This window comes from Euleptes europaea, chromosome 5 (genome assembly GCF_029931775.1).
Source record: "Euleptes europaea isolate rEulEur1 chromosome 5, rEulEur1.hap1, whole genome shotgun sequence".
NCBI classification, from domain to species: domain Eukaryota; kingdom Metazoa; phylum Chordata; class Lepidosauria; order Squamata; family Sphaerodactylidae; genus Euleptes; species Euleptes europaea.
The window spans coordinates 82,698,994-82,759,941 of NC_079316.1; the positions used below are offsets into that span (position 1 = coordinate 82,698,994).

Consider the following 60,948-nt stretch of genomic DNA (forward strand, 5'->3'; position numbering starts at 1 on the left):
GCTCACGACCTGAGTTCGATCCCGACAGAAGTCGGTTTCAGGTAGCCGGCTCAAGGTTGACTCAGCCTTCCATCCTTCCGAGGTCGGTAAAATGAGGACCCAGCTTGCTGGGGGTAAAGGGAAGATGACTGGGGAAGGCACTGGCAAACCACCCCGTAAACAAAGTCTGCCTAGTAAATGTCGGGATGTGACGTCATGGGTCAGGAATGACCCGGTGCTTGCACAGGGGACCTTGACCTTTTTTTACAAGCTCTAGAAAGGGCTAACTGAGGATCTAAGATCTCCAGGGCTCTACTGAGGGCTAATCGAGTGGCCTGAGGGCCAGTGGACAATATAAATGCAGGAGACAGCCCCAAAATATGGAGTTTAGATTCTCCACTGCAACAACACAGCTGGAAGAATTTTAAAAGAAAATGAAACCAGAGGCTTCTATAGAACAAAATCTTCAGGTAAAGGTGAAAAGCCAGTTCCCGAACTTGGCATTCCATTGATACAAGGCCCAATTCCAGCTGGAGGACCACAGAGGCTATGCAATGGCAAACTCTGTACATTTTCTGAAGAAAAAGCCTCAGCTCCAGTAACCCAAACAGCCACCCTGTTTAAAAGCTGTGGCAACACTTTTGCCCTAAAAATTTGAATGGCTGCGGCAAAAACTAACTGGCCCTCAAAGGAAAAAAAGAAACGCCAAATAGCCTGTGAAGAACCAGCCATAGAGAGCAGGGCACACCCTTTGTGAGCCCTCCGTGAGAGGGAAGATTGGAAAGGAACGTCTCGGTGGCAAAACTGAGACACCTGATCAATCAGCCCATCATTCGACCTTCAAGCAAATTCCTTAATCTGAGTTGATCTCAAGAAAAACATAAGTTTAGATTTTTTTTCAATTAGTTACCAAACCTTCACCATTGCAACAGACATTCTTAAATGCCCGTTGCAGCTTAAGTGGGATCACCAGGGATCTATATAAAAAAACAGCATCATCAGCATAAGGAAGAATTGGAAACGTGCAGGTAGCTAGAACAGGGGCATGGGAGTTCACCGCTGTCATTAAGGTAGAGATTGCTAATCGTAATGACCAGTGCGGTCATTAAGGTAGAGATTGAATAGGAAGGGGGCCGACAGGCAATCTTCTTTCACCCTCTTGTACAAAGGGATGTTGAACGCACATGAAGCTGTCTTATACTGAATCAGACCTTTGGTCCATCAAAGTCAGTATTGTCTGCTCAGACCGGCAGCGGCTCTCCATGGTTTCAGGCAGGGGTCTTTCACATCACCTACCGTACTTGCCTAGTCCCTTTAACTGGAGATGCCGGGGTTTGAACTTCGGACCTTCTGCATGTCAAGCAGAGGCTCTGCCACTGAGCCACAGCCCCTCCCCTTTGTCAGTTCTTTGTCTGTTGCCCCTAAAGGCCACAATGAATACTTCCTTCTGTAGGATTGTTATACCATTGTTGTATTACATATAAAAGTCTACCTTCAATGGAAGGCACAAACAGTTTAGCCCACAGGTGCTGCCAGATGGGAAAGAACTAGGCAATGATCCAACGTGGAATGGCCACTTGAGAAGCCAGCCTGCTCCCTCCTCAAAATGCCCTCAGTCTTCAGGCACAAAACCAGCTTATGGTATAAATAGGGTTGCCAACCTCCAGGTAGTAGCTGGAGATCTCCTGCTATTACAACTGATCTCCAGCCGACAGAGATTTCGCCTGGAGAAAATGGCTGCTTGGGCAATTGGACTCTATGGCATCGGAGTCCCTCCCCAAACCCCACCCTCCTCATGCTCCACCCCAAAAACGTCCGCCCCAAAAACCTCCAGTTGCAGAGAGGGACCTGGCAACCCTAGGTATAAATAAGAGGTGTAAAGCTTCCCAGCAGCAGAGAATGGGCTAACAGGGTGATAGTCAGATGGCTTTGACCCGCAGCCATTCTTATGAACTGGTCCAATAATAGCCTAGAGCCAAGGCTCTGAAGTAATACTGGTACCATTTATTGTGGTAAACAAATCACTGTTGGAGAGGTTGTGTGTCTGTGTGTTTATATGTTAAATATTTTATATATTTTTATTTTAACATTGTTTTGATTGTTTGCCACCCTCGGCACCTGAGGTTCTGTGGAAAGGCAGCATACAAATGTTTTAAATCAACGTAATAAAATATATGGTTATGGAAGGGTTACTTTATAAATTGGTACTGCCCAACCCTGGGTAGGTGGTACTGGCACAAGAAGTAACCAAGTAATTAGGTCCACCCACCTGGGCCATTTATTAAACAAGCTAGAAAGGCACATAAAGGGCCCAGAAATGTACAGAAAAAAAACCCAGCCCTCAGTGATGGGTAGGGTTGCCAGCTCCAGGAAGGGAAATATCTGAAGATTTTGGTAGTGGAGCATGAGGAGGGCGGGATTTGGAGAGGGGAGGGACTTTAATGCCATAGAGTCAAATGGCCAAAGTAGCCATTTCCTTCAGGGGGACTGATCTCTGTTGCCTGGAGATCAGTTGTAGTAGCGGGAGATCTCCTGCCGCCACCTGGAGGCTGGCAACCCTAATGATAGGACGGGGACAACAACACCTGCCGTTAGCTGATGAAACAGGGTGCTCTTCTCCCCTTTCCCCTCCTTCCTAAAATACAATTTGATTGAAATTAGAGTAGCTGCTAAAGAATTTTGAGCAGGGCTTGGGAAAGGAGCAATCTCAAAACAGATGTAGTGTTTACATGCATCATACTGATGCAAAGATCCCACTTCTTTGTGCATGTGATGCATAGTGTGTATCCCTGAACAAAAATAGGCTTCTGTCCGGTGTTTCGAAAGATGGCTCTACTTGGGAGACTGTGTGGGAAAGTTAAGGAGACAGCAAGCTTCTGTTGCAAACGTGTTTTTAATTATGACTGCACGTCATAAGACAGTGGAAGAGGTCCAGAGAATCATTTTCTTTCGCTACTAAATAAATAATAGAACAAAGACAACAACAGCATCGGCATTAGAACTATTTTGCCATACCCATACTCTCTGCTTTTCTAATCCCTCTGCCTTGCTTAGTTTCTGGACGCAGATTATGAAGCAACACTGTTTGGTGTTCTAAACTCACTTTCTCATGTTCTCGGCACACACAGCTTCTTACAGCGAACCTCACTTTGGGTTCTATTTATCAGCGATTTGGGATTTCTCATTTTTCAGAGCACGTCGGTGTCACAATTTAAACAAACTAGAAGGGTGCATCTCTGCTGAGGATAGTTTCAATGGGTAGATGCTAATTTTCTGCCACCAAGCATTTCCCCTCTATTCTAATCAAGCTAATTGTAATTTGTATTGTACCTCTCTGCATCCAGAGTTCCTTCTTTTCAACACCTCACCCACCTTCTCACTGACATGTAAGGACTCGGAGATCTCCATTCTAGCTCATATCTGATGAAGGAAGCTTTGACTCTTGAAAACTCATACCCCCAAAATCTTGTTTGTGTCTAAGGTGCTACTGGACTCAAATGCGCTTAAGATAGCATTTATTAGTTTCTTATGCCAATAGTTTATTTGTAATATTAACAGAAGTGTCTCCTAACAAAAAATCATCAAAGCTTTCTGCATTTTCCAGGCCTGCCATGAGCGTTCTCCTTTTAATAACCCATGCTTCTAATGATTCTGTTAAACCCTTTGGTTCCCCTGAAAAACATGTTCAGCCCCCTATTTTCATATTTTCATTTGTGCACCCCCAACTCCCAGCTGAATAAATGTAACACTGTATATGTAACACTACAAGACAAGCACAGAACATGAGGAGCCATGCCTTGTTTTGTGTCTCAAGATGGATCTTTAGGGTTGCCAACCTCCAGGTACTAACTGGAGATCTCCTGCTATTACAACTGATCTCCAGCCGATAGTAATCAGCTCACCTAGAGAAAATGGCCACTTTGGCAGTTGGACTCTATGGCATTGAAGTCCCTCCCATCCCCAAACCCTGCCCTCAGGCTCCACCCCAAAAACTTCCCACTGGTGGCAAAAAGGGACCTGGCAACCCTATAGACCTTGAAGCAAATGACAACTTTTGAAGAAGAAGCCTTTTGGTGGGGGAAACTGGGAAAGAGGAGTTGTACAAACTGGGCAAGTTATGAAAGTAATCAAGTTATACCAGGATAGAAGGCAAAGACACTGGTCTCTCATATTGTCCTTTACATGGTAGGCAATCACCAACCATTAATGCAATTCAGATGTTGAGTGCCCTGTGACAGCCTGTAATCTCTGGTTCAAATCTTCCCATTGTCCTAAAGCTCCTGCCAAATAGATAACTCACCATCATGCCTCCTGTTGTGTATTTCTAAAATATAATTAAATCAATAACGTCATTCCTGCTGTCCTTCTCCCCTAGTTTGATAAGCATACTCTCAGTTCTATAGTTTTCTCCCAATAATTCACCCAACTCCCAAGCCATTCCTTTATCTTCCATTGCAATCCTTTGTTTTCTGAAAAGAACTCATCCTATGGGCCCAAAATAGTATAACAAGCCTGGGAGAAGGACAGCCATTGGGAGCCCCTTCTCCTCATATGAAGAGGGATCGTTACTTTCCCCCAGTGGTTTTTAAAAGATTCTCCTTGCATTCACCATAATCTAATTTTGGGAGAGGGGGACTGGAGGGGCCAGGGGGGTGGCTGAGACATTGACAGCTGCCACAGTTCCTTAGTCTCTTGTTAATTTTCATTCTTGGCTAGGAACTAAGGAGGATAAGGAGGTCTACATGCATAAACAGGATTCTGCACATGTATGACTTGCTGGATCAGGAATTAAATGCATAAATAATCTCTTAATCTGATTTACTGTCATCTGCTTTGAGATGTAAATCAGATTTAATTTTGTTTGATTCCCCCTGTTCTAGTGTATCAGCCCATTTACGTATGCAGTGTATTACAAGTCTTTTTGTAATGCTTGTGGCAGTTAACTCCTCAGGCATCATTCCCAATTAAAGTGCCGTATAAGCATGCATAAGTATACATGCTCATACAACGATCTCTTATTGCCTTAAGCATCCCTAAATGCAGTTTCCTTCCATCCTTTTTGTTGTCTACCCTTCTGTCAAAATTTAGCTTGTAGGCTTCTTGGGGCAAAGGACTGTCAGATTCTTCATTGGTTACCAAATTCACACCCAGTAGCATCTTAAAGACCAGCAAACGTCTCCAGGGTATAAGCTTTTGGTGAGTCAAAGCTCAGTTTTTTAGATATATCACTACCTGCCAGGGCAGCGCCACTTCCACTTGGGAGAAGGGAGGAGAAATTAAATTTAAATGTATCTGACTAAAAGCGTATACGCTGGAAACTGTTGTTGGTCTTTAAGGTGCTACTGGACTCAAATGTTGTTTTACTGCTACAGATGAACACGGCTCTCCTCCTGTAAGTATCCTCAAAGGTGATTATCCATAAAGTGCTGTGTGCATTAAATGTTACATAAATCATACATTAGTAACAATGTCCATATTTTGAGAGAAAGCAAAAACTTAATGTATAGTAGAGTCCAGCCTTCTGAAGCTGAAAATACTTTTTCTGAAAAAAATGAAGTATGTCTTGAGAAATGCAGTAGGGTTGTTTGAAAAAAGAGAAATAATGGGAACATATGCTGTTTATGCAGCAAAGACACTTAAGCATCTACTTAAGAAATGTGTGTGTGTGTGTGTGTGTGTGTGTGTGTGTGTGTGTGTGTGTGTGTGAGGAATAATTAAGAAAGCACTACTCAGAAATAAGTCCCACTATATTCAATGGGTCTTACTCCCAGGATCTTATGTTTAGGATGGCAGCCAAAATGACTTAACTTTGAGTTGGTTTGAGTTTTGCAAAGTGATTTATGGTGGAGAGGTAGATTTGGCAGAGCAACAAAGTCGCACAACGGAGACATCATAGCGCATCCCAGCGTGGGCCAACTTCCTGGAGGAAATCATACTGTGTCCTTGAATTGCATTTTGCAATCCAGGAGCCTACATGCAGTCTATCACAGCCTGGAAAATAAGCTTTCATTGTTGTTAGGAACCTAAATGTGGGTGTAGAATTTGGGGGAGAGGTTGGAGAAAGAGCTTCAAATTAAAGATCTCTTCCATTTAGTATCAGACTGGTGCAAGTGTTATTTAGTCTTGGCTCATTTTGTATTTCATTTTCTGCTATGGAAGCCATTTCAATGTCGTTGCTAAGCATGATTAATGAGCTATTCTATGAGAAGTTAATGGAATGGCTAATAATCTTTTGAATACCATATTTCTTTGGTTTTTAGCATATCCTTGGCCTCTGGCCTACGTCGTCCTGTGAGGTTCCATCTTGTCCCCCATCTTTTCATCATCTATATAAAGCCACTGGGAGAGTTAATCCAAAGGTTTGGGCTGAGTTGCCACCAATATGCAGATGACACTCAGCTAGGGTTGCCAACCTCCTGGTACTCCAAAAGGCAAAAAGCCTAGGTACTGTGGGAATTTGCAAAACAAAGAAACAGTACCCAAATATAGCAATGTACACAAATTGTATTAATATATAAACAAAAGTGCTATACAAATAGGCACAATGGTGAAAACATGAAAAGACAAACAACAAACACCTTTGTTTTGCAAACCTCCAGGTACTAGGTGGAGATCTCCTGCTTATCACAACTGAGCTCCAGCCGATAGAGATCAGTTCACCTGGAGAAAATGGCCACTTTAGCAATTGGACTCTATAGCATTGAAGTCCCTCCGCTCCCCAAACCCCGCCCTCCTCAGGCTCCGCCCCAAAAACCTCCCATCGGTGGCAAAGAGGGACCTGGCAACCCTACACTCAGCTCTACCTCATGCTTCCAGCAGATTCCAAGGAGGCTGTAGAAACCGTCAACAGGTGCACGGCGGCAGTTTTGGGATGAATGAGGGCTAGCAAACTAAAACCTAATCCTAAAAAAGATGAGGTGCTACTGGGGGAAAGTTTGACCCAGGAACGGAGATATCGCCTGTCCTGCATGAGGTTGCACTCGCCCTAAACGTGCAGGTTTTTGGCTTAGGGGTGCTTCTGGACCCGGGCCTCCTGTTGGATAAACAGGTGGGAGCAGTGGCCAGGACTGCTTTTTACCAGCTTTGACTGGTTAGCCAGCTGCAGCCTTTCCTGGGCAGGAAAGATCTGGCCACTGTGGTGCGTGCCCTGGTTACATCTAGATAAGATTACTGAGGCACCAACAACAAAGGGGGGAAAGCTTAACCCTAAAAATAACAGAATTAAGTACCCAAAGGTTAAGAAAAAATCAACATCCTAGGCCAAAAGTTATGAAATATAAAGGTTATGTCAATACAAAACATGTATATATTTATTGCAGGCTAAAAACAATAACATACATAAGGCCCTGCAATAGCCTACCAAACCAACATGGTCATGTAAACCTATAACACAAACTGACATGAAATCATAAAATTAGACTTTGACCAAACACGTTTCAGCCAAATGGCCTTCTTCAGTGTTCAAAACAATCACAATTGCAGACTAAAATGTACATAACTTTCTAAAACTCTTTATGACTGTAGGTACGTTGTGTTTGCAGGATAACAATATATATAAAACTGCAAGATTTCCTCATCTGCTTTAGGCTTTCATTCAAATGGAAAACTAATCCCCGTGTGTATTTCCCTCTTAAATGAGATGTTATATTTCAGCCCACCATACATAAACTGTCAACATCTCCTAGTCAAAAAGCAGTCTCAAAGTCTGGAGTAGTGAGTATCAAGTATTAAGATTACTGAGGCTACATGAGGCTGCCCTTGAAAAGTATTTGGAGACTTTGGTTAGTATAGAGTGCTGCAGCTTTCCAGGGTATTGACTGGAGTGGGTCATAGGGATCATATCACCCCAGTATTGCTCCATTTGTACTGGCTCCCAGTTTGCTTTGGGACCCAATTCAGGGTGCTGATATTGACCTTTTAAGACCTGCATGGGTCGGTGCCAGCATACCTTAAGGACCACCTTCTCCTATATGAACCTATCTGTCCACTCTGGCCCTCTTTGGAGGCCCTGTTTCAGGTGCCTCCACCATTTGAGGTTGGACAGGTGACAACCCGAGAAAAATCCTCCTTGGTCATGGTGCCAAAACTTTGGAAGTCCCTCCCAAGGGAGAGTCATCTGTCTCCCTCTATCGTTGTCTTCTGCCAGCAGGTGAAAACTTTTTTTTGGTGTGGTATATCCCCAGTAACTAGGGTTGCCAGGTGGGTGGTTTCGGCAGGCAATTGCCCACCAATCCACCGGGCTGCTCCGGAACAAGGATCGTGCATGCGCGGGTGTGCACAACCCAATTACATCACTTCCGGGTTTACCCATGAAAGCGCCTCATCGCTGCGGCCACTTTAGCTGGTGTTTTTGGGTTTTGAGTGCTAAAGTGGCCGTGAGAGTGCGATTGTCCCATCCCCGCCCAAAAAATCTCCTGTTGATGGAAAGGGGGGACCTGGCAACCCTACTAGTAACTGATACTGGTTCTCCTTCCTTATTGTGCTGTTATGTGTGTTGGCCTGTATGTTTTTATTGAATTGTTTATTTTATATATACTTTCTTTTAAATGCTGTTTTGATGTTTACCTCCTTGGGCTCCCTGTTTTCCTGCAAAAGCGTCGTAGAAATGTTTAAATGAATAAATAATAATCTGGAGAAAATAGCACTGTCATAAATGCAGTTGATATAAAAAAGAATGTCTTCTTACAATGTCTTTTTTTTTTAAAAAACTTTTACATTCTGGTTTTCTGTCAAAAGGAAAATAATAGAGATAATATATTTTCAATCTGTGAACTTTCTCATGGGAAACATGTCCCTTTGGTGGTGCAGAGGAAAGGGGAGAGATCTTTGGGGGATTGACTTTACATTTGACTTGCATGTCCTTGTGGTGGTGGTGGGGGGAAACAGTTTGATCACTGAATTACTGTTTTTGTTCCTTTCAGAAGTAGCAGCTTTAAAGGAACCATTTGGTTATTTGTTATTTTTGGAACCACAGTGATTTTAAAAATAATAACAGAAAAATGGATAAGACTGTTTAATCAAGATTTTATAATGGTTAGCATGCGTATCTCATTTTTGCATCTTATGATTTTTACCATTTTATGGGGTGATAAATTTGGCTGTGCTTAAACTGATTTATGTAATATGAATGAGTTGGTAATGTAGATAATGGATAATTACTAACCTTTATAAGTGAATGCTTGTTGCATCTTTAATAACTCCATCCTGACTTCAGTAGATTTTTTTTTGGGGGGGGGTAACTCTGCTAGGATTGTTCTGTAAATGACCAGTATCTTTAATTCTGTCCTTAATAATGTCTCTGCCCTTCAGCTTGCTGATTAGGACATGCTGAACAACGACCATATCTGTTAACCATGCGACAAGTCGCAGACTTTTGTTAGTGATAAAGAGTGGCATGTGATTTATGTGTTGATTTTGATGATTTAAAATAAGGTCTACTGAAGGCAGCACACCTTGCTTCCTAATACATTTCTTTGCAAATGTAAAGAGGATTTTTCTCTTTGGCATTAAAGAAAAGACATCTGAGAATTCTAAAATCTTATCAGTGTCAGGAAGGAAATTATGTCATTACAAAAGTCTCCATTAGTTACAGAGGTTGTGAAATGGATTGAGTCATTTGCCGATATTTCAAGATGCAAAATTCACAAGAGTAAAATCACATTTATTGGACCAAACTGTACAAAAACAGCTCAGTTAGATAAATATAGTCTAATGTCTGAGTAACCTGAAAAATGCCTATATATTTATCTTATTTCTAACACCGGGAAAACTATACAAACAATGTTGTACTCCTCAATGATCACAGCAGACCTAGAACATTTGTTTTAATTTTTTTAAGCCTCCTTAATTGGAAGAATACCCGTAGTAAAAGCAAGCACCCTTCCAAGTTTCCTCCTTTTGTGTGAAAAAATTCCAATTGCTCTCATTGCAAAAGAAATCATTTTGTCTAGACTGTTAAGAATGGTGAAGATTGGGTTCAGTGGCCAAAACACATAGAACCCTTTCAAAAATGTGGAGATCTCCCTTCAACACAAAGTAACTTCATGGACACAACCCTTCCTCCAGGTTTTTGGTGAGTCCTCAGGCAAGGTGCCCTCATTGGGCCACTCTCTGATTGATCTGTACCTCCTACCATGGCAGGTCTTAGCTTCTCCTCTTTGCTGTCGCTATTTCTGTCCCACACACCTCAGAGAACCAGTAGGTGACCAGGTGACAGTGAGGAGGTCTATCACAAATTCGCAACTTCTAGTTAGGCCACAGTTTATTCTTTTTTATGATATGATAATTTTAAAGGAAGGTCTTGATTATGGGAAGATAAAATTCTCTCAATTTGAAAATGATAATAATTTAAAAAACACATTCCAAGCCCAGTTCTGGGTAGAGGCTGCCAGGAGGAAAAAGGGAGGAGAAGCTGAACACAGGGAGCCAGATAAAGGTAGATTGGTTGGTGGGTGGGAAGGACAGAAGAAAGCAGGAAAGGTGGGCCTGTCAAGGAAGGGAAAACATAGTGGGGAAGGGGGAAAGAGATGACACCCCTTGCAAGTCCCCTGCTTGTTCATCTCTCTTTCACACTACCTTTTGATGCACTCCATCTCCTTTTTTTTATTTACTTCGTTCGGATAAAGCATTCATTCTCTAAAGGAAATCTTGTCTTTTTATTCTCTGACACTACACATCTGATCAACTATTGGTTGTTACATTTTCAATTGGAGGGTTTCCATTTTTTTTCTTTTGTTCCCAGCATATCAAGAGCGCAAACTAATACCAGCCAGTCACACTGTGAGCACACTAAAAGCATTTCACCTCTTATCGCTGCGCCTGGAAATATATTTTTTTCTTCGTTCTCCGTTTCTTTTTTTAACATCTAACCTGTTGAAGACTTCTGGAGCACTCTAAAGCTTGCACACTGTATGGGGTTATTTTGGCTGGTCCTAGAATAGGTATTGCTTCGCTTTTTTTCTGATTTTTGCTATGGATAAGTACAGCCGCCTGCTTCTTTTTTATACAGATATGGATGTATCCCACATGGCCCACTTCCATACATTGGGGGCTGAGGGGGGCATTGGGCTATTTCAGCTAAGGGTGCCATATTGGAGGTATCCGATATGTTGTAAATTGTTGAATGATTATGCCAATAATGTAGATTCATTGTTGCATTCTCTACCAGCTGCATTATGTCTGCTGCTGGCAACAGCCACAAAAGGTTGGCAGAGGTTCAGAGGAGACACCTCTTTATCTGACTACTTGGTCATGCCAGGATATGCCCAAGCTTTCTTCTCTCACAGCAGCAGAGCTGGTGATATGTGTTTCAGACATAGCAGCAACTTTCCTTATTGGCTAGAATGATGGAAGGCAGGAACAGGCTTGTTTCTCACTGCACAACTGGGCAAAAATAATGCCTTGGGGACCCTGAATTGGATCAAAAGGTGGCATAGAAATGTTTTAAATAAAATAAAATTAAATGTTTTACCTAACTTCTCTGAACACTGGGGATGTGGGCCAACTTAATAGCCCAAGCTGACGCAGAATAGCCTGCCCATAATCCAGCTCTACCTCCAGCATCAGGCTGTATGGCAACCCTATCTGAATTTGAGACCTTTGAAAACAAAATATAAGAACGTTTGAAGGTATCTTCTACTTTTGCTCAAGCCCAGTATATCCTGCTCTTGTTGTAAGTTGTTCTCTGGGATCTCTGGCAGGACTCCTTTTCAGTCTTGCTAAGGGAGGCCTTTGAACTTGAGATGTTGGTTCTCACTTGAGACCTATATGTAAAGCATGTGCCCTACCACTGAGCTGTGTTCCCCCCCATGCTTCTGATAAGAGTCCCATTGTGATACTGAGTCAGGAACCCAACACCACCATTATATTATCACACCTGACATATTTTCTCTGTGACTACTGAATCTTTCACACACACCCCATTATTACCAAACTTTTGTTAAAGGTAAAAGGTAGTCCCCTGTGCAAGCACCGGGTCATTCGTGACCCATGGGGTGACGTCACATCCCCAACGTTTACTAGGCAGGTTATGTTTATGGGGTAGTTTGCTATTGCCTTCCCCAGTCATCTTCCCTTTACCCCCAGCAAGCTGGGTACTCATTTTACCGACCTCGGAAGGATGGAAGGCTGAGTCAACCTTGAGCCGGCTACCTGAAACCGACTTCTGTTGGAATCGAACTCAGGTCATGAGCAGAGCTTGGACTGCAATACTGCAGCTTACCATTCTGCACCATGGGGCTCTTTTGTTAGGCACCACATATTCAGCTATATCAAGAGTCCCCAAGCTTGTGGTGTCTATAGGGACTTCTGGAATTTTGAGAAAGTGTAGTGGACACAACCACAATATAATGGGACAAATCACCAAACAGCTGCCCCATGGAGGCAATGCAAACATGTTGAGAGGTTTTAAGCCAATGATGGAGGTAGCTGTTTCTGAATGGGGTGTTCCCTGCTTATCCATAGACGATGCCTTCCAGTGTCTTCTGAAGCACCACCTACTCTAAGAAGTCAAGGGACACCAGAATTAGCTCTTTATTTTAGGGAAGAGATGCTTTGAAGAAGAAGCATCACTGGTAAACATATTGATAGGCATCACAACATAAAATGGGATTTTGCAATATAAAGAGTAATGCTGCCAGTTGATCCTATCTATTGTCTACATCTAGCAGTCAGGCCTTTTCAGCAAAGTGTTTCTAAAGTGGAATTGACAGAACTAATGTTTATTCACATAATGCTAATCCTTCATGTCATTTAGGGGCAACATTCTTTTTTTTCATTGCTTTAAACTTTAGCTTTGCCATCAACCACACCCGCGATTCTCAAGAGGCCATTATCCTATTGTCAGCAATACCACAACATGGACTAAAATAATTGCTAATGAAGAGCGGGCGCCGATTTTCAATCCAGTTTTCTATGCGCAGGTTTATGCACGATGTGTGGGTTTTTGCATGTAAGCTCCCATGCCCTCCCCTGCCACTCTCACAACTTTTAATGTCATCTAAGGCCTCCAAAGGCATGTTCCCACTGGCTTGATCTGTCCATTGTGAATAAACAGGCAAGCACTTAGGATGAGATGTTCTGATTGTTGTGCTGACGTAGCGTCATGCTATCCCACACTGACCTCCGCAATTGGCCTCTTGGTGACCCCAAGTTCTGGGAAGGTTTGGGTAATGGCGATTCTCTGGCACACATGTCCCCAGTCCGACATTTTGAGAAGAGACATGGTAACGAAATCAAAATGGATGCAAGGGCAGCAACCACTAACAGTCCTCTCTGCGACCCCCCACCAGTCATGCAGTCATTGTATGACATTCGGTGAAGTGTGCGCCTACAAATAAGGTGGGGTCATTCCATCGTTCTAGTGTCCCTTTGCTAGTACTAAAGGCAGCACAAAAAAAAGGGAATAGGCACATTGGGTGGGGGGGATATGTCCGGCTTAGGGTTCTGAAAATCCTGCTAAACCTGTCACTCACAATCGTGAGTACTACACTCCCCTCAGTGACCGAGAAATACAGGGGAAACCCACCCATGGTGTTGTTTGGGCCAGGAAAAAGAACGCTAATGTGCCACTTTAGCACTGGAAAACCACTCACATGATCCTCTGTAAAAATTACTGCAGTATTGAGAAATTGCTAGACAGAATTCATGCTGGGCAACGGGGATGGTCAGTCCAACGTTCCAATGTCCCGGCGCTAGTCCCAGTAGATCAACTTAAAAAATTAACGGGAGAAAAATGGAAGAAAAATGGCTGCCTGGCGAAGAGGGGAGGAGTGAAGGGGAAACGGGGTGTGTGGATGGGCAAAAGTGTACAACAGAGGAGGTTAGAGTAAATGAAGCATCTTCAACATGTTCGCACCTCAGAGAAGCTATCATTGAAATGGTGATTCCTAATAATTCGCCATAAAAGTGTTTGCAGATGACACGGTGATTAAACGTTTGCAAAATGGTTCCAGCACCAAACAGAGTGAAAATGGTGCGAACGCAAGGGAATGAAACGTTTCGCAAAGCGTCGTAAAAACTTAGTGCGGTAACGGCCTGTGATGTAGCATGCCTGCAATAATGAACCAACATGGGAATTGCTCGGTTGTGAGAGGGATTCAGAGAGCTCTAGCAAAAAATTCTGAACCCCTCTCCACAAAATTTCCTTGATTCTTCAGGGGATGCCCGACAGTTGGTGTGATTATAAAACAAAATGTATTGCAAAATGTATTGCAAGCCCAGGGTTCTGAATTTTGTGGGAGCATTCTAGTCAGCCAAACCTGTGACGGAAACCATCGTACGAAATCCACTCATGAGTCAGATGCAGGTGTGCTCTATAGGGAGCAGCTTAGCCTGCCCATGCTTGTCTTGTGTAGGATATTTATGAGAGACAGCTGTCTCCTAGCTCTAGGATGTGTCGCCCTAGGCCAAAATAGTTGCCACTCCAGAAGTGCAAGCAAAAGGCAAAGGAACGTAAAACGGAAACCCCGCCATCCTCTTTTTGCTTATCCATCTTTCTCTTTTTTGCCCTCTCCTCCCGCTTCAGAAAAAGGAGGTGCTATTCAAACATGCTGCCAGAAAAAGGTGAAGGTTAGCCAAATGCGCCTGTAGTTTCTGCCTGCTCTGGAGCGCAGGAACATGTGAGACTGAGCCAGAAGTGGTGTGTTGCTAGGCTGAGGGCGGTGTCAGACAGAAAACTACTAAAATGGTCTTTTGCAAGATGATAGAAATAGACATGGTGTTGTTCATTTACAGCTTACGTTGGTGGTTCTTCAGATATTACACTCTGAACTTTTCTTTAGTTCAGTAGTTTTCTTGTAAGGGGTGGGTGGGAGACTGGTTTTTGAAAGCCTTGATTGGAAAAAGAAACGGACTTAATATGGAAACTGTTGGTAATCTGAATAATTCAGCATTCCGCAGTTGGCCATTGTGCACAGAAGAAGTGCTGACTTATCTCAGTCATGTCAGTTTATCTTTTAACTCATCAAATGTGATCTCCTCTTTTTTAAAAAAACAAAACAAAACCCCAAGCCGTTAGATGAGTGAGCAGATCAAAGTTTCATAATAGTTAAAAGGTGGTTGTTCATATTCAGGTGGGGAAGTGGAAGAGGAAAAGGATCGCCATCTATTTCATTCCCTTCCACAGAGTATCCAGCTCACATTCTGCTGATGGAAGGGTCGGAAAGGGTAATCTCACCTAATTCTCTTCTCTGTAGCCCCCCTTACCCCTGTGGTTTTTAAAATACATAAATGCCAACTCTAGGTTGGGAAATACCTGGAGATTTTAAGGGTGGAGACTGAGGAGGGCAGGGTTTGGGGAGAAGAAGGACCTCAGTAGGGTACAATGCTTTAGAGCCTAGCCACACTGACAGACAGGGCTTTCCCGGAAGGCAAAGCCCGCACTGACATGGGTGTGTGAGCCCCCAGGCTCCTCACCCTTTTCTCCCTTCCATGAGAGATTAGTCTCTTTGCTCATTAGAACCAGTTAGGCTGCTTCAGGGAAGCTAATGCAGTAGCGCTGAAGATCTCACAGGTTTAAGTGGTGGCCAATTCAGTGATTCTGACACATAAGCTGGAATGACGCAGAAAAAATAGGTATGCTGCTGGAGCCACACTGGACATCCTGTCTACCCTCCTAACTTTCACTGTCTCATTTTTATCCCCCTGATATTTACTTCAAACATAACATGGATCGGATAGAAGAACTATCTGACAAAGTCTGGTCTCTTTGTGGATCATTTTGTAAAGGAAGTTAACATGATCCTGGGATCTGTGAAGGCTACCACTTGTGCTCTGGTTCCTGAGAAAGGACTCCAAGGGTACACAGAAGTTCCCAAACCCCCTTCAGACGAAAAAGGGAAAGTATCCCAACAGGCCTCTTGAGAAGAGGGCCTCCTATCTCTAGGGTTGCCAGGTCCCTCTTTGCTATCGGCGGGACATTTTGGGGGCGGAGCCTGAGGAGGGCGGGGTTTGGGGAGGGGGGACTTCAATGCCATAGAGTTCAATTGCCAAAGCGGCCATTTTCTCCAGGTGAACTGATCTCTATCAGCTGGAGATCAGTTGTAATAGCAGGAGATCTTCTATTACCTGGAGGTTGGCAACCCTACCTATCTCCCATGACCCTTCTGCACTCCAAGCTGGCTTCAATTTTTTCATGTAATGGCCCAGTACCTCTGGCCTGGGTAGACCTGTGCAACATGAGAGGAAGGGGTCCAGAGTGTTCTGAGATGGCACAAGGAGCTCTCTGTGAAGTGTTTTTATACGTGGGCTACGCTTTAATGAATGCCTGACATTGCAAGGTGGCGCTGCTAGCTGAGCATACGCCCAAACCCAAAAATATACTACTCTTTGGATCAGGAATGTAGCTCTAAAGTTACTGTGGAAAGTCAAAGTCAAAATACTGTATTCTGAATAAAGAAATTCATCTGAGCAAACTCATGCAAAAATCAATAGATAACTGAGCAGTCTGCATCAATTCTAAAACCAGCAACCTTCAAGAAGAGCTTGGATTGCACTGTTTATTGTATCTCAGCATGAATTTAAGTTGCCATTGGCAAAACCATTGTTCTAAAATATAGTACTACAGCTGAAATGATTTGCCCCTATTATTAGGGTTGCCAACCTGCAGGTACTAGCTGGAGATCTCCTTCTATTACAACTGACCTTCAGCCAATTGAGATCAGTTTACCTGGAGAGAATGGCTGCTTTGGCGATTGGACTCTATGGCCTTGAAGTCCCTCCCCTCCCCAAACCTCGCCCTCCTCAGGCTCCGCCCCAAAAAACCTCCTGCCAGTGGCGAAGAGGGATCTGGCAACCCTACCTATATATGCTTTTTAAATAGTATAATAAGAACCCTGCTGGACCAGACCAGTGGTCCATCATCTAGTCCAGCATCTTGTTTCACACATTGGCCAAACTGGAGGACCAACAAGCAGGGCATAGAAGCCAAGGCCCTCCCCTGAAGTTGCCTCCTAGCAACATGGAGGCAAAAAGCACTGCCCTTCTTGCTCCCATTGGTCTTCTGCACTTGTTGACACATTTCCATTGTTTTAGTAAGTTTTCTTTTACTTCCCCATTCTCAGTCTTGTTTGCTTCACTGCCAGTGGTCAATTTGGTCAATGGTGTCATGATGCTACATTGGATGTGCCATTGTGGATGCTTGTAAACAAAATCACGTGGATTGAACTAAACAGCACTTTGAGCCAATGAAGCCCATGAGCAGTGAGGACCGAGGAAAAGTTCAGCAAAGAAAAAAACCAGTGCTTGGTAGCGTAATTATTTTTTTCCTGTCATTTCTTTGGATGTGCTGTTGGTCTTATTTTCAAACTGAATATCAAATTGGAGAATATTTTTGGCCTATTCGGTGCAGTCTTTCATACAAACAGACTGGGTCAGCATCGGAAAAACAATTGATTTTAAGGTCAAGGTAGATTAATGATTGGTACTCCTCCCTGTGGTGTTGGAGGAGAGTGTTACAGATACCGTGGACTGCCAAAACAACAAATCAGTGGGTTATAGATCAAATACAAGCCTGAACTGACCCTAGAAGCTAAAATGACTAAACTGAGGCTGTCGTACTTTGGTCATATTATAAGAAGACAAGAGTCACTGTAAAAGATAATCATGCCAGGAAATGTTGAAGGCAGCAGGAAAAGAGGAAGACCCAACAAGAGATGGATTGGCTCTATAAAGAAAGCCACAGCCCTTTGCAGGACCTGAGCAAGGCTGTCAAAGATAGGACGTTTTGGAGGACATGGATTCATAGGGTCACCAGTCGGAAGTGACTTGATGGCACTTATCACACACACACACTCCCCCCTATCAAGAAATTTCACTCATCTTATAAAAAAATAATTTCCCTGAAAATTCCGATAGGTTATTTTGCAAGAGGAGGCCCTCCAAATTTGACTCAAATTTTACTTCAGGTGATAGCTCCTAGCGATTCTACGATAAACTGAAGCTCTGCCCGCCTGCATTTACCTGGACATGCTGCTGCTGTCCAAGGAAAGCACAATGAAGTTTTTAAGCAAGGAGATTCCAATAACTCAGTTAATTGGAATTCTGTCAGAACTGTAATTTGTTTTTCCATTGCTGGCTCCACAGAATAATCGAACGTCTTCATCATTCCTACATGCTGGTCAATAAATGCCGTGTAAAAGCCCTTTCAAGAAACATAGGTCTTAAGTATTCTCACTCAATTCTTGTGGTTGAACTCTTGGCATCCTCTGCATTTGGAGATAACTGTTTTTATTACTTCCATAAATCCACTGCAGATCAACAGTGGTGGTAGCTGAGAGGAGGGGGGAACAATCAATACAATGAGGCTCGGCTATATCAGTGACAGGCATCATAATTTTCAGAAGCATAACCTACGATGCAGACCTGCTGTAAGTGGAAATAATGGTCATGGAGCAAGATTAATTTTATAGTGCTGGTAATGTGTTTTGCCCATTATCAGAATACATATTCCATTGCAAAGTCCACTGAGCGCAGTTGGGTATGTTTTCATGTTTCAGAGGATACAATAGTTCCTTGTCTTGTTTGATTTCTCCCAGAAAGCCAGCAAAGATCACATGCACATCATGTGAAACGGAGGTGGAACGAATTATACACAGAGCATAAGAAATAGGCGTCAGAAAATAGAACCATGCTCAGGGGTTGTACTTTGCCCCTATGAAAAAGTGTAAACTTTGAAACTTAAACCTGTCCGCAAGCTGAAACCTTTGACATGGAAGGTCTTCCCTTCCAAGCCCAGATGTGTTAAGACTCAAATAGGATTCAGATCAGAGAGCTTCAAATTAGGAAACCCCTTCTCCCTCAACTTGTGTGTTACTGAGGATTTTGGTAACACTGACTCGGTTCCAAAACTTTTCTCCCCCTGCCAGGACTTCTGCCCTCAACAGGCTACATCAGGTAGAAATAAAGCAGAAGTTTTTTGTGTGTGATGCACCTGTTGGATTTCTGCCTCTTATGGACACAGGCGTCCTGTCAGAAAAAGCAAACGATTCTTCCTGTTCTCAGTTCCCACAAAGAGACATCCACTTATCTGCCTCCCCGCACAAACTGGGAATGCATCCAACACTTCCCCCGAGCAGGGAAAGGAAAGATTTGGTAATGGTAGATAGCCTATGCATTTTGGCGGTTTGTTGACCCATACAAAATTTTTAGCTAGTCCCTGTGCCTTTAATCAGAGCTTTTTCTACAAAAACCAGAAGATCAATGTGTTGTTATTTAATTTCTACCCCACCCTCCCCAGCCAAAGCCAGGCTCAGGGTGGCATACAACAATATGTATAACAATAGAATATAATAGGATAAAACATACAAAATAATTATCTAAAATCGTTAAAAGCACAACAAATTGGACAAATCAATATGACTAAAGGCGCACTATTCGAGCCCAGGCCATCATCAGCCCGGCAATGCAGCCAGAACCCCCATGGAATTTAAAAGTCTAATCAGAAAAAAGAGGGGGGAGGGAGGCCAGATTTGATAAAACCATTGCTGTCCTCAACTCTAGGCCTGGTGGAATATCTCTGTTTTGCAGGCCCTGCAGAATTCCTTGCGATCCCACAGGGCTAGGGTTGCCAACTCCAGGTAATAGGTAGAAATCACCTGCTAGTATAACTGGCAATTGGACTCTATGGCGTTGAAGTCCCTCCCATCCCCAAACCCCACCCTCCTCAGACTCTGCCCCCAAAACCTCCTGCCGGTGGCAAAGAGGGACCTGGCAACCCTAGTAGCAAACCCTGCCATTCATCCCTTAACCAACAGAGAAGAGAATCTGACTCTTACCTTCCTGCTTGTATATGGAGGTGAGAGTGGGTGACCTCTTCCAGACCCCATAACTTTGGACCCCCTGACCTAATCTTCACCAAACTTAGGGGTTCCTGCAAGGAGAGTCTCTGCAAGCTACCGTGCAAGTTTGGTGGCTCTACCTCAAAAATGAATTTTTTCAGGAAACCAAAAAATAAACCGAATTCCCATATTTATCAGTACGGGAATTCGGCTTATTTTGGGTTTCCTGAAAAAAATGGCCCTAGTAAACCCGAACCCGAATTTTACCATATATATATAAGTGGTTAAGAGCGATGGTTAGGAGCTGTGGACTCTAATCTGGAGAACCGGGTTTGATTCCCCACTCCTCCACATGAGCGGCGGACTCCTCCACATGAGACCTACCTCACAGGTGTCTGTTGTGGGGAAGTGAAGGGAAGGTGATTGTAAGCTAGTTAGATTCTTCCTTAAGTGGTACAGGAAGTTGGCATATAAAAACCAACTCCTCCTCCTCCTCCTCCTCCTCCTCTTCTTCTTCTTCGAAATGGCCTCTTTTGTACAACTGCTAAAGGTGAAGAACCTTGGTGGTATTTTTTATCTGTGATTTTCAAACTTCCTACTTTCAGGGAGTTCTTGCTGTATTAATTAACGTGGGCATGAGGTTTACTACTGTAGGGTTGCCAGCCAAGGGTTAGCAGCCCCAAAGGAGCTTCTGGGGGTGGGGCTGAGCATTGCACAATATCATGTGATGCCACACAACACCACAACATCACTTCCAGTCATGTCACCAGAAGTGATGTCATGCATCAACTGGAACTCTCTAGTAATTTCCCCCATAGAGTTTTGGGACGTTGCTAGAGCATCCCTGTGATGAATGACCTCAATTCTTGGCTACATGACCAGAAGTGATGTTGTGCCATGGCTGTGATGTCACCATTCAGGCTCGATTTCTCCTGATGTTGCACTGGGCAGCAGCAGGGGACAGGGGTTTCAGATCTCCTGCTATGGTGCCGCTACTTACCAGGTCTCCCGCTATACCCTGGCCTCCAGCTTCCTACTGCTGCCTTGTGCATCAGAGGGAGAAAAATTAAAAGGGGGAGTGTCACAACAATGCCACGATGTCACTTCTGGTCGTGTAACTGGAAGTGACATCACACGTTGCTGAGATGCTGTAGCAATCCCCCAAATCTCTAGAGATATGGAAGGTATGATGCAAAGTTAAACTTACACTGTCCTTTTCAGCCCTACTGTGTGAACTAAGCACACTGCAAGAAAGGCAAACTGTCTCTAGTTAAGCACGCTAGGCATTCTTGACCTCCTTAGGAAACCCTGGGCTGTATCTACACATCATTCCTATTGCTGTATTAATTAACATGGGCATGAGGTTTACCACTGTAGAGTTGCCAGCCAAGGGAGCTGCCATCATAATAATTTGCAACTGGATTCTTCTGTGTATATAAACCAATCCAGTTGTGAAGGATTGCTATGGTGTAATGTAGGGGAGATGAGCGGGGGACACCTGAGTCCCCCTTCCTTTCTTGGGGAGAGGGGAGGAGGGTTGCTCCTGCAGATGTTGCTAGGGTGTTCAAGTGAAAGGGGCCCTGAACACCACTGAACACCACAGGGGAGGGACCGTGGCTCAGTGGTAGAGCATCTGCTTGGCATGCAGAAGGTCCCAGGTTCAATCCTCAGCATCTCCAGTTAAAGGGACTAGGCAAGTAGGTGATGTGAAAGACCACTGCCTGAGACCGTGGAGAGCTGCTGCCAGTCTGAGTAGACAATACTGACCTTGATAGACCAAGGGTCTGATTCAGTATAAGGCAGCTTATGTGTTCATATGTGTTCAATGGTAGTACAGTATTAGTGCATGGATGCAGGCCTAGAGAAGCTTCCAGGAATCTGCAGGGTCCTTCAGATCACAGTCTGAAAGACCACTGCCTTGGATGTCAAAGGGATTCCTTTTAGCAGACTTGAATTTGGTTTTGTGCTGCCTAGACAAATACAGAGAAATGCTACAAAGGTAGGGTTGCCATCCTCCAGGTGGTGGCTGGAGATCTCCCGAGATTACAATTGATCTCCAGGCAACAGAGATCAGTTCACCTGGAGAAAATGGCCGCTTTGGAAGGGGGACTGTATGGCATTATACCCCATTGAAGTCCCTCCCCTCCCCAAACCTCACCCTCTTCAGGATCCACCCCCAAAATCTCCAGGCATTTCCTAACTAGGGTTTTCAAGGAGAGTAGGAGCTTTTCTGACCTCCTTGGGCAGGCCATTCCACAAGGCAGGAGCCACAATGGAGAAAGCATGTGTACGGGCAGATGTTTAAAGTTGCCAACCTCCAGGTACTAGCTGGAGATCTCCTGCTATTACAACTGATCTCCAGGCGATAGAAATCAGTTCCCCTGGAGAAAATGACTGCTTTGGCTCCATGGTATTGAAGTCCCTCCCCTCCCCAAACCCCTCCCTCCTCAGACTCCACCCCCATAATTTCCAGGTATTTCTCAGCCTGGAGCTGGCAACCCTATTCCCAACTCACAGCCTCGTATGAAGGGTGCGCTGATTCCTATCTGGCCGCCTGCTTTGGAGCAGCTCTCGGAGTAGTTATTTGGCTATTTAGTGGCCCAGTTAAGGCCTAAGCTATTAACTTGGGAACTTGCTCACTAAGGCATGACCCTGACTGAAGGCAAATTGTGTGGGCCTCAGGCCTTTGTGACACGTCGGCAAAATTTCTGCTTCCTTTCCTCTGTCAGGTTCTTGTGAACTAACTAGGAGGCCAGGGCGCTTTAGTGCTTGAGTGGCTCTTAGCCAAGAAAAGGTTACAAAGTGCAAAAGCAGCTGTGCGTTCTGACATTACGAAGGTGCAACGAGAGCCCGTCAATTGCACGTATACGCTGGAGTCTTCTGTCCTGGCTGTGGGGTTGCCAACCTCCAGGTGGTGGCTGGAGATCTCCCGCTATTACAGCTGATCTCCAGCCGACAGAGATCAGTTCGCCTGGAGGAAATGGCCACTTCGGCAATTGGACTCTATGGCATTGAAGTCCCTCCCCAAACCCTGCCCTCCTCAGGCTCCTCCTCAAATCCTCCTGCCGGTAGCGAAGAGGGGCCTGGGAACCCTACTTGGCTGCAAAAGACACAAATGTGCTTTTATGGTGTCTGCACAATATATTTTGATGGGTGTATTTTTTATTTATGCTGCATGCTGAAAATTGTGACAAGGTTTTGGGATGCCACATTTTGCTTTGCTTGAACAGACCACGTTTATTCCTTTTATGCTTTTATTAAACTCTCTTGTATTTTGAATTGTGGAAGCCTGATTTCTGTACCGGTACCACATTTAAGAAAGGAAAAATAAGGGTAAGGGGCTGGTTGATCCTTCCATCCCTGAGTACATGAAAGAGAGTTCTGGAGCCCCGATCCTCCAGCGAGAAAAGTCTCTTATGATTGGGAGGGGGTGGCGGAAATACTGAGCAAGTAGGGGTTACAGCAAAAGAAGGGAGTGAAGGGTATCAGACTAGGATCTGTGAGATCCAGCTTCAAACTCTGCCATGGAAGCTTGGGCCCCTGACACACCCTCAGCCTAGCCTACCACATAGGGTTGTTGTGAGAACAGAACGGTGACGAGGAGAATGATGTAAGCTGCTTTGGATCCCCACTGGAGAGCAAGGTGGGATATAAGTGAAGTAAATAACCAAATAAAGAACAGGCAGGAATTTAACAGATGCAGTCCTGTTTTCCATATAGGGTTGCCAGCTCCGGGCTGGGAATTACCTGGAGATTCTGGGGGTGGAGCCTGATGAGAGCGAGGTTTGGAGAGGGGAGGGACTTCAATGCCATAGAGTCCAATTGCCAAAGTGGTCATTTTCTCCAGGGGAACTGATCTCTATTCCATGGACATCAGTTGTAATAGCAGGAGATCTCCAGCCACCACCTGGAGGTTGGTAACCCTATTCCCAAATCTTGGGACAAAAGCAAGATGCCAATATTTTATGTTAGTGCTCCAGCTAGGGTTATCAACAGGCCTGGAGAAGAATGTCCTTACCTTTTAATAGAGATTTAATGGGATGTTATTGACCCAGTGATGTTATTTACCTTGGGCTTCCCAGGTTGCCCACTTAGGTTGCCAGGTCCCTCTTTGCCACCGGTGGGAGATTTTTGGGGCGGAGACTGAGGAGGGCGGGGTTTGGGGAGGGGAGGGACTTCAATGCCATAGAGTTCAGTTGCCAAAGTGGCCATTTTTCTCCAGGTGAACTGATGTTTATTGGCTGGAGATCAGTTATAATAGCAGGTCTCCAGCTAGTACCTGGAGGTTGGCAACCCTAAGTGGTGGCATAAGGCGCAGTGGAGGAAAGTGACTGCCCAGTAACATCCTGAAGAATTTCACATGCGTACAAACAGGTTTTACTTTTGAGATTAAATCGTGCACAGATTGCAATTCAGATAACGTGATTTACGCCCTCCTTTGCCCGTACCAACTTTTATATGTAGGCCGAACTAATCGAGCCCTGAAATTAAGAATCGGAGAGCATCGATCGAGGATCCGTAATTTTGTAATGGAGGCCCCGATCGTTTCGCATTTCACACAATTCAAGCATAAGGACACGGACCTAAGGTTTTTTGCCTTATGGCAGTATCAAAAGAGAAAATCCTACTCCAGGGAAAACGTGAATAAAATCCTTAGCCAGCAAGTGGATCGATTAATCACCATGATGAATACAGTTACCCCTAATGGGTTAAATGCCTCCTGTGACTACTCAGGTTTCTTGTGAATCCACCCTTAGTGATAATGAGCAGAAACTCCATTTAACCAGCAAGCCTCAGACTGCATAATGCCATTGAAACAGAAGCTGCATGCATTTGCTAGGTGTTACAGACGTGAAAAAGTTGTCGGTGAGTAATATTGTGTGTGTGTATATATATATATAGTTATATATATATATATATATAGTTATATATATATATATATAGTTATATATATATATATAGTTATATTTATTTTCATGCATGTTATCAAGAATAATTAGCCAACAACTATGTATTAACTGATTCTTAATGGATTATAACAGAATTAAAAGTGGAATAGAACATTTAAGGAACTTCAAGCAATATAACAACATAGCAGGAAATTTTTGCAACGTGGGACAACAACCTACAAAAGAAGAAAAGGATTAGATACTCTCATAACTCATGGGATATCTCCTTAACATTCTATAAACATATACCAACTGAAGAAATGGACTCTGAAACAGGATACTTACCGGGTTCCTGTCTTGGTTGTATATAGAATGGTTGTATGAATTTAATTACTCCTGCAAGAAAAAAGAAAATGTATAAGAATATATAAAAATGTAATGGTTTATGTGAAGTAACATAACCAAATATTTGAGAGATAACCATTATATACCTGTGTAAAGAATATTTTTGTTGTTGGTTTTCTTTAAGAAATATAGCCATAGTGACCACATTTTCTTGACTAACTTCCTATACTACCTGGCAGTTGGCAACTCTATGCCCACTGTAGCAGGCAATCTCTCACTCCCCAACGTCCAACTCTCATCGTCTGATGGAGCAGTGGGAGAAAAATGGGTGGCGGGGAATTGGAATTTCGTGATGCACTAAGCATTTCCCAGATTTGAGAAATTCCTAGCGTGTCACATGATGCCAGTTTCCACAGTCCCTACCCCTCGAGTTAGGGTTTCCAGATCCCTCTTCACCACCGGCGGGAGGTTTTAGGGGCAGAGCCTGAAGAGGGCAGGGTTTGGGAAGGGGAGGGACTTCAATGCCATAGAGTCCAATTGCCAAAGCGGCCATTTTCTCCAGGTGAACTGATCTCAATCAGCTGGAGATCATTGTAATAGCAGGAGATGTTTAGCTAGTATAGGGTTGCCAGGTCCCTCTTTTCCTCCGGTGGGAGGCTTTTGCGGGTAAGTGTGCCCTGCTCAGGCTCCACCTCAAAAACCTTCCGCTGGTGATGAAGAGGGACCTGGCAACCCTACTTGTGAGGTAGGTGGTGCTGAGAGAGCACTAAGAGAACTGTGACTAACCCAAGGTCACCCAGCTGGTTTCATTTGTACGAGTGGAGAAACCAACCCGGTTCACCAGATTAGAGTCCACCGCTCATGTGGAGGAGTGGAGAATCAAACTCGGTTCTCCAGATTAGAGTCCACTGCTCTTAACCACTACACAATGCTGACTGAAGATCATTTTTTGGAGATATACAAACAACAAGAAGATTTCATCCTCAGTATAGGGTATTAAGTTTGCTTTAGAGTTGCCTTTCAGGGGAAAATAAACCTCCAGAGATCCTGATAGATGCATGGTAGGCATGGATTCAACAGGTAAAGTTGCCAGCTTGGGTATGTAGTTGTGGGGGAGCCTGCACTGAGTGATGTCTGTCAGGCAGCTGTTTAAGAGGCTTCATCTGTTGAAAAGTTGACTGTTCAAACCCCAGCCCTTGCTTTGATAGCAAATGCAATTTCATTGTGAAACATGGTAGGCGTCTTTAAATGCTCTGCTTAAACCAGCTGTGGAATCTCTTAAGGAATAACAATTGGTGTTGATCAACTCGAGAATCCCATTTGGCTAACTGCTGGATAAACATTGCAAAGAGTTTAAAGTGTTATTCTTGAGCTCCTCATTATCTAAAAGCTCATTACGGAGAGTTAAACAAATAATGAAACATGCCACAGAAATTTGAAAAAGAAAAAAACAACAACATTAGAGTCAACAACGGTGGTTCGATTGCTGAAAAATCCTGACCTCAAATTATATTTATTTTAGAAGTTATTTCCTGCCTTACAGCTCAAAGAACAGACAACTCAAAATAGTTTTCACAATAGTTTAAACAATTAGGAGAAACTCACATCGTAACAATTTGGCTACATTTTTTATCCTGCCTTTCCTTAGAATCATAGAGTTGGAAGGGGCCATACAGGCCATCTAGTCCAACCGCCTGCTCAATGCAGGATCAGCCTAGAGCATCCCTGATAAGTGTTCTTCCAGCTGCTGCTTGAAGACTGCCAGAGAGGGGGAGCTCACCACCTCCCCAGGTAGCCGATTCCACTGCTGAACTACTGTCACTGTAAAAAGATTTTTTTCCTAATGACTAGCCGGTACCTTTCCACCCATATTTTATACCCATTATTGCGAGTCCTATCCTCTGCTGCCAAGAGAAAAGCTCCCTGCCCTCCTCTTAAGGGTCAACATTTCAAATACTTCAAGAGAGCAATCATGTCCCCCCTCAACCTCCTCTTCTCCAGACTAAGCATCCCCAAGTCCTTCTCAGAGTCCAGAGTGGCATATATGATTCTTCCCATTACATCTTCACAGCAACCCCATGGGGTAGATTAGGCTGAGATTTAGGTTTGAAGCCTGTGTCTTCCTCCTGCTTACACTGTGCTGTTTTCTTCTGCACAGATGATCCTCTGGCGCACACCACTTTCCAGCTCATTGAGAGACAACTAGTTTTGTGTGTGCAGAAGCACCTTGTACCAAAGGAATCCATACTGGTGTTAGGGTTGCCAACCTCCAGGTAGTAGCAGTAGATCTCCTGCTATTACAACTGATCTCCAGCCGATAGTGATCAGTTCACCTGGAGAAAATGGCCACTTTGGCAATTGGACCCAAGCGCCGTTGTAAAACCCATTTTTATGTGACAAATGTCTGCTCAGAAAGAACTCCAGGTGGGAGACAAAAATCAGGAAGCATCTGAGTCCTCGTTCCTTGAAATGCTGCTTTGTAAATGGCTTTAGTGCTTACTGTGAGAAAAAGTCACCCCCCCGCCCCGTTCTGCTATCCTGCGCTTTGGCTTATGCATGGAGATGTGGACGATTTGACCCTGGCTGATCTCTGGGGAGATTGAAGAATTGGGTTTTAACAGCATCGGGAAGACGACATTATGAGGGCTGGACTCGAGGTCATCTGTAAGGGACAGAAAACTCATGCATAGCTCCAAGGAACAACTGAGTCAGACCTAAGAATGCCTCTCTTCTGCTCAGAAAGAACTCCCGAGAAGCAGGAAGTATTTGAACCCTGCCTCTTGACACACTGCTTTGTAATTGGCTGTGTGCCAGCATGGTGTGGTGGTTTGGAGCGGTGGAGTCTAATCTGGAGAACCGGGTGTGATTCCCCACTTTTCCACATGAGCGGCGGAGGCTAATCTGGAGAACTGGATTTGTTTCCCCACTCCTACACACGAAGCCAGCTGGGTGACCTTGGGCAAGTCATTCTCTCTCAGCCTCACCTACCTCACAGGGTGTCTGTTGTGGGGAGGGGAAGGGAAGGTGATTGTAAGCCGGTTTGATTCTCCCTTAAGTGGCAGAGAAAGTCGGCATATAAAAATCAACTCTTCTTCCTTGTCCGGTGCTTTGCCTTATGCGTGGGGATTTCAAGTGGGCTGAGCTCAGGGGAGATGGAAGAATTGGGTTAATAGTGGGGACGGGAAGTCCCAGGATTTTTGAGAGCTGGCAGTGAGGTCATCTCTAATGGAGGGAAAACTCATGCATAACTCCAAGGAACAACTGAGCCAGACTGGGGGTGGGGGGGCAAACATGAGTGGAAGTACCTATGCATTGTTTCCATGGAGACAGAAAAGGGACACAAAAGAACACAAGTCTCTGGACTGAGATTCTCCCCTGATACTCAACATCTGAAGAGGTTTGTGTTTCCTTAGTGAGTCTGTTCTATGATTGTGGCTCAAGGCACCCTCAAGGACTGAGCCTCGGTGGAGAATCTAAAGGTTTCATTACAGGTCCCACACGGAGGCTGCTGGAAATATGTGGCTACATGATGGTGCTATAGCATTTGCAAACTCCTTCCAACTGTGTGGCTCAATTGTATGGAGAATTTCTTTACCTGCAATGCGCATTACTTCATTTTTTGTGGGCGGCTGCCATATGGGAACATTAAGATTTGAATGGGCCCTCCAATCAGGTCTTACTGAGCGGGAGGAGAACTGAAAACTTGCCTCAAGTTGCTTGTCACTGTTTACCTTGAAACGGCCTCGGTCCCCTCCTTGAAATGGCATCAGATAACATTTCGTGGGACGGCCTGTGATTCTTGTCAGCATGAATATTGTATGTTCAACAGCTAAAGGATTAGGCTGCAGCTGAGCTATTTTAGGTTCCTCTCCAAGCAAAACTGAAACACATACCAGACGGCATTGCTTATTTGTTTAAAATCTTTGCTTCATTCAGTGGGGGGGGGGAAGCAACATAATTTTCAGCTGAGCAACAAACAATTAAGGTGGATCGTCCAAGGGAATGTGAAGTGTTTCATTTATTTCATTTGAAATTTCCCCAGAAGGAGGATTCCACGGGGCTGTCGAGAAGATTTAACGATATCTGTAAAGGGACTGCACCAATGCCTCTAAAACAACACATGCCAGGTCTAAAGCTTGATAGGAAATCAGCAACAGGGGAAATGGTGGACATGAGGGGTAACTGAAGGAAAATGGTATTGGATATGTGTGGAACCTTAGAAAAGGCACACTTTCCCATCCAGACAGAGTGCTAATGCCTTTGCCTTGCATTCGTTACTAAAAGACTGTAGGGAACCAGATTTGAGAAAGAGGGTTCCAAGAATGGGAAAGACCTGAAAACTCAGTGCTTAGAAGGCATTGTCTTCTGGGATTACCTCAAAAAAATCTGTGCTCTCCGACACAGTCAGAGAAAAATTCTGTAGAAGCTGTGGTCTCCCTTTCTTTCTTGTTGGGGTATACCTCAGTTTAAAGAAAAAGTGAGACAACAGATTTTGGATTAAAGGAAGAGGTTGGAGTTATTAACAGAATATAAAATTATACAATAAAGCAGCTGCATGTGTATTTGTTTTCTGTTTTCAAACAGTTCATATTGTTGGTATCACCATTGTATGTGGTGGGAAAACGGTCTCAGAAGCCATGTTTCTGCCCATGTGGGAGCTTGAAATTTTCATGGCAATCCTGGGTCTCTGTCCAGGGAGGTCCTGCTCTTCCCTACTCCTGATGTAATTTGCCCATTTCTGGGTAACCTTCCACTGCCACCAGCTAACCTTGAAGAGCATCTCCTGCTAAAGAGTATCTCTTGCTGCTGTAGCCATTGATCACGTTGCAACTTAAAGGCTTCACCTCAGTTTTGCATCTCCTTGACCTCTTCTTGATAATCGTGACTGAATTGGGTTTGATGTGGGTACAGCCTACCAATGTTCAACTTGTTAAGAAATTTAATTAAGAAATAACAATCACATATAGCAATCTGAAAATACATCCGACTGAGCAAAGATCAAAAGAAAAGTGATAACTTGCATTCCTCTAAGACCTAACTCTGTTCATATCTTAAGTGATGTTAAATTAGGATAGGCTATCTATTCTTAGAGTTGCAAGCATTTAGAAATCATCCATTACCTGTGCTCTCAGTGTTTTGGGGCTTTTCCCCTTTGTGCAGTGTGAGGTGGATCAGGCACCTGCCCCAAACCCCAGACTTCTGCCATGATTCCAGCTATTTCAGGGTCACCTTCATAGGCCTCAGGACGGGTGCCAAGGCCCAAAAGTAGCTCTTTCCCCCCAACTAGCTGGTTTCTGCATCTGCGAATCTTCCATCCACCTTCCTCCTTGGCCTTTTGGGAAGCTTCCCAATTTTCTCCACCCCCTTTCCTTCATCACCCAATAGGGCCCATCCAGTCATGGTGTAGTGGTTTGAAGCGGTGGACTCTGATCTGGAGAACAGGGTTTGATTCCCCACTCCTCCACATGAGTGGTGGACGCGAATCTGGTAAACCAGGTTGGTTTCCCCACTCCTACATATGAAGGCAGCCGTGGGCTAGTCACAAGTCTCTTAGAGCTCTCTCAGTCCCACCTACCTCACAGGGTGTCTGATGTGGGGAGGGGAAGGTAAGGTGATTGTAAGCCGGTTTGAGTTACTACAAATACTTCCCAGGCAGAGTTCTGTCATAGACTGCACATTTTCCAGATGAGTACTGGGAGAAATTATCCCCTGAGTTTGGCTATGGCAGTGGTGGCTGAGAAGAGTTCCATCGCATGGAGGAAGAAGGGGATACAGAGGGGTCAAGATTCACAGGAGGTCATGTGAGGCAATTATCTTTAGCATACAGCTAGTCCTTCACAATCCATTGCATTCTCTCCTGCTCTCAGACGCCTGCAATGCACAACCCTTTCCCCCTTCCAAGTCCATTTGATTTTCAACCCTCCAAAGGTTCTGCCCCTCAGACTAGTATCCTCAGCTATAAGAATCTCAGAGTGGCCCCTGAAAGTCATGCAGATGAGGAGAAGACCACATCTAGTGAATACCTGCATGCTTCTGTATGGCTTGTAAGAATCATGGTGCTAGAATCATTGTTTCGGATCCCCGCCAAAAGGTATTTGCCCTGCAGACACACCTGAAGCAGCTAACTGTCCATAATAAAGTTGATTTGAGTACCGCAGATTGTTACCTTCTTTTAAAATCCCCCTTCTCCTAAAAAAAATGAGATATTTTTTTTTATGTTTAGGGCATAAACTATTATCTGATTTAAATCTCAGCTCAAAGTTTAGGAAGGTCTGGCAAGAAGCAGATAACAGGAAAGAGACACACACGGCCTAGTCAAGGCACAAACTGAGGAAAAACGGGGACCAAAGTTACCAGATTTCTCTTTTCAGTACAGAGGGACTGACAGCTCTGTTCCACGAACAGCAGACTTAGGGTCATTGGGTAATTCCCACCTCCTAACCATTTGCAGTCTTGATTGCGCATGCATTGGTTGTTCAGACTTCAAGAAACAGAAAGCTGCTTTATGATCAAGATGCTACAAACTTGCCATAACCCCAATAACCCAAACAAATATGAGTTTCTCCATGTTTTGTTCTATGATGTTATCCTGGGTTGAATAAAATTAGTCTGGGCATAAATAAATCTGGGTGTGTAAATGTTTGTAGATGGAAAAATTAGCTCTGGGCAGGAATCCAGCAGAAGGGTGCATATTCTGCTTAGGTTGCACTTGAACCTGATTGGCTGTCTTTGGGATTTAAGTAGTGCCCAGATTTTTCTCTGGCTCTAAATTCCAGCTTCATGATCCAGCCCTCATACAAGCAAAACTCTGGAGGAAAGTCTGTAAGAGAGATGATCTTCAAAGACACATCTGTCAGTGGGATGTTTGCATGTTATTTATGCCTTTGAAATTTGACCCTGAAGGGTTTTCCAGGAGGAAGGGTTTAATCTGGGGGGTGGGGGGGTTAGGTAAAAATACCACTGTATTCATTTAATCCCCATGTAAACCAAGCAACAGTCACCATTACGCACAATTGGAAATCTGAGAACTTTTTTTTTACTCAGTAACATGTGCATAAATATTAAATCTAAGGCTTCAAGCCTATGTACAGTTATTTGGCAGTAAGCCACTGGGAAAATTGTATGACTTGTGACTAAATATGCTTGGGATTGTACCTCACATATGTTACCATTTCAAAACTATCAGAGCCTCAGGCAGTGACTGACAACCTTGAAAATAATGGCTATGACTAAGTCCACATACCTATAGTATTAATTATGTGCTAAAACATATTGGTACGATTCTCAGAATTCATTACAGAGCCATTAGCTGTAAAGATTCATTCTGGTGCCGGTGATGTGAATGTAAACTTTCGGCACAGTGACTCTGATTTAAAAGAATACGTTGTATTGTCAGCTGCTCCCAACAATGCATAGAATCTGTGTCCTGCAATTGTTGGGGTTAAAAATAAAGCTTCACATAAAACAATAAAGCAGTAGCCCCACTGAGCTATTTGATAGTGGCCCTTCGCAGAACAAAGGAAGTGTGGGGCACTTTGATCATTTCTCTGCTGGCGTCTTTGTTTCAGATGTCAAATAACCCGTGTGCCAGGTAATATTCCATGTATCCTCGGCCTGTTCACTGGCGTTGGTTGTGCAGAGTGATTCTGGACAAGAAGAGAGACCGGCCATCATGACCATGGCTGTGCCAAGGAAAGGGTTAAGTGCCTCCCCTCCTGATGGCGGCTGGGGTTGGATGATTGTGATTGGCTGCTTCCTCGTCACTATCTGCACTAGAGCTGTAACAAGGTAAACCCCTTTTCCTACTTGATTCTTTGCTCAGCGTTACGTTCTGTTATCTGTTGTTTAAAGTAGCACTTAATGGTAGGATATGATATAATGGTAGTTATTTATTCAGGCAGTTTGAAGCCACATTCTCAGCTATAAATGGCATCCAGGACGACGCGCAAAGCCACAGAATGACAGAAGACAGAGAATCATTATGTTTTAATATGAAACAACAATTAAAAATAGGAGCAAAGCCCAATAATCTACTACTCAAACAGCCCGTTGACTGAAAGGTCAACGAAATATTTAAAGCTTGTCACATTTTCTAGTTCAAAAAAAACCACAACTCTTTGGAAACAGCCACATTTTCACCTGTTGTTGACAAACAAAATTAGACAAACTAACAGAGAGGCTTCCTTGGGAAATGCAAGGAAGTCTACCTGGCAACATTTCCCTACTATCAGTGATCTCACCCAACTGAGAGTAGAGTTTTGGCTACAGAACCAAAAGGAGATGAAGTAGGGGTAGGGTTGCCATCCCCCTCACCAAGCTCCACCGCAAAATATCCAGGTATTTCCCAACTCAGAACTGGCAACAATACTTAAACCTAAGGGGAGTATAATGGTAGAATTTATAATGTAGAGATATGCCCTTATATTTAATACATAGGGTTGCCAACTCCAGGCTCTGAAATGCCAGGAGATTTGAGGGTGGAGTCTGAGAAGGTGGGGTTTAGGAATAGGGTTGCCAACCTCCAGGTACTAGCTGGAGATCTCCTGCTATTACAACTGAGCTCCAGCCGATAGAGATCAGTTCACACCTAGAGAAAATGGCCACTTTGGCAATTGGACTCTATGGCATTGAAGTCCCTTCCCTGCCCAAACCCTGCCCTCCTCAGGCTTTGCCCCAAAAATCTCTAGGTATTTCCCAACCTGAAGCTGGCAATCCTATTTAGGAAGGCGAGGGACCTGGGTAGGGTATAATGACATGCAATTGCCCCGCAACAATAAGGAGTAAAGTCCCAGGTTCAATCCCCGGCATCTCCAGTTAAAGGGACTAGGCAGATAGATGATGTGAAAGGCCTCTGCCTGAGACCCTGGAGAGCCGCTGCTGGTCTGAGTAGACAATACTGACTTTGATGGACCAAGGGTCTGATTCACTATAAGGCAGCTTCATGTGTTCAAAGCAGCCATTTTCTCCAGAAGTGGAATAAATGTTCTAAATAAATAAATAAATAACTGAGAAAGGTAGGCTATAAATAGCGTAAATACATAATAAATAAATAAATATAGCATTCAGATAATTTCAGGAGCATTTCTAGGCAGGTCTACTCAGAAGCAAGTCCCATTTTATTCAGTGGAGCTTACTCCCAGGAAACTGTTTTTAGGATAAGAGATTTAATGATGAACTGGCATGTTATGGATGAATCTTCAGATATAGATTTTACTAAAGCTAATTCTGTTGGGGAGAAATTGGGCTTGCCAGTATTCTTCCAAGCTCTGTGTTTATGCAATTTCTTGCCCATGTTCTTTGATTTATATCGGGTCCACATCAAGACAATTAAAATTAAGGATAGGGGAACATAGGGCGCGCGTCTGCGCAAAAATTATGGACGCCCCTTTAACAGGACATTTTCTCGAAAAAGGTCCCTCTGCTGATGATATTAGATTCTTTGTTTTATGGAAATACAAACCACAATCATATAAATCTCAAGATGTCAGTAAAATACTCCACAGGCAATAAATGAAAATGATATTTTTATTCAAAACCCTGGCACCAGCCGGCTTAAACAGTGAATTTGATTTGGCGTGTTTCCTGTAACACTGTCCTTCAGTGTTACTCCTCTGAAGATGCCTGCCACATCTGCGGGCGAAACGTCAGGAAAGAAAATACCAAGACCATGGTTACACAGCCCGGATAACCTACAAGAACCAACTTACTAATTTTGTTTTTGCTTGATAAAAAAAACTAAAAAACACACATTTGGGGTTGTGGCATCCTCAACAGACTGCTGCACATAACCGAGGGACTGTGTTTGGCTTGGCTTCATGGGTCACAAGTTGCAGAGACCGCTGCCCTACATTTTATCAGCCTGTGGCCTCGCTTGACCCTTGGTCGGACGGATGCATGTGTTGCGTAATCCAGTTTCCACAAACTATCTTGAATGAGAGCTGTGACCTGTGTTCTCTCTATATATACTCTTCAGCATCGTAAATATTTTTTAAAAATATTTGAGACTGCCTTCCTTTAAAATAGAAAGGCGGGGGGAGATCAGCTTTCAAGGGTAGTATAATATAGGTATGTCTGGAGACAAAATTGTTCTTCCAGATGTTGTTGATTTCAGTTTTTATTTCACATGTAGAGCTGCCCAGTGGGAACTTTGATATAGTTCCTTTTGTGGGTTAATTTTTCTGTAACCAGTGGGAAGAAGGTACAAATACAAATGTGCTGAGTAGTTTGAGGGAAACTAGCTGGTAATTCATCCTTTTAAAGAGATGTTAGAAGTCATAATGAGTGTATGTGTTTGTGCCCCTTTAAACAATACATTTTATTAAACAATATAAATGTCCATTTGCTGAATGTTGTCCACATGTGTTTCCTCAAGGCTGCAGTCCTACTATGGATATATCAGATTTTCCCAGCACACATAGCTCAGCCCACATACCACAATAATTTATACCTAGGATATGCTAGTTCCTATGCCTAGGAAATGCCAGCCTCCAGGTGGTGGCTGGAGATCTCCTGCTATTACAACTGATCTCCAGGCGACAGAGATCAGTTCACCTGGAGAAAGTGGTCGTTCTGGAAGGTGGACTCTATGGCATTATACCCCACTGAAGTCCCTCCCTTCTCCAAACCCCACCCTCAGGCTGCACCCCCAAATCGCCAGGTATTCCCCAACCCAGAGCTGGGTTGTAATCCCAAGAGATCTCCAGCTACCACCTGGAGGTTGGCAACCCTTCTGGTTAATATGTAGATAGGGTACACTTTGGCTCCCTGTGATATCCATAAGAAGTATTGTAGAAAGAGGACAAGAGGCTCGTCTGAAATGCAAACTGAAAATTACTTTTTCGGAGGGTTTAAACGATGTATCTCTTTTCTGATAAAGCTGTTATTTTTGATGCTGAACGTTTAGGGTAAGCCACAACAAAAACAACTGTGAGCAAGCAATTGTTGGCTCAATCATGAGTTCTTGTTTACAAAGGCAATTTTGTTTCCACAAAGCTAAGGGAGTGGAGAATGCTGCAGCCAAAGTCCCTGCAAGCTGTGAACCGGACAGAGTGAAGGTGTGGCATGTAGGCTAGTATTAAAACCACATAGGGTGATGCCAGAAGGAAATGCATACCCTCCTTCTGGGGACAGAGCACCCCATCTTTTCCAGTGCTCCCAGATTATCTTGAATTCTAAACCATTCCAACCTTTCGAAGACTTTTTTTCTTGGCCAGACATAATGCCTTACCCCTCAATGAATTAATTGGCAGATTTTTAAATGCTCCAATCGAACAGAGAGTCTGCCTGTGTGGAAAGGCAAAGACAGAAAAACTTACCCGTTTTTTATTCAGTTGTGATTTATATTCTTCTATAAGATCTTCTTTTGTTCATTGATTTCACACTTTCCTGTATGTTCTCACAACTACCACTTAATCAATCTGGTAAAGATAAGGCGGTTTATCAGTAGTTTACTACTTAACAGCCGCTTTGAAGATACGCAGAAAGTTATAATCAAGTTACGCCTAAAAGCTCATTTGCATACAGGTGCTCTTTTTGCATTGGAACTGGAAAACCAAATAGATATATTCGGTATGAAATTTATGTTTCTGAAAGGGCCTCAGCAAAAAGAGCTTCAGTGTTCCAGCAAAATTTGTCTGATATGCAAAGACAGCTCTGGGTTGTTTTTCAGAGATGGCAACTTTTCAGATAGGGTTGCCGGTTCCCACCCCCCCGGCCACCAGAGGGGATGGGAGGGTAGGGGTTGCCTGATCCAGGTTGGGAAACTCCTGGAGATTTAGGGATGGAACCTGGGGAGGACAGGGACTTCAGTGGGTTAAAACGCTACAGAGTCCACCTTCCAAAGCAGCCATCTTCTCCAGGGAAACATGATCTCTGTAGTCTGGAGATGAGCTGTAATTCTGGAGGATCCCCAGGCCCCACCTGGAGGCTGGCAGACCTATTTTCAGGTAATGCTGAGTCACAATGAACATGGGAAAAAAGAGTCAGCAATGCAGATTCCCACATAGCAAGAAATCAGTAAGTCCCAAATACAGTTGTTCTAGGAGGGAGCTTGTTTGTATTTCTCAGTAGAAAGAAAAGATCATGAGGCCGACCATTTTTCTGATTTGTGCCGCATACTGCAATGGAAATGCCAGATAAAGTGAAAGCCAGCTAGCAGACCATGAGTAATAAGACTAAGAGATTCCGTGTAAATTATTCTTCTGTGAGCTAGAGCCCACTTCTGCGAATGTGTGACATGTATAAATATTGTCATATTCTCTCCACTTCCGTGAGTCATGAGTTCTCCCGGGGGTTGGTTCCTTTTGGGTGAGAAAGCACTGAGACTTATGGTGTTTCTGAAATATTTGCTTTATTTACAAATGTGCAGGTAGAACACAGGTAGAAGCAAAGAGGTACCACTAGGGCTGTCGATTCAGTTCGTCCCAAACTGAAAAACAGCCGAATTTCCCTGATTCAGCAGTTTTTAGTTCGGGATGAACCGAACTCAAAAAAGGTGGGAAAACAGGGAGACGAATTCAGCGAGTTCGGCGTGTTCGTGAATAAATTCGGGGTTCGGGGCAGCAGCAGAGGGGCGGGGGTCTTTAAACCTCTCTGCGCTGCCTGCCCAGACAGCGCAGAGGGGCTTGACAACCCACCGCCCGCCTTCCCGGGACTCCCGGGAAGAGGGGCGGGGGTCTTTAAACCCCTCTGCGCTGCCTGCACAGACAGCGCAGAGGGGCTTGACAACCCACCGCATGCCTTCCCGGGACTCCCGGGAAGAGGGGCGGGGGGGTCTTTAAACCCCTCTGCCCCCCCCCGTGCCTTCACGGGGCTTCCATGAAGGCACGTGGGGGCTCTTTAAACAGATATGCGCCTTCCAGCTGGAAGGCGCAGATCTGTTTAAAGAGCCCCCTGCGCGCCTTCATGGAAGCCCCATGAAGGCCCGCGGGGGGGCTCTTTAAAGTCCCCCACCCCCTTCCCGACTCTTTGAAGTGGTGGGCGCCGCCTGCCTAGGCGGCGCCCAGCACTTCAGCGACCCAGCCGAATTTCCCCCCGAACTCTGGATCTTGCGCCGAATTTCGCAGATCCAAAGCGGTGGTGTTCGGACTTCAGCACGTCCCGAATCAAAAAGGGACAAATTTTGCCGAAGCCGAACTTTACCAAAAAATTTTTTTAAACAGTCCTAGTAACCGGTCCCCAGAGGTGCAGGGAGAGAAATCCATCACCACCACCCCTCACAAGCACTTCAGTCGACTTACAGCTGTCTCTGTTTTTCTCCCTGTCTGTCCCAAATGCAAACCCAGCAGCCTTCCAGAAGCGGTTGTGCTTCGAGCTCCACCCGCCTGTCAGGCTCTGCTCGCTTGACCATGTTCAAGATGCCTCTTCACACCTTTTTTTATGCATGGCTGTTTCACTCACCGTCACCCCTCCAACGACTTCGGGCCTTCATGTTGATTATGTGTGCCGCTTTCGACTGTCAGAGGTCGCCTCGCTCTCCCCCTGCATTTCCCCACAATTCTCTTTCTCTTCTGAGGTGAACAGATTACTTGCAGTAGTTCCTGAAGGCAAAGTGGAGATGTTGCCTTGGAAGCAGTTGCGCTATCTATTCCTAAACCATTTGTTGGAAGGAATGGACTGTGCAATGTCGCCTAATGCTAGCACAGGCCTTGGAGCTACACAGGAGGGCAGTAGAGAATTAGTTTAGGGGTAGATAGGACCTTATTTTCCTTTTAACCATCCCACTGCTGTCCTTTTGCTACCCAGAATGCTACTCTTAGGGGTTTCTATTCCAGTTCCTCCCTTCTCTCTCTCCCTTTTTGTCCACCATGAGGCCTGGACATGTGTTCTACAATCTCTCTCCATCTTAGCTTAGTTAGATAGTTCGAAGCCTTTACTCTGCCTTTCCTATCCAGTATGGAGTTCTCCTACAATAAAGAACTTCTATTTCTTTTCTAAAGTTATAAGCCTGAATGTGAACTTATTCCTCAAGCGGCCAAACTATAGAATTGTGCTGTGCGCAGACTCAGCTCTGCTTTCACCATTCCTAGGCTGTGGCTGTATTCCTAGGCTGTGGGAGCGTGACATAGTGCTTTGCACGGTAACTCTGCATGATAATGATGGCTATATACATACGTTTTCCACTAGAGCCAAGAGGTGCTCCCTGGGGCCATTTCAAGATATGGACATGGCACAGTTGCAGATGCACTGAAGCAGCTTCTTCTTCTGTGCCACAGTCATCCGCATACATCTGGGAGGCACAAAACTCCCATCACACATCTGATACAGGGTCCTTGTGGCAGCCACGGGAATGTTGGTCTTTTATGCATGGCTGTCACCCCTCCGACAACTTTGGGTCTTTGTCTGGATTATGCATGCTATTTGCAACCGTCAGAGGTCGCCTCACCTTCGCCCTGCGTTCCCCCGCCTTTTGACCGCCTTTTGAGGGACCTGTTTTATCTCGAGTTTGAAAACACGGGGGAACGCAGGGGGAGGGCGAGGCAGCCTCTGACGGTCGCAAACAGCATGCATAATCCAAACAAAGACCCGGAGTCGTTGGAGAGGTGACGGTGAGTGAAACAGCCATGCTTAAAAGACCGTTGTGTCGTCTGAATTGGCCCAAACTGAACAGAACAAAAGCAGAGCGCTGCTGAGTCGCCCGCCTCAGATGAGAAGAGGGGAAAGGAATGCTTTTACTGAGCTCCTTAATCGGTTTTCACTTAAGCTTTAATTGCGGTATTTGGGGCTTTCAAAACTATTTCTATTTTTACCAAGTTGGAATTTGTGTGTTTATTTCAGGTGCATTTCAATATTTTTTGTGGAGTTCCAGACTTACTTTGCTCAAGATTATGCCCGAACTGCTTGGATCCATTCTATAGTAGACTGTGCGACAATGCTTTGTGGTGAGTTGCCAGATCAATGGGGAATGATGAACTATTTTTATCAAGTAAAGGTATTGCTCATTATCATGGTTCCAAATATGTGCAATATGCTTTCCATAGAATCGAATCAAGGACTGAAGAGGTGGTTCCTGCGATGAAATTACAAAGTCATGTTCTTTTTTGTTTGTCCATTCCATACTTAGTTGACAATATTTATATCCTGTCCCTCAACTAAAAAACTGGTTCCTATGGCAGCAAACTGGTTCCAATGAGCCCCGTGGCGCAGAGTGGTAAGCTGCAGTACTGCAGTCCAAGCTCTGCTCACGGAAGTTGGTTTCAGGTAGCTGGCTCAAGGTTGACTCAGCTTTCCATCCTTCCAAGGTCGGTAAAATGAGTACCCAGCTTGCTGGGGGTAAAGGGAAGATGACTGGGGAAGACACTGGCAAACCACCCCGTAAACAAAGACTGCCTAGTAAACATCGAGATGTGATGTCACCCCATGGGTCCGTAATGACCCGGTGCTTGCACAGGGGACCTTTACCTTTATGGCAGCAAACAACATGAAAAAACAATTAAAACCACCAGAGAATTCAAATCAATTAAAAACATAAAAGAACAGAGAAATAAATAGTTTAAAGGTATCGAAGAGTAGCAGTTTATACAGACAGCAATGCAAACAGCAGAGCTGAGACTAAAATTCTGCTAAAATAATCTATAATCAAAAGACCTGAAGGGAAAATTGTGCTTCTCACTTACATTTATTTATTTAGTTTTTATTCATTTATATTATTTATAGTCCGCCTTTCTCACAGGGACTCAAGGCAGCTTGCACATAATGTACAATCAACAAAATGGGACATTCAATAACTAATGCATTAGGAGATTAGAAGTCTGGAACTACCAGAAAGAAATAGAAGCATAGCATAAGTATTAACAAGATATATTGAGCGATTCAGAAATCACATAATATGATCCTACTTACAATATGTTATATACAGCAGTAAAGGCCACAAACCCCAGTCATTTTTCCAGGTACATTAGTGAAACTATTTTGTACTGTGCAGCCTTATTAAAGCACCAGGTCATTCCTGACCCATGGGGTGATGTCACATCCCGATGTTTACTAGGCAGACTTTGTTTACGGGGTGGTTTGCCAGTGCCTTCCCCAGTCATCTTCCCTTTATCCCCAGCAAGCTGGGTACTCATTTTACCAACCTCAGAAGGATGGAAGGCTGAGTCAACCTTGAGCTGGCTACCTGAAACCAACTTCTGTGAGCAGAGCTTGGACTGCAGTACTGCAGCTTACTACTCTGTGTCACGGTGCAGCCTTATTACCTGCCTAGAAAAGCCCTCTTGAATACTTCAGTTTTGCATAGTTTGCAGAAGGCCAGGAGAGTAGGAGCATTTCTGACCTCCTCGGGCAGGCCATTTCACAAGGCAGGAGCCACAATGGAGAAAGCATGTGTACGGGCAGATGTTTAAAGTTGCCAACCTCCAGGTACTAGCTGGAGATCTCCTGCTGTTAAAACCAATCTCCAGCCGATAGAGATCAGTTCACCTGGAGAAAATGGCCACTTTGGCAATTGGACTCCATGGCACTGAGGCCCCTCCCCTCTCCAAACCCCGCCCTCCTCAGGCTCCACCCCAAAAATCTCCAGATATTTCCCAACCCGGAGCTGGTAACCCTGCAGATGTTGAATTTGCCAGTTTGCAGGTTGACACCAGCAGAAGCCCCTGCTGACTTTAGTGAAGTTGTCACAGTAGAGCATAGGGAGATACAGTCACACCAGTAAGAAGGGCCAAGACCATGAAGGGCTTTATATCCACCTGATGCCAGCTGAGCCTTCAAAGGAAGGGCATTCCAAAGTTGAGTTTCCACCACTGAAAAGTCCCAGCTCCTTTGAATCATCTGTCTGACCTTTGAGAAGGGGGCAGGTGGAACAAGACCTGGATGATGTTCTTAAAAGGGCAGGTAGGAACATATGGAGAAGGTCAGTCCCTTACATACCCTGGTTACAAGGCCCATGAAAAGGTAATTTAAGCAGTTCTGTACTGTTTCCCCAAAATTTAGCTAGATGAAATATTTTATGGTTAAAGATCCATTCCAAGTATCCACAAGTTGTGAGAGTTGTGAGAGACAGCATAATGTAGTGGTTAAGAGTGGTGGACTCTAATCTGAAGAACCAGATTTGATTCCCCACTCCTCCACATGAGCAGAGGACTCTAATCTGGTGAAGTGGGTTGGTTTCCCCGCTCCTCCACATGAGCAGTGGACTCTAATCTGGTGAACCGGGTTGGTTCACTTCTATACATGAAGCCTGCTGGGTGACCTTGGGCCAGTCACAGTTCTCTCAGAAGTCTCTCAGCCCCACCAACCTCACAAGGTGTCTGTTTTGGGGAGAGGAAGGGAAGGTGATTGTAAGTTGGCTTGAGTCTCCTTAAGGTAGAGAAAAATTGAGTATAAAAACCAACTCTTCTTCTTCTTAAGTCACAAACCCTGGGTACAGCGTACATTTGATTTTTCTTTATTTGTGTGTTGAGTAGTTCTCTACGTTTCAAGCATGTGTTCTGCAGGGCCTGTAAAACGGAGCTGTTCTGCCAGGCTTACGAATAATTACAGCCACAAGTTTTTCCAATACCATTGTTGCTGGCCTCCCCATTCTTTCCTAAGTTTGGGGTTACTGCCTGGCCTGGTTTTTTAAGTGGCTCTATTTTTCTTTAATTTTACTGTTGCCCTCTTGTTTTATTTGTTGCCGGGAAGTGTGATTTTAAATATGTTTTAATCTATGTTTTTGTATTAAATGTTGCGACCTGCTCTGAGCCCAGTTCGCCGGGAATGAGGGCGGGATATAAATGTGAGGAAATAAAGGAATAAATAACGTGCAGCTGAATGACTGAGTGAAACCCCACATTTATGCAGGTGCTGGCCCCCAGTTTCATTGTAAAGTGAGCCCATGTTGGCTCTTTCTTACAAAACAGAAGTATGCATGTCCATGCATTCACTGTACCATGTGAACAGGGCTATTGTTTTACAGGAATGAATACTGAAAGACACTGGCTTGCTGTAAGCCCCCATCTGAATTCACAGAGAAGCAGGTATTCGCCCGCAGTTCTTCCAGGTGCCTTTTGCTTGAGTTCAGTTTTTAAGGGAAATGGAAAGCAGTCGAGTTTGAAAGGTATATGGAGGGGGGAACGGGACACACAGAACATGCCCCAGTATTCTGCACTCAGTCCTGACATGTGGCAAACGTTTCCTGGGCCAAAAAGTATAGCATATTCTTATTGAAGTACTTCATATCAGCTGCTGCACTTGTTTATGTGAGATAAACAACAAGGCCATGTTCATTTGTATTTTATCCATTTGTATTTAGCACCACTCGGGAGTTTTATCAGTAATCATGTCTCCTGTCAAGTGGGAATCATACTAGGAGGATTGCTCGCCTCTGCTGGACTGATCCTGAGTTCCTTTGCCACAAGCCTGGAGCATCTATATGTTTCCTTAGGAGTTCTTACAGGTATTGCTATTAATTGTTGTTAAGGGGGGAGATTTCGGGGCAGGGATGTAGGGGGGCATGTGCACCACAATGTCACTTCTGGGAAAAACCCAGAAGTGACGTAGGGTAGATATAGCAATCTAGGGTCTTTTATGCGTGGGTACTTTCACTCACATTCGCCCCCGGTCTGAATCGGTTGTTCTTGGAGTTATGCATGAGTTTTCCGTCTATTAGAGAGGACCTCGTGCCCAGTCCTCGCAATGTCTGGGTCTTCCCATTCCTCTGTTAACCCAATTCTTCCCTCTCCCCTGTTCTCATTCTGGGTGAAATCCCTGTGCATAAGGCAAAGTGCAGGACCCGCGAGCTTGGTTTCTCTCACAGACAGTTACAAAGCAGCATGTCCAGAGGCGGGGAGACCAAAGTTCCAATCCTTGTTCAGTGTGAAGCTCACTCCAGTCACATTCTCTTGCCTAATTTACTTTACAGGTTTGATGTAAGAATCAAATGGAGGATGGGTAACCACATACACTATCTTAAACAAATTGAGTGTGATAATTAGATCATGGATCCTGTGCTTGTGTTAAGTGTCGTCAGGACACTTCTGACTTATAGTGACCCTATGAATTAATGACTTCCAGAATGTCCTATCGTTAAAAGCCTTGCTCAGGTCTTGCAAACTGAGGGCCGTGGTTTCCTCTGCTGAGTCAATCCATTTTATGTCGGGTCTTCCTCTTTTCCTGCTGCCTTCAACTTTTTCTAGCATTGTTGTCTTTTCTAATTGACCCTTGTCTTCTCATAATGTGACAAAGTATGATATCCTCAGTTTAGTCATTTGAGAGCCAGCATGGTGCAGTAGTTAAGAGCAACGGACTCTAATCTGGAGAACCAGGTTTGATTTCCCATTCCTCCACATGAGCGGCAGACTCTAATCTGGTGAACTGGGTTGGTTTCCCCACTCCTCCACATGAATCCAGCTGGGTGACCTTGGGCTAATCACAGTTCTCTCAGAACTCTCTTAGTCCTTCCTACCTCACAAGGTTTCTGTTGTGGGAGGGGAAGGTAAGGTGATTGTAAGCCACATTGAGACTCATTAAAGGTAGAGAAAGTGGGGTATAAAAACCAGCTCTTCTTCTCCTTCTTCTTCGCCAATTCATCAAATAAACAACAATCAGCAAATAAACATGCCTCAGTTTGCAGTTGGAATTCGAAATTTGCATTTTGAAAATTAATTAAATTTCTGATGCATGTGAACGTCAATCTAGCACTAACGGTGGGATTGTGTGAAGCAATCGCATCTGTTAATTTTGAACGGCAAAATTCACATCATTTGCATTTAAAAGAAGCCTCTTCTGGTGAGTCTGTTAGTCCTGGGCGCTCTTTGTGATTTTAGCAATTACTTTTTCATTCTTTGTTCTCCTCCAGGTCATTTCTCAACAAAATGAGGAATGGAAATGTTTATACTGAGATTGCTGACTTATTAAAACTAGTGTTGTAGCCAAGGTGACGCAAGCTTAGAGCTCAGAACCCTGCAGTGTAATAACAGTTTTTTAGAAATGTCTGTACTCAAATGCTGCTAATCATTTGTTCACTAAGAAAAAAGTCCATAATTATGACCTGTGTTGTGCCAACGCTTACAGTGTTAACTTTTATCAAATGCATTGTCCACAAATAAGAAACTCTTCCTTCCGAAAACCAAACTCCCATGATGCAGCTGGGGCTTCCTGAGGTGAAAAAATACAAAGCTCCATAAGATGTAAATTATCATCTTTGATAGCCATTTTGATTCACTGGATGTCTTTAATTTTTTTTCTGGCTGCCTCCAGATGTGATGAACAAATCGTAGTTTGATCTTAAAGAGCAAAAACTTTGTTTACTGGGCTCACACAACCCTTTTCTTCCCCTACCTCCTCCCTTCATGTGTGAAGCTGCAGTTGGATTTTATGCTATCAAGTTATGATTTAATTGTGGTTTGTTCTGAGGTCCTAACGTGAGCTTTCAACAAATTGGAGACTTTCCCGCCCCTCCTTTCCCAGTTGCCAGGATTCCAAACTGCAGTTTTATCCAGGTGATTCTGAACTTCAAAATCTGGTGATCAATTTGGATTAGGCGAATTTCAAAACGATTCCATTAATTTAAATGAACATGTGGTGTGAGCATGGAGGGAGACGTGGAAATGAAATCCACAAGTGTCTGCTACGTACATCCTTTTCTTGGCATCATCCACAAAACGTTTTCTTTGAAAATATGCATTTGGAGTTTTTACAAATGATTTGCCCGTGTAAATAGCTGTCAATGATCATATTCTACCAGCTCTCTTGATTGCTAGTAACGTGTATGTTTCTCGGGGGTTTCCTCCCCTCTTCTAGGTCTGGGATTTGCCCTTTGTTATTCACCAGCCATAGCAATGGTGGGCAAGTATTTCAGCAAGAGGAAAGCGCTTGCTTATGGGATCGCCATGTCAGGCAGTGGTATTGGTACATTCGTCCTGGCGCCTGTGGTCCAGCTTCTAATCGAACAGTTTTCCTGGCATGGAGCCTTACTTATCCTGGGAGGTTTTGTTTTAAACCTCTGTGTCTGCGGTGCCCTGATGAGGCCGATTGCGATAAAAGAGGACCACAAGACTCTCCCCGAATTCCCCGAGCAGGAGTTTGGGCCCGAAGCACAAAAGCAAGATTTAAAGCAGTGGACGGTCTGTTCGCCTCTGATCAAAGTGTGGTCTCACAAATGCCTCTGCCAATGCTCGTGGCAGGAATACAACTTCTTGCTGATGCCGGATTTTGTGGTGCTCGCCGTGTCTGTCTTATTTATGGCTTACGGCTGCAGCCCTCTCTTTGTTTACCTGGTGCCTTACGCGTTAAGAGTCGGAGTGAGTCATCAGCAGGCGGCTTTCTTGATGTCCATTCTCGGGGTCGTCAATATCATTGGCAACATCACCTTTGGATGGCTCACAGACAGAAGGTAAAGGCAGCACTGAATAGGAAGTGGCGGTAGGGCTGCCAGGTCCCTCTTCGCCACCGCCAGGAGGTTTTTTGGGGTGGAGCCTGAGGAGGGTGGGGTTTGGGGAGGGGAGGGACTTCAGTGCTATAGAGTTAGGGTTTCCAGATCCCTCTTCACCACCAGCGGATGGGGGCGGAGCCTGAGGAGGGCAGGGTTTGGGGAACGTAGGGATTTCAATGCCGTAGAGTCCAATTGCCAAAGTGGCCATTTTCTCCAGGTGAACTGATGTTTATTGGCTGGAGATCAGTTATAATAGCAGGTCTCCAGCTAGTACCTGGAGGTTGGCAACCCTAAGTGGTGGCATAAGGCGCAGTGGAGGAAAGTGACTGCCCAGTAACATCCTGTGATTTTTTTGTAAGGGGGGACTGTTATATCTATTTTTCAAAGGGATCACGTTCAAGAGCCAAACCAGATGTGACAGAGCTCGCAGATCTTCAGTCTTTAAAAAATAAATGACTGGTGTGCATGGGCTAGATTTGGATCAAGGCTGTACAAAAAGGGATTTTTAGCCCCTCAAACCCTGCCTGGCTTCACTAATTGAAACTACCCCACACTGGTCTTTTATGCATGTCTGTTTCACTCACCCCTCTGACGACCAGGCCTTTGTTTGGATTATGCACGCCATTTCCGACCGTCAGAGGTCGCCTTGCTCTCCCCCTGCATTTCCCCACATTTAGCCCGCAACTTTGGAGACCTGGTATGCATAATCCAAACAAAGACCTGAAGTCATTGGAGGGGTCATGGCAAGTGAAACAGCCATGTATAAAAGGCCACTGTCTTTTCAACAGGTTTTTTAACAGACAATGTGGTGGTGGTGGAAAGTGCTGCCACGTCTCAGCTGATTTATGGCGACCCCATAAGGCTTTCAAGGCAAGAGACTTTCAGAGGTGGGCTGCCATTGCCTGCCTCTGCACAGCAACCCTGGACTTCTTTGGTGGTCTCCCATCCAAATACTAACCAGGATCAACCCTCCTTAGCTTTTAAGATCTGAGATCAGGCTAGCCTTGGGCTGTCCAGGTCAGGGCAACAGACAATGTAGGGGGTCTGATTTTTGACTAATTAAATCACATGGGAGTTTCTAACTTGGTCTTCCTTTTCACATGGTCTGAGAATACTATTAAGAAAAGTATGGCTGTTCCTGAGGGATATGGAATGGTATGGTATAGCCTGATCTCATCAGATCTCAATGAAGAAAGCCACAGCCTTCAATTTGCTAGACCTGAGCAAGGCTGTTAATGATAGGATGTTCTGAGTGTTTCACTAACTCATAGGATCGCCATAGGTCGGAAGTGACCGGATGACACATAACACACACAGGGCACTCTTAATTTCTAAAATGAAAAACATCAGAGCTGAGGCCTCTTTGGAAGATAGGGTTGCCAGCTCCAGGTTGGGAAATACCTGGAGATTTTGTGGGTGGAGACTGAGGAAAGTGGGGGTTTAGGGAAGGGAGGGACTTCAATAGGGTATAATGCCATAGAGTCCACCCTCCAAAGCAGACATTTTCTCCAGGTGAACTGATATCTATCACCAGAAGATAAGTTGTAATCCCAGGAGATCTCCAACCACCACCTGGAGTTTGGCAACCCTAATGGAAGACCTCCTTTAGCATCTTGAAAGAAGCCCTGCTTTTTTATTCTGGGCCATGGAGGAAGGCTACAACATCATGAGCCTGTATCCCAAGGGGCGTTTCTGTAGATGTGCAACTTTCTCACCCACTCTCCCCACTGCAGCCAGAAATGCCCCACAAAATGTTGTTCCTGGAGGTCCCCCATACTCCAGGAGCAGTACTGTGGAGAGAGGTCTTTTGAGCGGCAGAAGAAGGGAGGGAAATTATAAATTTGAGCGAGGAATACTCCATTGAAGCCAGGTATTAGTGTGGTAGGCAAGAGGTCCTTATAGTTGCTCGGAAGTACCCACTTCATTGTTAAGGGCTCAACTGGGAGAGGGTGGGACTAAATGGGCACACTTGAAGGGGAAGGAGAGTTGCTACAAGAGAAGCTACTCCTTAATAGTTGCCAGAGATTGCAGGTGGCAGCTTTGGATCCTATCGGCAAATGGTTCTGGCTTTTTCTTTAGACCATGCAGCTACCTGCAATCTATTATTTGGATTAACTGAAATGTTATAAAATAGCACTTGTTATACAAAAACACCGCTTTAAAAGGGTTTTTGGATACCATGGCTTATAAATGGTCGGAAGACGTCTTCACAGCTAAAGGGGCCAAACAAAGTGCGAACAGTATTTTTTATAACGTTTTCAAACTCTTAATACATCGCTGGGAATACAAGTACGGTAACCCCCGTTAACTGCCCACAGATTTGTTGCAACTAACTTTTTCCTCCCTGACTTGTTTATGTCCTTAGGTGTTTGAAGAAATATCGTTATATCTGCTACCTCTTTGCTGTGGGAATGGATGGGCTATGCTGTCTTTTCCTCCCAGTGCTCCAAAGCTTTCCACTCCTTGTGCCTTTCTCATTCACCTTCGGATATTTTGACGGAGCCTATGTCATGCTGATTCCTGTGGTGACAGCAGATGTTGTGGGAACGGCTTCGTTATCATCAGCCCTTGGGGTGGTGTACTTTCTCCATGCGATACCATACCTAATTAGCCCCCCTGTTGCAGGTCAGTTGGCATATACCATACAGGACTGTTTATATATATGCGACTGCTCTATTGTACTTCTTCTGTTTCTTCCCAGTCCATACATATAAAAGCTGATATATCACTATGGTTATTCAGTGAGGTGAACTCTAAACTTGACCTAACTAACTTCTGGGTCTGAATTCCTTTTCAGCTATGAATTCACAGAATGGTCTAACAATAAGTTACATAGTCCTCATATTAGGCTTGCCAACCGCCTGGAGATCTCCCACTATTATAACTAATCTCCAGATGACTGAGATCAGTTCACCTGGAGAAAATTGCCACCTTGGAAGATGGACTATATGGCATTATACCCTGCTGAGATCCCTTCCCTCTCCAAACCCCGCCTTACCCAGGTTCCACCTAGGGCTGTGCATATTGATAAACCAGAACCGAAAACAAGCCGAAAAAAAGCCATTTTGGTAAATTTCAGGTTTGGGTTTACTGAATTCCAAAACCTGGAGGGGGGGAGCCAAAGCTGAATTGGCCATTCCCGAAAAAAAACGGGTAATTTTCCAGCTTTTTCAGGTTTTCCCCAGGCTTTGCGAAGCTCCTGGGGGGCATTTTTTGAGGTGGAGCCCCAAACTTGCAGGGTAGGCTGCAAGGACTTTCCTTGCAAGAACCCCCAAGTTTGGTGAAGATTGGGTCGGGAGGTTCAAAGTTATGGGATCTGGAAGAGGCCGCCCCTCCCACCTCCATACACAATCAGGAAGGTAAGAGTCAGATTCTCTGGTCGTTCGCTAATCGGCTAATGTTTGTCTATGGAGGAGGGGGGGCAACCTCTTCAGAGCCCATAACACTGGACCCCCTGACCCAATCTTCACCAAACTTTGGGGTTCATGCAAGGAGAGTCCCTGAAAGCTACCCTGAAATTTTGAGACCTCTACCCCCAAAAATGCCCCCACAGGAGCTTTGCAAAATATCCCCTTTGTGGGAATTTTCAGTCAGCTACTTTCGCTACATAGACCCAATCCTGCAGAAGTAGACTGATTGAAAGTTTGCAGGTTTGAATGTTAAGAGATGGTTGCCCTTAGCACAGGCCTGAACACTGGCAGATTCAAGCTTCTGTCCTTCAAAAAAATAAACAAATCAGCGTTCAAAATAACCTGTTTTTCTTAAGGGGAAGGAGGAAGGGTAACAGGAAGATGTTGTGGTTTGATGGAATGAATGAAATGCTTGCTTCCTTCTGCAGTGCACACCAGAGGGCAGCATATGCACATGTCCTACTGTTTACAGGGGAAAGGAAATAAAAGGGAAAGAAAACGAAGAGGGGAGAAAATCAGATTTACTGTAGAGTTTATGAGGCCTGAGAAATCTAAAGGATTATTAACAGTTTTTTCTTCTCTGCCTTTAAAAATGTTCCATTTATTTCACACTTTCTGATCTGTTCAACACCATCCATCTGCCAAATTCACACCACACTTTTCAATGTTATGTCTGCATTCTTCAGCTAATATTTTTTTAAGCCAACTTTTTATGGGGGCGGGAATTGAACCTGTATAGACTATGCAAACGAAGCAGACAGATGTAATGCTTATTATGTGGCACGTTTGATTTTGCAATGCTACTTGTTTTGCACAACCCAATTTTGCAAGTTATGGCACGGGTGTGCAGAGCACCAGAAAGATTCTTCAGCCAGCCTTCTGGCTTTTGACGAGGCATTGCCCACACACTTTCAAATATATCTTTCTAACCATAAGGACTAGAAACTTCCATTTTTTAAATTTTTTTTTACAAAAAGAAAGATTTTAAGGAAATGGAATTATTTAGCCATTCATTGCAACCAGTGGTTTTTCTGTGTTTGTATGGAACTGTAATACGGAACTGTAATACGGAACTGTAATATGTTTGTATGGAACAGCCCTGGCTCTATCCACAGGGGTTCTCCTTCTGTGGAGGAATTTCCACTCCTATTGGTAGGGTTGCCAAGCTCCAGGTACTAGCTGGAGATCTGTTATTACGACTTGTATCCAGCCAATAGAGATAAGTTCACCTGGAGAAAATGGCTGCTTTGACAAACGGACTCTATGTAGGGTTGCCAGGTACCTCTTCGCCACTGGCGGGAGGTTTTTGGGGTGGAGCCTGAGGAGGGCGGAGTTTGGGGAGGGGTGGGACTTCAATGCCATAGAATACAATTGCCAACGTGGCCATTTTCTCCTGGTGAACTGATCTCTATCGTCTGGAGATCAGTTGTAATAGCAGGAAATCTCCAGCTAGTACCTGGAGGTTGGCAACCCTAACTCTATGGCATTGAAGTCCCTCCATTCACCAAACCCCACACTCATCAGGCTCCACCCCCAAAATCTCCAGGTATTTCCCAACCTGGAGCTGGCAACCCTAATCTGTGGAGACAATACCTTTTCAGAGACTCTTTAGAAGTATGGTAGAACCATTCATTGCCCATTCTACACATTTTCTTCCTCCCCCAGCCTTACTATGTTCTCTAGTCTAACTAGGGTTGCCAACCTCCAGGTAGTTTAGGAAATCAAAATGAGAAAACTTGTGCTGCCAATGAACAGTATTACAAAATTGTGCTGATAATTTTGTAATAACATCCAGGTAGTAGCAGGAGATCTCCTGCTATTACAACTGATCTCCAGCCGATAGAGATCAGTTCCCCTGGAGAAAATGGCCACTTTGGCAATTGGACTCCATGGCATTGAAGTCCCTCCTCTCCCTAAGCCCCGGCCTCCTCAGGCTCTGCCCCAAAAACCTCTTGCCGGTGGCAAAGAGGGACCTGGCAACCCTAAGTCTAACACAGTTCGCAAGTTTTTATAGTGTTTGAATAGATGCCATGCACGCGCATGTGTGTAGAAGATAGAAATCTGATGGCTATAGCACCCCAAAAACTGTTGCCTGCGTATTACCTTAAGTGTACTTTTGTGTAAAGGTGGTGGTATACCATACACTGGTATGCAAATTCCCTAAGTCTGTCTCCTTTAAGCTACCAGCAGAATTCTAATACAATTTTTTTTCAAAAATCTTAACAAAGAAGCCTTTTGCCTATTGAATGTAAGGTTGCTAATTCTGGTTTGGGAAATTCCTGGAGATTTGGGGATGCAATCCAGGGAGGGAGGTGTTAGAGAAGGGAAGGTATCTCAGTAGGATATAAAGCTGAGGATTCTACCCTCCAAAACAGCCATATTTCTCCAGAGGAATGGATATCTGTAGTCTGGAGATCAATTGTAATTCAGGGAGCTCTCAAGTTTGCACTTAGAGGTTGGCCACCCCAGTTGGATGGCATCCAGAGTCAGTTGGTCCCTTAGTCTTATAATCGGGTGGTGAGGCCTTGAGTTTCACTTTACAAATGAAGCCTTCCACCTTTCTTCAAAGCACTCATTAATGGGTGTATACCAGAATGGCTTCTTTCATAGCCAGATTAGCTATATAGTTCATGACTACAGTATGTATCATTAATACATGAATGTGTGGAATGCTGGGCTTCGGTCTTACGCCACTGTACAAAGGGTGATGTTTACATTAAAACTAATATAGATGCACACCCTCCAACCTCACTTGTCCTAGTGACAGGCATTTCGCTTGTAGAATTATAAACCAGTACTAAGAATAGCATTCACAATCCTGTCAAAACAATGACAGAGGCAACCGATTAAATCAGGGAAGGGCAGACATTGGGCTACCAGTCATAAAAGGGTAGCTTCAGATGCAGCGCCTGACACCAATGTTAGGTTGAGAAAGTTAGGTAGGCTCAAGTTCACCCAGTTTCACGGGGTGGGGATCTGGAACTAGTTTTCATTGACACAGTCGCTACCACAGGATAATTCCCAGAACTCTTTCCAGTGTGCAAAGGGCTCCACAGCAGATAGGTCAAGGTGGAAAAGGTTCTCTGAATGAAGAAACTTGACAAGCAGTGAACTACTGGGTTCATTTAGATCTGTCGTACCATCAAAAAGGGGAAAATAACCATCACACCAGTAACAGTGTAGAATAAAACTTTACCATCGGATGTTCTACACAAGACACTGTAGGGCACTTTCACACATGCTGAATAATGCCCTTACAATCCACTTTCAATGCATTTTGCAGCTGGATTTGACTCTGAAGTGGCAGAATCCACTTACAAATGATTGGGGGTTACCGCATTATGTATTCCCAGGGATGTATTAAGAGTTTGAAAATGTTATAAAAAATACTGTTCGTACTTTGTTTGGCCTCTTTAGCTGTGAAGATTGAAAGTGGATTGAAAGTGCATTATTTGGCATGTGTGAAAGTGTCTTTCTCTCTATGCTTGTCAATACCTAAAGAAATATTATTGTGGCTTCTTAGTCAAACTAATGCTTAAATCCAGTTTACTTAAAAAAAGAAGTGGGAAGTACACTGATAGTCTGAATTCTGTTAAGTGGTTTCATGAGGCATTTTTGTGTCTCAGAACAGTAATGCACACGTGGTTGTAAAATTGGGTGATTCTGAGAATACAAGGCCAGTTCACAAATAACAAACTGCCATTTATTTCCTGCATGTGGAAGACTTGTCCATGAAAACTAGCTGCAAAACGAACATCTCCAAATTACTCAAGCAAACAAGCCCATATAGCCTCTTAATTGTAGGCTTGCCAACCTCCAGGTGGTGGCTGGAGATCTCCCGCTATTACAACTGATCTCCAGCCAATAGAGATCAGTTCACCTGGAGAAAATGGCCACTTTGGCAATTGGACTCTATGGCATTGAAGTCCCTCCCCTCCCCAAACCTCCTCAGGCTCTGCCCAAAAAAACCTCCGGTGGCAAAGAGGGACCTGGCAACCCTATTTAATTGATTAGCCAAAAGGTTTTGTGGGGAGGGGCAGGAGAAGATTGACTTAAGCCAAATCAAATTGTTGCTGTTGTAGTGGATTTCTTGTCTAGAGCAGGTGCACGGGCCTCATCCTCACCTGAAAGGGAAGGAGAAGGGGATGAGAAAGAGTGGGGCTCATCTCTTTCTTGCAGCAGAAAAGACAAGGCCTGCCCATGTGTGTTTGTTCTGATGAGAAAGCTTCCACAGGGGAACTCTGCTGTCTTGTCCTTTCTGCCCACTCCATTTTCTCCTGCCAGCTTCCAAGGCACCAGTAGGCAACAAAAGGGATTGCCAGGAGATGTCCCAGCATGCCAGCGACATTCTGTCCATCACAGAGTTAAATTGCCAACAGGAGCGTCTTTATATCAGCCTGATATAGGGTTGGCAACCTCCAGGTACTGAGGTACAAAGAACTCACTAATACTGTAGATAGGGGCTGTATAAAAGAACAATAATAGGCTCTGAATGTGAACAAGCAATATTTAGTAAACCACTGGTCACAATAGAAAAGGACTGTGCATCAATAGGCAACCGGTATACAAAAAGGCAAACCCCAAAAGAAGCAACAAAAAGATGCAATAGTAGTGGTATAATACAACAAGTGTGATAACAATGGTGTGTAACAACAATGAAGGAAAAATATATCACACAAACATGCTATAAAAAGGAACCAGGTGGCGTCATCCTAGAAATCTTCTGGAGTAGAAACACAAATGTCACTCGCACGCCGTAAATGTAGGCATGGAAGGTCGGTCTTCCTGGAAAGACTCGTCAGGCAAAAATTGGAAACGCCTTTACGGATAGTTCTTAACGTTTTTGCCACTCAGCATGGCTTCTTCAGCCTTAAACAATTGCTATAAAGGCTTGTAACAATGTCTGCTATGAAAACCTATTTCAAGAGCTCACATTTCCACACAGTAACACGAAATTACCCAGTGAGGTATGCTACCCATTACGGGAGCTTGAAGATCGTTTTCGTGGCTGATGAAGCCACGCTGAGTGGCAAAAGCGCTAAGAACTATCTGGAAAGGCGTTTCCAATTTTTGCCTGCCAAGTCTTTTCAGGAAGACCGATCTTCCATGCCTACATTTATGGCTTGTGAGTGAGATTTGTTTTTCCACTCCAGAAGATTTTTAGGATGATGCCACCTGGTTCCTTTTTATTGCATGTTTGTGTGATATATTTTTCCTTCATTGTTGTTACACACCATTGTTATCACACTTGTTGTATTATACCACTACCATTGCATCTTTTTGTTGCTTCTTTTGGGGTTTGCCTTTTTGTATACCGGTTGCCTATTGATTCACAGTCCTTTTCTATTGTGACCAGTGGTTTACTAAATATTGCTCGTTCACATTCAGAGCCTATTACTGTTCTTTTATATAACCTCCAGGTACTAGCTGGAGATCTCCTGCTATTACAAATGATCTCCAGCCAATAGAGATCGGTTCACCTGAAGAAAATGGCCGCTTTGGCAATTGGACTCTATGGCATTGAAGTCCCTTCTCAAACCCTGCCCTCCTTAGGCTCTGCCCCCAAAATCTCCAGGTGTTTCCCAACCTGGAGCTGGCAACCCTAGCCTGACAGTCTAAAAAGCTGGGCAGGACAGAAAGGCATTTAAGAGAATTGTAAATTGTAGGGATGAATTAAGGCATAGCAATTACTTGTTCCCATAAAGAGGTGTTGTATGTTTCTCACAGGCTGGCTTGTGGATACAACTGGCAACTACACCGCATCATTTGCCCTGTGTGGATTTTCCATGATATTCAGTTCGATGTTGCTGTGCTGTGCAAGGCTAGCCAAGAAGGTCAAACGGACACACTCGGGGCCAGCCGGCAGAGAAACTGATGCAAAGCAACGAATCTTGGCAAATGGAGCCATCGCTTATTCTGTGACTGGAGAATTAGATCAAAAAGGTGTGGAGCTGTTGGCCAGAGAAGTGAAGAGCGGTAGCAAAAGATGACACCGGGTTTAAGAGGCCCCCACCCTTTGTGTACAAATAATATTTTGCTAAGGTTAATTTTGATAACTGTCCTATTGAAGTTTTTTGTTCTTCCTGATAGAAAGAAGGCAGGGTGTGTGTGTCTTTAAACAAATAGTTTGTTGGTAATAAGGTTCGAAGGGAAGGGAAAGGATCCCTCTTCTTCTAAAACGTGGAGAAGTTACGTTCAGTAAATCTAGTCCAAGGGGTGAGAGAATGAATATAATTATCAGAAATGACCTATATGCACCTGGACCAGATCTAGGGGGGCAGAAGGAGCAGTTGCCCCGGGCGTGGGCAGAGAGGAGGCGGCGGCAGCCAGGTCAGCGGCTGCAACTGCCTGCCCGACTGTTGAGCATGGAGGGTCGGATCTGGGGGAGAGGACGAAGGAGAACACCGGCCCCGGGCCGCACTGTGCTACCTCAGCTGGGGAGGGGGAGTCGCTGCCTCTCTGCCTCACGCAGGTGATGGGGCAGTACACAAGCTGCTAGGAGCAGAGTCTAGAGGCTGCACACTCGCTGGCCCAGGTCGCGCAAAGAGCGTGAGCTGAAGAGGCTCCCCTGGCCCATCCTCCCACCCGACAAAAAGGAGAAGCAGAGCCCTGGAACCTCTCACTCACCAGAACTGCCCACTGTCTAGTAGTAGGGCGAGCCCAGCCAGGTGCAGCGTACTCTGTCAGGCCATGCTCATCGCCAGAGCCTTGCTTGGCTGTGGCACATTTGGTGCAGAGGAACCCGGGAAGAAAGTGGAATTGAGTCTGGGCCGTCCATTGGGGTGGGGGGCAAGTCCCAGGTGAGCTGCCGTAGCACGCGGGAGTGGAAAAAAAGCTAGGGTTTGTTTTTTTAAAGCTCAACTGGGTTCTTGACAGCTAGCCGGTTGGGTTGGGGTATGGAAAATTCATGTTTAAAGAGACCCTAAACTGGTTTTGCACAAATCACTCTCAGTCTACAACACAGGGTTGTTGTGAATGAGGCTAAAATGAAACAATGCTTCTTTATGCTAACCACAGCTTTTTGGGAAGTCCGGTTGGAAGCAAATAGGTCAGATGAAGGTAGCGCCCTAAAAGGGATGGATACATGTCAATTTCACATCCCCGCTTGGAGGGCATAGTACTCAGAATGTTGGACTAGGGTCTGGAGAGCCCCAGGTTCAAAACTACTCAACATGAAACTCACTGGGTGACCTTCGAGTCATTCTCTTACTGCCCAACCAACCTTTCAGGGCTGTTGTGAGGATAAAATGGAGGAAACCCTTCTACGCTGATCCGAGTTTCTTGGAGGAAGGGTTGGATTCAAATGAATTAAATAAATGCCAAAAGCCTTAAATGATTCTAAAGAGTTAGATGAGCTTCTTATGTTACCAGAACCCAGGGGATGCATTACTTTATAAGAATTAGCATGTGCCCTGCATATTACCACAGAAATGTCCATTGGTGCTTAGCAAGCAGAAAAGTTTAATAACAGGAAGCAGCTTTTAAAGGACTCATCCCAACTATGCAATTAACCCTGGACCAAAACACTCTCTTTTTTAACATAACTTGCGCAGTTCACTTAATGCTGAGATATAAACGCATGCCCCAACACAAGTTCATGAGTAGATACATATCCCAAAAAGATGTACAGAATAATCACTTAGTAAAATGTAAAGGTTAAATACACAAACCACAAACACCACACTAAGACCTACCCTGCCCTGTTCAAACTAAAACTGATCCACAGCTTTAGTGAGAAATGCACTAAAGTTTTGCAGAAGAGTATTTGCAGAAAAAAAGCAAGAAAAGTTCAATTGTAGTGAATTCTCTACCACATTTCCTTCTTACGGGAATACTGACAGCTTGAGCTGGCAAGAGTTCTTGTTTTAGGAGAGCCCACCCTTCACTTGCTCCTTTCCCTTCCAATATTCTTGCCAAGGAATGACTCTCATCGTGCCTCTGAGTTCATTAAAGCCTGTCTTCCTAAAATCTAACATATATGTCTGGGTATGAACTCCCTTGACTACCGACAGCAAAAGGAATTCTAGCAAAAGGTCACTTCCCCTGACATCCCCACTACCTTCACCCATAGGGTTGCCAACCTCTAGCTAGTGAGAGAAACTTGACACCTCTGTGTGCAAAATAGGATGCTCTGAAGCAAAGTCGACACAGAATGGCAAAGGTGTGTGTTACTTACCAAAAATCAAATTAACATGCTACACTTAACAAACTATAGACATAATACTCTCAGTGTAACATCAGAGAGTCCATATAATGATCCAAAAATGGTATCACATAAGAGTCCTTATTTTTCTTGCTTGCCTTAATCTCTTGTAGGAGAGCACATCACTCTGAAAGACGATGCCTATTGGACTCTGGCATTGAAGTCCCTCCCCTCTCCAAACTCTGCCCTCCTCAAGTTCCACCCCCAAAACCTCCTGCTGGTTGCAAGAAGGGACCTGGCAACCCTAGCCATCTACCAGCTCTAGCCTGTCAGTTAATATTAAGTCATCCATTCTGTTGTCCCTCTGACTGGTCTCTCCATCCCTATGCAGGGCCTCATGGCTGCTGTGAATTAAATTATCTCCACCATTGATCTCATGAAGAGTAGCAATCTGATCCTCCAGCCTCTGAACCTTTTTCTCTCTGAACGCTATCAGCTTACACTTTTGACAAATGTCATAGATAATAGAGGAGATAATGTAAAACTGTAATTATTTATTAACGGTTCACAGAGGTCAACACAATTTATTGTATCATTTAAAAGAGTTGTTGATTGTATATGTATATTATATATGTTGATTATATATGTAGATACAAAGAAAAATATGTATATAATATATAGGGGGCATCATTTTGTACTTTTGCCCCCCTTCAAAAATATGTAGATCCGGCCCTGATATGCACAAAGAAGAAAAACTGGACAATCAAATGGAAGATAAACTTGGAAGAAGAATGCAAATACAGTCAATCGTCACATATGTTGCACACAAGCTGCTCTTGTTTGCGATAGCCATAAAAAAAGTTTTCCATTTTGTATTTTTATGGTCTTAACTCTGGAAACAACAATAGATAACTGATTAATTTGCAAAGAAGCTCTGCTGGAGATTTACATTTTATAATGTGGTTAATCTTATTTTAGATATTTTAAATACTGAATCAGGTTTAACTGTGCCTACATTTTATAAACCATGGGGATATGATTTTGGAAGGCTGGCATTTCTCAGAACTTTCATTCTGAAAACACCAAACATCTATAGCAGTTTAATAACTGGAAGGCTGGTAGAGATGAAATCTTGGTTTGAAAAATACAGTAGTGGCAAAACCAGTTCTGGTACTTCAAGGTATTAGTTGCGCAAAGGCATGACATAGGTATAGGTGACAACTTTAATTGAACCACATGTGTAATTGTAAGCTTCTGTTTTGTTTCAGTTTCTAATTTGGCCTCATGTTTTTAATTCAGAGGAAAGCTACTTAGTGTTCTTGAGTCTCAGTGACATTTATTGTGACCCAATTAATATGTGCAGTTGCTTACAAGAGTACATTCTTGTAATATAACCATGTGAGTACAGGTCTACATAGAAGCTAAGTTCTTGCTTGGGAAATAATACAAAGGATAACTTCTTAGAAGCTTCTCAGATAATTTAACAAGCTAGGTACTGATATTTTTATATATGTTATAAATAGAAGATTTCCTGCTTTTCCCAGAAAGGTGACCAAATATTGAAATGTTTCAGTTATATTCTTCAAAAGTCAATCAGTTTTTAGATTTGGTGTAATTGATGGCTTTGTTTTCAAAATTGAGACTGCGATCCAAAGAATGTTCAGTGTTAGGGTTGCTAACCTCCAGGTAGTAGCTGGAGGTCTCCCACTATTACAACTGATCTCCAGCTGATAGAGATCAGTTCACCTGGAGAAAATGGCTGCTTTGGCGGTTGGACTCTATGGCATTGAAGTCCCCCCCCATCCCCAAACCCTGCCCTTTTCAGGCTCCACCCCAAAAACCTCCTGCCGGTGGCGAAGAGGGACCTGGCAACCCTATTCATTGTTCAGTATTAACAAGTGTTCACATTTGTCCTCTCATATAGCAGTAGTTTATGCTAGCAGTAAAGTACTACTTCAATACCGTCTGCACTGCCCATTTAGCAGGGAGTAAATTGTTGCCCTGCCCTGGATAGCCCAGGCTAGCCTGATCTCGTCGGATCTCAGAAGCTAAGCAGGGTCAGCCCTGGTTAGTATTTGGATGGGAGACCACCAAAGAATACCAGGGTTGCTGTGCCGAGGAAGGCACTGGCAAACCACCTCTGTTAGTCTCTTGCCATGAAAACCCCACAAAAGGGGTCGCCATAAGTCGGCTGCGACTTGATGGCACTTTACACACACACACACAAATATTTGCTGTTCATTTTGGTGAAGCCACTTTTATTTGTTCGTATGTTTAAATTTATAACCCACCCTCCCCAGCAGTCGGCCTCAGGGCGACTCACGTAAATGAGAGATAACCCTCCTGAGCAAAAGGGGGAGCGCCAACAAATGCTTTATTTCACTTGTAGAAGAAACTGGAACGGGATGTGGTTTAGAAAGCTAATGGAGAAGTCAGAATAGCAGCTCAAGTTTCCTGTAGCTTTAGCAATAAAGCCTGAGTCACTGAGTCACTGAGCCTCTGTATTCTTTGAATAAGCACTATTGCCATATGGTGCAAAAGTCAAAAGTGCTTTTCAGAAAGCAGTACTGCTTTCAAGAGGAACAAACTGATTAGTAGATCAGATATATTTGCTAAGGGAAGCCAACCTGATATTACTTTCTGAACCTATGTACATGAGTAGTGAGATCCTCAATAGCTGGATGTTTTACAGGGCATAGTGAGAGAATTATGAAATTGGATAACTTGGCAAAGACAAAACAAGAGGTTTGCAGCACCGTTATCTGTGAATGGGAATGTCCATTTGCTCCAGCCACATTTAAATATACCATCAGCTGAAAGGAAATAGCCCAGGTAATTAGAAGCACTGCAAAAGCATTCTGAACCTACCATAAATGCAATATGTGAACACTATATATTCAGTAAAGGTGGACAAGAAAGTTGTGAATTCACAGATCACAAGTGGGAACCCACAAGAACTTGTGGGAGTCATCTAATTTCTGCTCCCCCACTATATCCTCTTCCCCTTTCCTGGACACCCCCATAGCCGCTCCCCTTTTCCTGCTTCCTTCTCCCCTTC

General features: G+C 44.2%; 1 protein-coding gene across 1 annotated transcript; it reads left to right on the top strand.

Moving 5' to 3' along the window:
- The first annotated feature begins 32,642 nt into the window (after positions 1-32,642).
- Positions 32,643-55,737, top strand: SLC16A12 (solute carrier family 16 member 12). The gene is made up of 6 exons (XM_056850105.1): positions 32,643-32,776; positions 39,764-39,867; positions 43,218-43,361; positions 45,707-46,298; positions 48,703-48,962; positions 55,475-55,737. Exons 1-6 carry the CDS (start codon positions 32,661-32,663, stop codon positions 55,735-55,737), a joined length of 1,479 nt encoding a protein of 492 aa, XP_056706083.1. The 5' UTR covers positions 32,643-32,660.
- Positions 55,738-60,948: the final 5,211 nt, after the last annotated feature.

Bases quoted from the DNA above. Each gene is read 5' to 3' on its own strand.
- SLC16A12 (XM_056850105.1), top strand. From the start codon at position 32,661: ATGACCATGGCTGTGCCAAGGAAAGGGTTAAGTGCCTCCCCTCCTGAT. The intron at 46,299-48,702 runs GTAAAGGCAGCA...TTATGTCCTTAG, and splicing joins GGATGGCTCACAGACAGAAG to GTGTTTGAAGAAATATCGTT. The intron at 48,963-55,474 runs GTCAGTTGGCAT...TGTTTCTCACAG, and splicing joins AATTAGCCCCCCTGTTGCAG to GCTGGCTTGTGGATACAACT.